The following is a 72,089-nucleotide window of genomic DNA, read 5'->3' on the forward strand; positions in this document are numbered from 1 at the left end:
TTCAGTTGTAAACCATTCACGTTTGCAGATTGGCAGATTCGTCACTTTCACAGCAACAAAACATGCCCATACCAAATAAATATTCTTATTACTTGGGGTCAGTGTCATTGTAAACATTATTGATTTTAATATTTGTGTGGCAGAACAGTATAAAACCAAACTTAATGTAAATAAATAATTATAATTGACATGTCTTCAACGGGATTCGAACCCAAGTCAAAAGGTTCAGCACGAGTATCAATTGACCTATCTAACTGAGCTATCCAGAACTACATGTTGAGGTTGGTTTTGATATCTTTATCAGTCAACATATGCCATGCTTTGATTGTTTCCATGTACTTGCGTTTACATGTTTCTACATACTCTCACGCCGATATTTTCTCAGAATAGCTCTAAATGGCAAAACGATGTTTTATTGCAGTTGGTCAAACCATGATTTTTATAGTTGTAGACTGATGTTAACCTGTGCCTTTGGACTTGTGTTAACCTGTGTCTACAGTCACACACGAGCTGATATTTTCCAGTGTATGGTACATTCTGGGTCACTTCCGGTGTGTGGTACATTCCCTTTCCATAAGGAATCTGTGATTGTAAATTTGTTGCGGGACTCAACAGGTAAAAGTGTTTTGCGTCTTAACTTTTTTCTAAAATGTAAATTTGTTTAGTCTTAGGTAAAATAGTTTTTCCCTATGTAATTGTGTCCTATGATAAGTAAAAATGTTTTTCAAAATGTAAATTTGTCTCGAGCTTTGAAAAATAGTTTTTCGCTTTGTAATGTTGTTTTGCACTTACTTATTGCCGTACTTATCCCCCTGGACAGGGCCAAACTGGTGGTGGTGGGGAGGATGGGGGGGTAAACGTTCGCATTAGTGGCTGTTTCTCAATATGCGCTCTTCAGCGTTCTCGTGTAACGTCATCATCAGTTGCCAAAGTTCAGTTCCAATACTCAAGACTGCAAGAAAAGAGGACACGTGAAACATCCCGGATGTGTTCTCTAGGACGCACTGATGCAGACTTAAGCCCCAATCTCACTCTAGAAGTCCCAGAAGTCATTGCGACTGGAGGTGGGAAGCACAGCATTTTATTTAGATTTATTATTAAAGTTCAGAGAAATCACTTATTTACCTCAGGAGTTTCCCTAAATGAAATGGTGAATAGAAACATTACCATGGACATCTTAATAAAGGAATAAACACATTAAGGGTGTTTGTTTGCTGAAATTCGGATCAAAATCTGTTTTATTTATATTGTGCAACGTATATTTATAATGCTTTTATGCAGTGTATATATTTTGAAATGGGGGAAAAACAATAAATCTCTGTATGAATGCTGTAATGTTTAAATAATTTTCCATTAAAAACACGAAGGTCACATAACCATCAGGAAGAACGCTTGATTTCATTCCTCACAGGATGCGTTCTCTGTTCTGGTGGTCTCCCGAGTTCGTTCTTCCGAGGACACCTGGCAAGACCGGTCTCCACAAGAACGCAAGTCCGTTCTCTGCGTTCTTGGAATTGAGAAACAGCCCTTATCTGCCATCAAATGAATGAAATGATGTACAGCTTATATTTTCCTTAAGTCTTGTGGCTATTGGTTAGAACTGATTGTGATAAGGAAGGTGACATCATGTATTTCTGATAGAACTAGCGCTAAAAGCTACATTTCTGTTGATCTTATGTACGCAGTAATGTTTAGATTAGTTACAAATGAAAAAAGTGCACTCACTGACAGAATTTTTCATGTTTTCTCTTATCATAAACAGCAAATTACTGAAACTTTGCAAGAGAGTAAGAGATTAATTTAGCAGCTTCGGTGGTTATGTAGTAGGTGGTTTGTATATGATTTGTATATTTGTAGCCATATAATGAACTGCTGTTTCTCCAAACACAAGAAATAAGTGTTACCTTATCAATACCAATATAAAATTGTTTTTTTTTTTTTTGCCTAATTTACCATTTCATGACATTTAAGGCCTTTAAATATGCAGATTACATACTTTTAAAATCAGTTTTTAGTATTCAGGCTGGGTAAAGCAGTTAAATTTAAGCATTTGGCAAAAAAGGCAACATGGATACATTTAATAAGGAAGTTCATTATTATAAAAATTAATTCTTTGCTCTGCTATTCACTTTCATTATATTTTAAAGGATGGCGAAAAAAAAACCACATTACAGCTATGCTTTGAGAACAACACAATGCTGCATAAATAATCAAAATCAATTAAATTCTCATTTTTAGGTGAACTGTACCTTTAAGCTAATATCATGAAGGCAGGTCAGCTGGTTTGGGAGCGGACCTGAAGCGGGTCAGTGAGAGAAAGAGCCATGTGGTTTGGGGACTTGACCTGTGAGTAATTAACATCAGCATTGATTTCCTTTTCCCAAGAGTGAAGCCTGTCACTGCACCCTTCACCCGCACACACAAATACACAGCACTATATTTCACCTACACGGCCAATGTCAAACCCCAGCTTTCCAAAACAACACCAAGCATGGTGTGGAGAGACTAATTAGATGTAGTGTTTGTCTGCCATGTTCAGCTGGTGCTTTTATACTGTCAGTCACGTTTCTTGGCAAATTAGCCACAGTTATAGTTCAGAAATATGAGTCTTAATAACTGCATTAAATATTTATCTCTATTATTTCACTCTCTTGACTGTTAGTTTTTTAGTTTTTTCCTTGAAATTATATATCTGTATTTTATGTATAGTTATGTGCTTGACTAAATTATATTTTTTGTTTTATTTTCTATACTAATAAATTTCTTTCAAATGTACATACAATTAAAATGTTAGAGCGTTTTTTTTTTTTTCATGGCAAAACAGACACAAGAATGTACAGTGTAAAAAAAACCCCGATTACCGTAGTTGACTTCACTTAAAATAATTCAATTCAATTTACCTTTATTTGTATAGCGCTTTTACAATGTAGATTGTGTCTAAGCAGCTTCACACAGAAGATTATAGTAAATTGAAACAGTGTCAGTTCAGTTTTCAGTGTTAAAGTTCAGTTTAAATGAGTAAACCTATTGCTTTTAAAATAATTAGTTGACTTTACTTAAAATAAGTGAGGAAATTTATTGCTTTCAAAATAATTAGTTGACTTTACTTAAAATAAGTGAGTAAACCTGTTGCTTTCAAAACGATTAGTTGACCTAACTTAAAAAAGTGAGTAAACCTGTTGCCTTAATCTTTAAATTAACTGTGCGTAATTGAGGCCCTGAGACAAAGAACCATATAAGTCCATATTTTAAAATTTTAGAGTAATAAGATTCATTTTTTTATTTGGATCGTGAACATTATATTATATATTTTTATTTTACTTGAAGATAGACAACAATAGCTTCTAAAATCTAAAGAGATAACAGTGTCAGTATTCAAAAAGTTTTTGTGATTTTTATTTTTCAAATGTGGAAGAACGGTATATGTCCAATTAGTGTGGAATAACAGTATAACTCCAATTCATCATCCATATTCATAGATTTAATACAGTAACAGAAACTTCGGATTAATATTAAACATTTCTTTTAAGGTTTATTATTATTATTATTATTATTATTATTATTATTTAAAAACATTAAATACAGTATGAACAATGTACAATACATAGAACTTCTTACAGTACAGACAATAACAATCAATTATTAACAATAAACAATAGATAAATAAATAAACACAACAATAAATACACACAATTAATGTCACATGGTTAATTCATTTTTCTATATTTATTTGGACTTATATGGTTGTTTGTCGCACAAACTCATGTCAATCAATCAATCAGTCAATCAATCATCTAAAGCAGTGGTTCTTAACCATATTGGAGGTGTTAACCAAACACACTTGATTCCGAACATCAGCTCATTAACAGAGACTGAAAGACCTGTAGTGGGTATGACAGGCAAAGGAGACATCTAAAACATGCAGTGCTGGTGGTACTCCAGGAACGTGGTCGAGAACCACTGATCTAAAGGACTATATATTGGACTCATATTAACTAAAGGACTCTTATATTATCATTTTCAATTATTATTCAGTATATTACAAGGTGTCTTGTTACTTTTCTGAGAAAAAATACTAAATTTTACACGTTTTTATTTTTACATAAATATTGAATATTACATATCAACAATTAACACATAGTTAACCATTTATATCAGATTTATTATTGCTTTTCTATGAATATATCTTTTTTTGTTCATACACCAAATTACAAATAAAAAGAGAACATACCAAATTACTCCAGGTTATAAATAAGCCATTAAAGCATAGGATTTTAGTCATTGCACCCAGCTTTATATTAGCAGAAAAATGACTGATTGAATTTGCTCTGAACTGACAGTATTTGTTCTTTGGCTTTTATTTTCTTCGTTTCTATTAAAGTGAACAGTATTCCTGGTACTTGTTGGGTGAGCGGCTTAAATCAAAGAGCTATTCTTCGGTAAACCACAAATCAAAGGCTGGTATAAACTCCAGATTTAGAGAAAGAGACACAGATTTGGACGTCTGCATCAAAAGGCATCATTCAGAGCTGCAGTTACGTCAATGTTTTGATCAAAATCCCATGGAAGAAAATGTTGTATGATCAAATATTATTATCCTAATTACATTTCATAAAATCTCTGTTTTTATCTTGCATTTTCGATCTGGACAACAGTAATTTAAGTCTGGTGATCGCCGTTTGTCTGTGGGGTTATGATTGTTTGATTCGCAATTGGATTAAGACTGTAATAATTATTATAGGAGCATGAAACTTTCTTTCGTCACAGGGTTCACTGTTCGGACGGCATTTCTCTTGACTATTTGCTACTGAACATTCATTATAACCACTGTAAGTAATATGTTTGTTTTGTGTGCCTGTTTATTTTTGTGGTATAGGGGGTTATAGGGTTTTTGTTGTTTTTGTAAGTTTGCACTTGATATGTGCTTTTTAGATCTTTTATTGGATATGCATATTCCTCATTATGCATGCAGGCGTGGCTGCCCATGCAAAATATGGTGAAGTGGTAGTATTGTGAGAGATTATAATTATTTGATAATTATTAAAATTCTTTGATGCAAAAAAGATTTTTTTTGCATCAGTACTCAGTATACAGATATATATTCAGGATTTTTAATGAAGAAAGTTAAAAAGAACAGCATTTCTGTAAAAAAAAATTTCACTGAATATTATTATTAATATTATTATTATTGATATTTTTGTAACAATACAAATATACTGTCCATGTTGCTCACTTTAAATAATTGAGTATTTTAATGAAATGAATATTAGTAGTATATATACAAAATATGCAAATAATTTGATATAATTATATAAATGGATGAATAAGTATATGATTATAATTATAAACATTCAATATACATTTAATGTATATATTCCAGTGATTTTAATGATGAATTTTCCGCTTCGTTACTCCAGTCTTCAGAGTCAAATGATCCTTCAGAAATCACACTAATATGTATTATTATTATTATTATTATTATTATTATTATTATTATTGATTATAGTACTAATAACAATATTGACTCGACTAATAATTTATTTTTCATTTTATAATTTAATTTAATTTAATAAATTCAGTTTCATTACATTACTGTCATCATGGCAAAGATAAAATAAATCAGTTATTAGAAATGAATTATTAAAACAATTATGTTTAGAAATGTGTTGAAAATTTCTGCTCTCTGTTTAACAGAAATTGGGGAAAAAAAATAAACAGGGGGGCTTATAATTCTGACTTCAACTGGAAATATGCTTTCAGATTTGGTCAGTTTTTTTTTTTTTAACTGAATAAGAGTATTAATAACCTTGCCTAAATCTTTCTCACCTCAGACTTTTGAATGTTTAAGAATATTTCAATGACTCTCTCTCTTCAATATTCAGCCTTTAAAATGGACCATGTGTTACCTTTTGTTGACACGATGATTTTTAAGAAAACTTTGCAGAACTTTTTTTTTTTTCTTTTTCTTTCAAGTAAAGCAGTTTCTCGGAAGGTGAAAAAGCTCATGGCTGAATAAGTGATTTCAGGCAGGGGGTGAACCGGCAGCTGCTTTCCACATTGTGTAGTTATTCACTCACAGCTGGCTCCAGGAAGAGAAATTAAAGTATAGAGAAAATATATCTGTAACTCTACAGTTGCGGTATTAGTTCATGAAGGCTGCGTCCTGCTACCAGCTTTAAACAGAACAGATAGAACTAATCCTCAAGGGTAGTATCACAGTGGGTGAAGCCTTTTTTGTTTGCTTTATATATATATATATATATATATATATATATATATATATATATATATATATATATATATATATACATTTATTTATATATTTAAGTGTCATGAGAATAACTGAAACTAGAAAAAAAGTGATTTATTAATGCGGACACTTCTGTCTCTTTCTCTCTGTCTCTTTTTCCAAGGCTTCTCATCAGTTTTACATTTTTCATAATCTCCAGCTGAGGTTATTCAGTTATGTAAACTAGCACTGGCTGAAATATCATGCAGAATAATAGTCTTTTAAATTAAGAGAGGATTTATGCAGCATTTGACTTTGTTCCCTAAAAAATGTGTAAGATTATTGCTGCATTAATACTTTTATTAAGTGAACATAGACCAAATCTGAAAGTTAAAATAATCAATGTAGTTTACATTTAAAAAATCCAGTGCATGTTGGACTCCGGCAGGGCTGCCTTTTGTCACCAATTCTGTTCATAATATTTATGGATCACCTCCAAGTAGTGCTCCTCCGGAAAAAGGTGGTTTGCCATCTCCAGGTTGGAGGAAAGTCCTTACCCCAGGCGGAGGAGTTCAGGTGTTTTGGGGTTTTTTTCACGAGTGAGGGAAGGATGGAACGTGAGATTGACAGGCGGATTGGTGCAGTGGCAGAAGCAATGCAGTCGATGTATCGGTCCGTTGTGGTAAAGGAGCTGAGCCGAAAGGCAAAGCTCTCGATCTACCGGTCAATCTACATTCATACTCTCACCTATGGTCATGAGCTTTGGATCTCAGCAACAAGCGGCCAAAATAAGTTTCCTTTGCAGGGCGGCAGCGTGCCCTCTTATAGATAGGGTGAGGAGCTCTGACACCCGGGAGAGGCTCGGAGTAGAGCCGCTGCTCCTTCACATCGAGAGAATTCAGATGAGGTGGCTCGGGTATCTGTTTTGGATGCCTCCTGGATGCCTACCTAGGGAGGTGTTCCAGGCATGTCCCACCGTGAGGAGGCCCCGAGGAAGACCCAGGACACGCTGGAGGGACTATGTCTCTTGGCTGGCCTGGGAATGTCTTGGCATCCCTCGGTGGAGCTGGAGGAAGTGTCTGGGGAGAGGGAAGTATGGGATCTCTCATAAACTTGCTGCCCCCGCAACCCTGCCCCAGAAAAGCGGACGAAAATAAATAAATAAATTAATGAATGATTTTACCTTTATAACTTTATAATATTTTTGTAATAATAATTATTATGAGAGCTTTTGAAGTTTTTCAGTTTCTCTAGATTAATGTTTTTAATATAATAAAATTAAAAATTATATAAAAATAAATATCAAATATTATAATTATAATTCTGATGAGATTTTTATGCTAATGACAGTTTTTCCACACAGTTTTATCTTTTCAGACATTTATATATTTAATTTTAGTAACACAACCTTTGAACATTTGAGCTTTTTCAAAATATTGAAGGAATAACACTGATTATATATTACAACAAATGAAACCAAATGACCAATTGTTGTAAAATACTGAAATTTGGAAGAAATGTTATAGAATAAAACAAATATTTTATTCAAACCCATATAAATCCAATTAATCAGGATAATGTTTATCAGATCACATTAAATCTTGCATATACCTTTTTATTGTCATTTTTGTCGTTTGTCCATTTTGCACAGCAAGCAGAAGTATCACTGGCTTTTGAAAGAGTGAAATTTCACTTTTCGGAGAGCTTGCTTTGGGGGCGGACACTATTTTTTTTCTTCTATTGACTTTTTTCAGGTTCTCGTCTTCTCCGCTTATTAGGGAAGCAAACAAATCAATATACTACACTGTGGCTGGAGTGTAGACATGAGGAGCTCCGGCCCACTGTCACCAACAATCCAGCCAATTGTCTGCCTGCTCACACGCATCTGCATTCCAGAAAACGTGTTCACTACAGCTGATTTCTGCTCATCACTTCTCTGGTCAAAGCTTTTTAAATATGTACTAAATCCATGGATTATACAATTTGAAACTAGATTTTGATTCTTATCTCCTAAAAAAATATGACAAAAAAATATGACAATGACTTGTATAAACAATGTATTTTATAAAAAAAAATCTTATTTGTCTATAGTCGTTATATTATTCAAAATATTGTATTATATAAAAAGTATATGTAATTACATAATACATTTTATGTTAAATATTAAATATATTTAACATATGTAAATTACTTTAAACTGATAAAACTACGTTTACAATATCATATTTCCAGTTACTGTTTAATTTTGCAATATTATTTTGTAATATGAAACGTAAAAATGATCACATACTCTCACTTTATTAGGTACACCTGTTCAACTGCTCGTTAATGCAAATTTATAATCAGCCAATCACATGGCAGCAACTCAATGCATTTATGCATGTAGACATGATCAAGATGATCTGGTGCAGTTCAAACCGAGCATCAGAATGGGAAAGAAAGGTGATTTAAGTGACTTTGAACGTGGCATGGTTGTTGGTGCCAAACAAGCTGGTCTGAGTATTTCATAAACTGCTGATCTACTGGGATTTTCATGCACAACTATCTCTAGGGTTTACAGAGAATGGTGCGAAAAAGAGAAAATATCCAGTGAGCGGCAGTTCTGTGGGCGCAAATGCCTTGTTGATGCCAGAGTTCAGAAGAGAATGGCCAAACTGGTTCCAGCTGATAGAAAGGCAACAGTAACTCAAATAATTAGTCGTTATAGCTCAGGTATGCAGAAGAGCATCTCTGAAAGCACAGCACGTCCAACCTTGAGGCAGATGGGCTACAGCAGCAGAAGACAACACTGGGTGCATCTTCTGTCAGCTAAGAACAGGAAACTGAGGCTACAATTCACACAGGCTCACCAAAAGTGGACAATAGAAGATTGGAAAATGTTGCCTGGTCTGATGATTCTCGATTTCTGCTGCTGGATCCTGCCTTGTATCAACGGTTCAGGCTGTTGTTGTTGGTGGTGGTGTAATGATGTGGAGGATATTTTCTTGGCACACTTTGGGCCTGTTAGTATCAATTGAGCATCGTGTCAGCGCCACAGCCTACCAGAGTATCATTGCTGACCATGTCCTTCTCTCTATGACCACAGTGTACTCATCTTCTGAAGGCTACTTCCAGCAGGATAACGTGCCATGTCATAAAACTCAAATCATTTCAGACTGGTTTCCTAAAAATGACAATGAGTTCACTGTACTCAAATGGCCTCCACAGTCACCAGAGCTCAATCCAATAGAGCACCTTTGAGATGTGGTGGAATGGGAGATTCGCATCATGGATGTGCAGCTGACAAATCTGCAGCAACTGTGTGATGCTATCATGTCAATATAAACCAAAATCTCTGAGGAATATTTCCAGTACCTTATTGAATCTGTGCCACGAAGGATTAAGGCAGTTCTGAAGGCGAAAAGGTGTCCAACCCATGTAATAGTAAGGTGTACCTAATAAAGTGGCTAGAGAGTGTACATACTAGTAGCTTTTACAAAAAAAAATGCTTAATATGATATTGCCTTTATTAAAATATTGTTTTATTATTTTTATTTACATTTTTTTCCTCCTTAGTTTCAGAGCAGACCCACAGTACCTCAGAAACAACAGTAAATCGAAATGAATATTAAATAAAAAATGCATGCAGAAAAAATCCTCCCCCTTTCAATCCATACCCATTTCCATTGTATTTTCATCGTCTGCTGTTCGTGTTTTGATCCTATGGCTGTAAAGTGCTATCAGTGTTTTGGGGAGTGTATCAGCCCCTCCTCCTCGTCCTCCCGAGCCCCCCGTCACACTCCCCAGCTGGAGGCTTTTGACATCTGCTGGTTTGGGATCCGACAGAGCAGCTGTCGGCAGCAGGGAAGCCTCTTTCAGCGTCAGTTGGCGGGATGGCCGGGTGCCAGCTTGTGCCATCTGTGCGTCTGACATTTCCTTCTAATTAACAGAAGGGTTAATTGTTCTGGCAGGCTCAAATGCAGTGTCTAACATCACCCAGGGGAAATGTGTACAAGTGACAGAGTGGGAAGGTGGTGGTGGTGGTGGTGGTGAAAAAGCTTGGTTAACGTCGCCCGCTGCCACCGTCATGCTCATTGGTTACCCGATCCTGGTGCTGGCAATTGGGGCAAGGTATTTTTTTAAGCCCCTTCCATGTTTCTGATGAATTATGCCATACTTCTGTAATGATGTAGAAAGAATTGAGTTTTGAGAAGCAAAGACCACTGCCTGGGGGCAATTGGGAGGGAACAATTTGCATGTTATTACTGCATATTCATAACTAATTGTGTTAGGCTTTGCTAATAGAGCAGAATGACGGATTGAAAAATTGAGAAGCAGTTTTTTTTTTTACTGCCAACATAACGGTACAACACCGGCTGCTGGATGATCATTAAGATACTGAGCTGCTAAATGTAGCAGGTTGTTTCATTTGTCAGCCTGACATGATGTAATCAGTTTAGCGCTGTAATTTTATTGAAGTGCGTGGAAGACATTTTTTTTATGCCACTTACAATGGTGCGATAATGTTGGGAAATTGTATTTCAGCACGAAACTATGGCATATGAAAATTTAAAATGCGTGGAAAGTCCTGAATGATAATCGTGAGACAGTTGTTTGATGCATTTTTATATATATATGAAAAACAAGTCAGAATAATAAAATGTCCCCATGTGCAGGCCACATTATATTTTGATAAATCTGAGTTTGCTTATGATTCCATTGATATGAATCCCTTTTTACCCCAAAAGACTCATTTTAGGGATGTGTTATTGCCAAAAAAAGAATATTTCTATTTATTTTTGGGTATTAAACAATTTAAATAAAACAAATTTTGCTGAGGGTGCTTTTGTGCTTGAACCTGAACTAAAACAATCAAAGATTATTAATTTAATCATTCATTTAAATGATTAATTTAAAACAGTCGATTCATTTCGAAATGATGCAAGTGACTTTATGACTGGACTCTTGTGATGATTTGTTAAAAAACAGATTCATTCTGCAATAGAATAGAATTAAAACTACTTTTGTCAGCAAACCAGAGGAAAAACAGACAATTATGTGTCTTAATATTATACATAATGTTTGCAGAACGGTTATAAAATCAGGTTATGCATATAAATGCAAAACGATAACGTTTTTGGCCAATCAACTAATATGTGACAATAATCTATTATTATAATTATTATAATTATTCTCTTAATGAGTTATGGGTGTGTTTTGAGCATAACGTGCATTAAACTAATAAGAGTTTCCTCTCCCATTCCCTTTAAAAGTCAGTTGCATCACGACATGGCACATTTGTTGTTTACATGGTGGACTTTGTAACTGGAAAAACTGAACACTTCACTAGCGAGAAAACAGTAAAAAAGACCATCTGCAGCGTGATGATAAAGAACAAGCCTCCTCCATTCGGCCTCTTTACTTCCTCTTTAGTTTAATTTTAATCCTTTATTTCATGGATAAGGAAACAGTGTTGTACTCACTCCACTAAAGACATTTATTAGCCTACATATTTAATTTCATTTGTTAAGCGCAAAGATTTGTTTCATATAATCAATAATACCACTAATAATGATAACATTATACAAATGCAAATTGTCATGAATAAACTGAAAAAAAGCACCCGGAGGTGAAGAAGGCTTGGAGGTAGTGGTTTTTATACTTTATTTTTTTTCATATGTAAAGATATTTGCATAATGCTCTATGTCTTGTGTGTATTAAACAATGTGTACACGTTATAGGCGCAAAACCAAATCGCTCTGCTCTGGACTTTATACCAGCTTTCAGTTGGTAAGTGGTGCAGTCTTTTTTAGTTCTGCAAAACAGCAATGCAATGTGCCTTAACACACCTTCTTTCCAGACTGGAACACCCATGAGTCCACAAAGTGGCGCGAATGGATTTGATATTCAAACAACGTTGCACAAAATGTAAAAATTAGGGTTGCGCTAGTCTGAAAATAGATAAAAAAATCGCGCCAAACACGTCTTGCTCTTTATTGCAGGTGTATGGTAGGGCCCTAAGTCTCAAGTCTTAAAACTCATTCATTCAACAAACTCATTAAAAACATCTGATTTATTTAGAAACAAATTGAATCAATTGCTTAATTCAAAAAAGTATTCATTTAGAAATGATGCACCACAATGTTACTGAAAAATGGACAAATACTGTTCGTCTTCATTTCGCAAAACAGCAACAAAAGAAACCAGAAATGTAACTCGCTTAATACTCCACATCAGGCTGTTGAAGTGTTCTATAAAACCAATTTATTTGTCACACAATGTAAATATAATGTCAAAATTGGTTCCATCTTAAAATGTTGCATTATATGCACAGTTTCAATTGCATGTAATAACCAATATTTGATATCCTAAATCACTGCCTAAATAATCCCTCAGTCCAAATAGGCCACCTTTTTTGTGGGCCACATATTTACCACCCCTGTACTGTAGGTGAGACCTCAGTGGAGCATCACAATCTTTTTTGTTCATCTAGAGCAATTTGCTGCATTCTGTTTGGCATGTGTTTTTGATGCGATAAGTGTGAGCATATGCATGTCATGATGAATGATTAATCGCATATCATTTTGACATCAGAGGCGGCATGAGCACTGATGTACTGACACGTTAAGGGGCCGCGCTACGCACACGACTGCTAGCATGCGCACACACACACACACACACACACACGCACACACACACACACACACACGGCTGTAGTGAAGGGCTAAATGGATGCCCTCTGGGTTTCGGAGTCTGAGAGTGGCAATTTGCACGCCTCCCTTGGCCCCTGTGCATTGACTGGCTGTCAGGGGTGCGCAAGGAAGGGAATCTGGGCCCCAAAGAAAAGAGACATGAGCCTTTTACCCAGCATGGGAGAGCCTGGAACAATCCGCCAGTGGAACAGGCTGCTTTTTGAAAATGTCTCAGAGAGGAAATGGGACTCAAATTGACTGCAGTTAGTTACCTTTCAAAAAGCTCTCGTCTATTCACCGCGCTTTCATTTTCATCTCGCACTTCACAAGTTTTTTCCGTGGTTGTCAGATGACTGATATTTGGCAACCGGCGTTGGATAAAACGCTCAGATGTGTGATGTAATTGCGAGTAATTGAAACAAATCAGGCCTGAGCTGCAAATTGGTAAAAAATTGGGACGTGCTCTCAGTCCATCAGTTTTGTCATTTTGTAGTGGAGATTTAAAGAATGGATTTTTTTTTTTGCATGTTTAATACTGTATGTAATGTGATTTTATAATTCACTGCAAATCACCATGACTTCTGTTGAAAGCGAAAGGAGATATTTTTAAAAGTGTTACAGCTGGTTTTGTGTATATACATGTATGTATGTATGTATGTATGTATATATGTATCTACAGTTGAAGCCTGAATTATTAGCCACCCTGTTTACTTTTCCCCCAATTTCTGTTTAACGGAGAGATTTTTTTCAATACATTTCTAAACATAATAGTTTTAATAACTTATTTCTAATAACCGATTTTATTTTATCTTTGCCATGATGACAGTGAATAAAATTTGACTAGATATTTTTCGAGACACTTCTATACAGCTTAAAGTGACATTTAAAGGCTTAATTAGAATAATTAGTTTAACCAGGCAGGTTAGGGTAATTAGGCAAGTTATTGTATAACGATGGTTTGTTCTGTTGACTATCGAAAAAAATATATAGCTTAAAGGGGCTAATAATTTTGACCTTAAAATGTTTTTTTAAAAATCAAAAACTGTATGCATATATATATATATATATATATATATATATATATATATATATATATATATATATATATATATATATAGTTGAATTCAGAATTTTTAGCCCCAATTTTAATTTTTTTCTTTTTAAATGATTCCCAAATTATGTTTAACAGAGCAAGGAAATGAGTTATTAAAACTATTATGATTAGAAATGTGTTGAAAAAAATCTTCTCTCTGTTAAACAGAAGCCGAAATAAAACAAATAAGACTTTCTCCAGAAGAAAAAATATAATCAGACAAACTGTGAACATAATTTGGGAAATATTTAAAACATCAAAATTTGTTTATTTATTTATTTATTTATTTATTTACTTTTTTTTGATGATTACGAAATTTATTTAACTTTTTTTTTTTAATTAATTTTCAAATATATCCATTCACAACCCCAATAAGCCTTACATAAAATAAAACAAAACATAGCTGTTGATCACTTCAGTCTAAAATTACAAGTATTTGGAGAAGCATAGCAATGTTAATAATAATGATAATAATAACAACCACAACAACAAAAATAAAATTTAAAATAAATTATTCAAAAAATAATAATAAATTATATATACATATATAGTTTTATATTTTTATTACTTAATAAGGTCAACATAATCAATAAAGGGGTGCCATATCTTGTAGAATTGTTTACTTGATACTCTTAAAGAGTATCAAATTTTTTCAAGGTAAAGATAAGACATCATCTCTCTGGTACATTGAATAAAGGTGGGTGGAAGGGGATCTTTCCATTTAAGCAGAATTGATCTGCGTGGAAGAGAAAAGAATCTTACATATCGATGCAGAGGATATATATATATATATAGATATATATAGATATATATATATATATATATATATATATATATATATATATATATATATATATATATATATATATATATATATATATATATATATATATATATATATATATATATATATATATATATATATATATATATTAATTAAAGAAATCTGTAAAATATGTCAGCATTTTTATCATGTCTTTTTTGCATACTTAATACTGTATAATATGATTTTATAATTCACAGCAAATCTGCACGACTTCTGTTGATATTTTAAAAAATGTGAAAGCTAGTTTTGTTTATATATTTTTGAAAGATATCTATAAAATATGTCTGCAAATTTTAATACCTTTAATATATTATGTGATTTTATAATTTACAAAAAATCTGTATGATTGAAGGTGAGGTGTGAGTGAGCGATCTCTTTATTTGTAACACTACAGCAGAGATGCCCAAACTAGAGCCCACGGGCCAAAGTTGGCCCGTTGTAACCTTTGATTGGTCGCCATCCCATCTGATAAGAAAGGGATAATTTTTGGTACAGTATGGGTTGGGGTTAGTGGTTTTAGGTGCATTTGGGTAATGATATGTACCTTTGAGGTACAATTAAGGACCCTTTAGATACAAATATGGACCTTTTGAAAAGGTGCTGCCTCAGTGACAGCTCTCATACCGTTATTTCTGAGAGTGTACATTGTCATTTGTAATTTAGTCTAACCTTTCATTTGTTAATATTATTTTTAAGCTACAAACAACAAACCTAAATGAAATGTTTCAATTAAACGTTGTAAATGAAGGCAGCTTTATTGACTAGTGTATTCGGCATTAAACTCCATAATGTTATAAATGGAATTCTGTGTTTTCATTATAATAGGTTCATTATAAAATGTACAAAAATAGATGTATAATGGATTAGTTAATATGATTAAATTAAGGTTTATTTATTTATTTTTTAAAAAATTAGGAAATTATTCATGGAAATTTAATACAGCTTGATATATTTGTAATACAGCTTGATATATTTACTTTCGGCCATGGCCCTCAATCAAGTTTGTTTTTTGGCTCTTCATAAGAAGAAGTTTGGGCCCCCCTGCACTACAGTAACATCACTGTATAGTGATTTAATTTTTATGCACGTTTAAAGCAGAATTTTGAAATAGTAATTATGAAATAGTTTTGATCATAGAATTGTTACAAAAATGATGCCCCCTTTTGTCCCACTTGTGCTTAATAATTCCTCTTATCCCCCTCTCAATAATGTAGAGCATGTCTCACATTCCCCACACCTGATCTGCACATCAGTTTATCTCCTCATGCATTTGAAGACACGGGACAACATTCATGGGAAAAGCTCTCTGTTCGTTCTTCTCCAAAGCCGCCATTTACATATCCAAATATAAGCACGCTTGCGTTTTTTTTTTTTTTTTCGCAGTGGAAAACATTAAGAAGCAATATTTATAGGATGTGGCTGGGATATCAGTTGATAGCATGGCGCTTGACAGCTGTCGCTAGCAGCCTGGCAGAGCTCATCAGGAAAGCGGCACTGTCTGCCCGCTCTGTCAGAGAAGTTTAGAGCGTCGTGCTGAGCCGCGGAGGTTCAGCTCAGTGTGAAAGAAGTGCTCGACTCCTCCAGCCTTCCAGCTCCTGCTCTGTCACATCAAGAGGCCTCTGTCTGCTGCCTGGCCCCTCTGGATCGCCTGTCCAAAATCTGCCAGAGCTCAGTCTGAGCCTGTGCTTTTGCTCATCGCTGCTGATGAGTGTCACTGCGGTCAGGGCCAAACTGCTGCCTGTTGAGCGCGCTCTGTGTGGATTTGTGCATGCGGAGGTTGCTCATGAACTGATTTATTGTTTTTGAGAGTCTTCTTGTTTGAGGTGTCAGAGCAGTTTATTCAGTCATTTTTTAGATCTGGAATTCATGTGTACGTTATTATTATTATGGTTATTGTTATCGTCGCTTATGGGGTAAATGATAACCTAAAACATGTTACATGTAAGGTAAAAGTAAAAAAAAAATGTTATACTGAGACAAAAATGCATTTAGTGTTTCTGTTTCTTTATGGTAGGTCTTTTTACATTTTACGTTAGCAATTTCAAGTAGAATTGAACTCAATGACATTAGTTAATCAATTAGTAAACTTGTTCAAATTATTTTCATAATCAAATAAATGAAAATAAAATAAAATATTGCAGTGTTATTTTAGCATTGTAATAATTTAGGTAATTTTCATTTCAATTTTAAAGGTTGAAGAAATTTAAAGTGTGCTTTTTGTCTGTTTTGTATTTGTTAATTTAAATTACTAAATGAAAGCTAAGAAGTACAATTTGGTATACAAGTAGAATAAGAATAATATTAATAAAAATGCCAAAACCAAACAACATAATTATTCAAACTTTAACTAAAATTAAAATGAAAACAATAAATAGTTTTTCGTATTTGTTAATTTAAACTACTAAATTAAAGCTAAAACGTACAATTTGATATACTAGTATAATATTAATAAAAATGCAAAAACCAAACAACATAATTACTTAAACCTAAAATTAAAATGACAAAAATGTTTGTAGTTTGTAGTATTTGTTAATTCATATTGCTAAATTAAAGCTAAGAAGTACAATATGTTATACAAGTAGAATAAGAATAATATTAATAAAAATGCCCAAACCAAACAGCATAATTAGTTGTTTTAACAAAAATAAAATGAAAACAAAAAAATTGTTTATAGTATTTGTTGACAATGTAAATTGCTAATTTAAAGCTAAAAAGTACAATTTGTTATACTAGTAGAGTAAGAATAATATTAATAAAAATGCCAAAACCAAACAGAATAATTACTTAAACTTGAACTAAAATTAAAATATAAACAAAAATTGTTTGTAGTATTTTTTAATAATTTAAATGACTAAATTAAAGCTAAAAAGTGTAATTTGTTATATGAGTAAAAAAAGAATAATATTAATAAATATGCCAAAACCAAACAACATACATATTCAAACTTTAAATTAAATTAAAATGAAAATAAAACATTGAAAATCATTTAAAATTTTTGACAAAAGCTGTCGTAGTAAAAATCAATGCAATTTTTAGGTTAATACATTTTTGTTAGACTTGACATCAATTTCTTTCTTTTTGTTCATATAATAAAATGTTTTAAAAAGTGTATATATACATTTCAATTAGTCCACTAGTTTAATGAACAAACGAATAAAATAAATAAATATTAAGTGTATTAGTGGAATACGTTTTATTGTACGGTGTCCTTGAGTTGTCAGAAAGGCGCCTTTAAATAAAATGTATTATTATTAATATTAAAACAAATACTATAAAACATGACCCTTCCCAAAAGATATATATTAAAAAAGAAATGAAGTAAATTAAGCATGCAAAATAAATAAATACAGGGTTCCCATGCTTTGATTAACAGCAGATTTAATGACTTTTAAAAAGCACCATTAATTTTAAATCAAGCACCTTTGTACTTCATACCTCAGCATATGTACCACCACGAAATCCTTACTGTTCTTAACATTTATGTTAAAAATATAATTCTCAAAAATTGACCATTTTTAAAAAGTCATGTTTAAAGAGCTTTGATACAATTTGTTGGATTTAATACTGGCAATATTCAAATGGAGAAAATTCAGAAATATTGATCAAATGCGGATTATTTGTCAGTGTTCATTCATTCATTTATTTTCTTTTCGGCTTAGTCCCTTTATTAATTCGGGGTTGCCACAGCGGAATGAACCGCCAACTTATCCAGCACGTTTTTACGCAGCGGATGCAGCCGCAACCCATCTCTGGGAAATATTTGTCAGTGTTATTGTAGAAGATTTAAACATTAGATTTTTAATTTAAGAATTTCTTTGTTTATTCGTTAAATTTCTGTTTATTCAGTACAATTGTAGAAATAACGTTTCTAAACTTTTAATTTTAAATTGAATTCAAGTACTTTCAAGGACCTGTGTTTGCTTTTAAGTACTTTCCAGGACTTGAATCCATATGTCTGAAATTAAAATACTCTTAAGTACATTCAAGAAGCGTGTGAATATTAAATATAATAAATAAAAATGTACTTTTTTTTTTAAATGCTATTGACAAAAATTCAACAACATGATTACTTTTGTAATTCCTTTATCTTTAAATTTGGTGCAAATAAAAACGCCTTACCATAAAGTTAATAAGTTAATGTAAGAGTTAATGAGTTAATGCTACTATTCATTTATTTATTTATTTTGTTTGTTGTAGTTAATGATATACAAAGTACATTGCTACTATAGCTAACTAAAACTAAATAAAATGAAATGTCACTTCTATTAACATCGGTAAAATGACTCTTAAACACACATTTATTTATGCATTGCATGTTTTTTATTGTAGCTAATGGTATACAGCAAGTACTGTAAAGCTGAAATGCAAATAGTGAATGCTTTTAACAACAAGACTTAACAGACAGAATAATAACCCTAATTTACACAGAAAGCAACCATTTACATGCTTAAACCTATAATTAATTCATTGAACACACCATATATCACTTATAGATTGCAGGTGCTTAGAGAATAAAATGCGAGATCCAGTAAACAGCTGTCCTACATACGTCTGCTTCATTGTGCACTGAAAAATAATGCTGCCGAAGACACAAGGCGTATATGTTGTTTTGGTGGGACATTTGTGCTCTGTGTGCGGTTCAAGCCCAATTCCGGCGCACTCCAGGTGTGTGTTTGAGCTCCCGCCACCCGGTGAGTGACAGTGTGACAATAATGATGCCAGAGGAGGGAGTGACACACACGGCCCACACCGAATTAACAGCAGAAAGAATGCCCTACACACTACATAGTAATTATGGAGCTCACCGGGGGGCTCTGAGGAGAAAAGAAAGAGAAAGAAAGGGGGAAAAACTATACAAACTATACAATGCAGATTGGGAGATTCATTAAGATTTTCTCATTAGAGCCCCATTACCTTTGAAACTCTAACAAAGCCACAGAGGTGCCATTAAGAGCAGAATAGTGTCTGGAACAATTTTAGTCAGCTTTTCACCAGAACAACTAATGGCTCCTTATAAATGTCTCACGCAAATTGCGGGCATCTTTTGAAAGCGTGCATGTTGTTTTTATAGCTTTGATGCAAGTGTATTTTTAAGGATAGTTGCTAATTTTGTCATCATTTTGAGGAGGGGGTGGTGTGTGAATGTTGGATGTATATGTGTACAGCACGTGTTTTCTTAAATGGGATGAGATATCATGAAAATTTGACTTTTTCTGCATGTGTGCTTTACAAATGCATGCGGTTCTAACAGTGCATGCTGTAAAAATGCTACAGTACATATTTTTAACCTGGTTAACAGTATGTTAGCATAAGTAAGAATTACCGTAAACTGATTATCCCAGAATTTCTTTAGTTCTTATCTTTTTAGGTTTTTTTCTCATCAGTTATGCACATTATAGTTACATGTTGCATCTAATTTTGATGAATAATGCTTATTTCATAACTTCTGGTACCATGATGCTATGTAGCAATTGTTTGAATGACACTGAGCACCTTCTATATATTCGTATATTCTTTGCTTGTATTGAAAAGCTGATAGTAATGAGCATTAATTCACCATCAACTTTCTCATCCCCACGTGCTTTTGGTTATGTCAAAGTACAATGTGTAGATGTTAATACTTCAAAACATTGGTGTATTAACACTGTAAATAGTTTACTGGAATAGTTTAGTATATGCAATAGTTTACTATAAAATTCAGAAATTTGTTTTACGAGTTCTTCTGTATTTTTAAATGTAAAATTCTGGCAACCACAGAATAAAAATATTACAGTGTATAATCAGGTCTCAGCATCTGCACCAACCCGGAAAATGTCAAAAGAAAAGAACATTTTGGTAATATCAAATAAGTCGTTCAGATACATATATTAAGGCCCAATCCCAAATCTACCTCGTAGCCCTCCTTCTTACCCCTACCCCACTATTTGTGCGTTCACGTGAAGGGGAAGGGGTGTCCCAATTCTCTTTAGCTTGTAAGGCTAAGGGGAAGGGCTAGATAGCCCTTGAAACAGAGATTTTTCATGACCACACTCGTAAAATTTCCCAGAATACACCATTTACAACATCTACAATGGCAGCATGGCTGCACACGGAGGTCAGTAGATGCACAAATTAGTATTTTTTGTCATTATTATACATTTTTACAACAAATAAGCACATGTTTTAATACATTTATAACAGTGTTTGTGTTTTACTATCATGCGTTAAAAAAAAAAAAAAGATTAAAAAACCTGCTAAATTTCGCTATCTATAATCCATAATAATAACTCCTGTATAGCAGTTCCACAACTTACTTTCACATCTGACACCCTGTCAGAAAAGTCTGATGACTGGGAATGACCTTTTTACTGTGTCTTGGTATAACGTTAATGTTGTTTTTTTGTTTACATTGATGAATATGGCCACGGTGTAAATGCACAGTACAGTTTCGAGCTTATTGCCACATTATATCATTATGATAACAGGATATCATTGCCTCCAGTGTTTTCCTGAAGATAAATACCAAAAAATATATAAAATGAAATAACACAACTGGAATAACTACAGCAGTCACCATCGTCAATGTCATATGAAGTAAGTAATTGCGATGACATATGTTGACGTGTGCAGGTGCTGTAGTGTTGTCCCATTTCTTAGGGGTAAATTTGAAGCCCTTCTTTTTCATACTCTATTTTAAGGGCCAAGGAGAAGGGATAGAGGTCAATAAAAACAGAATTGGGTAGTGGGCCTAAATCTTACAAATATTATATTATATTATATTATATTATATTATATTATTTTATATTATATTATATTATATTATATTATATTATATTATATTATATTATATTATATTATATTATATTATATTATATTATATTATATTATCCCTCAGTCTGCACAATTACACTCATAATGCCTTTTTTTTTCTTCTGTATGCTGCATGACAGTTTTCTGTAAAGATTACAGTTATACCAATAGTGTATTTTTTTCTTTAAACATCAGCATATCAGACCAGAGAAATAACATCAAAGTTAGTGAGTTGAATCAATTTTACTTCTCAACTACTTTATAAATGTATCCACAAACAGTTTAGAAAAATCTAGAAGTTGTAACCTCTTCCACTCTTTATTGTCTTCACATGTAAGGCTTTCCTTCAATATGGGGCATTTCTAATATTTTGCTATTATTAATTAGCAGTTTTGTTTCTAGAAATTGTTCCAACTACTTATTTAAAATGAGCTTAATCATCACAATTCTTAAGTTTTTATAGGGGGACAACTTAATTGTTTTGTTCAATCCACTTAAATTTGTAAAAAACAAACAAACAATTAAGTTAACTTAATCGGTTTGTGTTGGGACATCATGAAGGAATTGTGTGAAACCCAGAATATTCTACAGTGCATTTCTAAGGTAGAGCAGCATCTCATTTGCATTTAAAGGGACACACACAAACATGAATAAAATAAGGTCAAATTTGACAAGATATAATAATTGATCTATAAGGTATTTTATGCTGAAACTTCACAGACATATTCTGGGGACAGCAGACATTTATATTATATCTTATGAAAAGGGGCATAATATGTGCCCTTTATGTGAAATATGGGCCTCAAAACACATTTAGGAATTGAAAGGCTGCAAGTTGCTCTTAATATTCTCCGTGGCCTCTCGTTCACAGTCCAAAGCCAGAGGACCTCTGAAGGCTCAGGTGGAAGATCTGAGGAAACAGCTCAAGGCCAAGAGCGGGATTATTCAAAGTCTGAAAGAGGAAATTAAGACTCCTTTGTTCCAGCGTGCACAAAAGGAGAATGAGGTATGGAGAGGGCGAAATCCCTTTCCCCCATCCTCTTTGATTGAATTGAAACAACTTTTAGATGCGGTTGAATTTTAACAATATTGCGTGCTGATTGCGCTGCAAGCCTTACATGTGTTGTGTATTAGGCGGCGCTTTCGTTCTTCGACAAAAGGCAAATATTGTGAACCCTGAAGGCTCCAAATGCCATCTCGACTGAGACTTGCTTTTACTGCCTGCTAGCCCTCTATATGAGGTGTCACCAAATTAAAACCACTGCTGTTTTATTGTCTGTGGGTTATGTCTTTACAAATTGATGGTTGTGGTAAGCCTGCATATAAACAGTGTGTTTTTTCCCACATATGAGAAATGCCTACGAGCATGTGCACTTGAGAATATATTCTTACAGGAAAAATGTAAACATGAACATTCTTAAATGAAAACCATAATTAAAATGGAAATTTCAAAAGATTTTCTTAGTATTTAGATTTTTTTTTTGAAGCCTCACACAGAATTTTAAATAGATGTATCTCGACCAAATATTGTCTTGTCTGAACAAACTATAAATTAATGGAAGGCTTATTTATTCACCTTCATGTGTGATGCATAAAAATCTTAAATTAACTTTATAAAAACCTATTACTATTAAAATATAATCTATAAAACTCACTTTTGTTTAACAGCTCGAATTTTTTTTTTACAGCTATAAATATAAATATAATACACATTTATTTGTGCACTGTTGCCTCACAGTAAGAATGTTGCTGGTTTGAGTCCTGACTGGGCCAGTTGACATTTCTGTGTGGAGTTTGCATGTTCTCCCCATGTTCTCGTGTGTTTCCTCCAGGTGCTCTGTTTTCTCCCACAGTCCAAAGGCATGCCCATATTTAATTAACTAAATTGACCATAGTGTATGAATATGGGTGTTTTCCATTACTGGGTTGCGGCTGGAAGGGGATCCGGTGCATAAAACATATGCTGGAATACTTGACGTTCATTCTGCTGGGCGACCTTTGAATTAGAGACTGAGCTGAAGAAAATGAATGAATGAATAAATATTAGCAGTAACAATCTTTATACTGTATTGTACTATACATATTTTTTTAAATAATAATTAATAATAAATAATACATGTTTATATATATTAAATATTTTAATAGTAAATGACATTCCAAACATATATAATAAAATATATGTATTTTAAAAAGACAACTTTTTATTTAATACAATGATACTATTATCGTTTACTCATGCTGATTTGCTTATGTTAATGTAATATATGAATATGAAATAAGCTATTATTTTAGTTTTTCTTGGTAGCTTTTTATTAGTAGATTTTTATTACTTTTCATCCTTTGTCTTTGATTGTTTTTATCGACATCACATTATTTTAGCTTTCTTTCTAAAACGTTGCTGAAATGAATTAGGGCTCGCAAAATTAAAATTAACTTAGAACAATCTTCACTTGATATCATTTTTTTTTGGTTATTTAAATAAAAATTAAATAAAAACTTTAAAAAGTTAAATAATACAATTTTGGTTATTTAAAATGACCACATAGCCTATAACAAATGCCATTATATCTTTTTTATTTAGTAAATTAAAATTTAAAGTAAAGTAAATTTATTTAGTATGTTTTTATTTTTATTTAATAAATAATGTATTTTCTATTTTTCTACTTAAATTTATATTCAGACTACCAAAAACTGAAGAGTGCCTGCTTAAAGGTCTTCCAGGAATTTCGAAATTTGCGAACCCTGATGTACTGTATATAGATATTTAGCTGGTGTTATGCAGAAGGCGTGTAGAATATGATGCAGATCATCAGTATAGATGCCAGCATCACTGCACTGGATCAAAGTCCCTTTAAGGCAAGTCATTTCACAAACACCTCTTGGGCAGTATGCTCAGGCATTCTTTTTGAATGGGGAAACATCAAATTCTTCGAAACTGCTAGCCAAGCTTATGATTACATTACATATTTGGAATCAACAATAAAATTAAACAACATCTGTGTCATAAGTTTAGTTTCTAACGTCTGAATCAAAGAAAATCTGCATTTTTTTAGGTTGCCCGAGCTAATGCACATGTTCACTCGAAAGAAACAAGATCACGACACCAACCTCATTTATGGCTGTTTTACACACTATCATCCTCTGGATAATAATCGTCTGATTGCACTGGTCTTCTAAAGTAATCCACAACTTGGTCTTGATGGCAAATCTCATTAAGAAATGAAATTCTTTGTTTACAACTTTGTGGGTGTTTGAGTAGTTGCTGTCATGTGATGCTTGTTTGACAGGACAGACTGTACCTTGCGTTCATTTTATACAAATTACAAAACCAAAAAACCTTTGTTTTCGAGTGTACTTGGTTCATTTAAAAGCACTGATTTCAAGCTTTATATGGATATATTTCTTATGCATGTGAAGCAAGTATTCGCTGAGATTCCAATGTGTTTGTTGACCACCAAACTGTCTTAAAAGAACACATCGATCGATGATTGGGTCCTGTACTAGTAGGCAGGGCTTCATTCACAATATTGACCGTTACACTTTTCCCCATTCAAAACTATACAAGTGATACGTCTTGTGTATTCTACAGTCTTTAGCTGGATCTTCAGCGTGAGAAGGCTACATGCAGCCATGATGAGGAGAGGGTTAATTTATGTTCCTCTCAGAGCAACAAGGCTTAAACTCTGCCTGCCTTTTCTCCATTATTAAACAATCTACTCCAGTCCAGCAGAATAGTCTGAATAGTCCTCACTCAAGATCTTTAATAAACACACAAATGACAGACGCTGAGATCTTCCTCCTCTGATTTGAATATTTCTGTTTGATTTGACAGGTGTACGATTAAGAAAAAACCCATTAAAAAAATCAAACCTTTGACCATCGCAAGAAAAGGTCTGCAAGAGATGAAACACACTTTTGGGAAAGGTGGGTGTGTAAAAGCAAATACAGCCATCATCCTTATAACCTTTAGCTGTATTACAAAGAGTGACATTAATTTGCCGCACATCCAAAAAATGAGGTTTTTAATGAGAAACTCACAGCGGGGTCACTGATTGGCTATGATCATAAGCAGTGAATAGAGCTCCTTACAATGCGCTCGATTTTTATGCCCAGTACTTAAAAAAATCTCCTTTTTTCCCTGACACAGAGGCAGAAATTGAAATGGTGTTATACTCAATAAAGCAGTATGATGAGAAGTGAATTAGCCTATCAGGACAATGATATTGTCAGCTCGGCGTGTGAAGGTGTTGTAAGTACTGTAGCTCTTCCAGATGAATCTCGGTGCGGCTCAGCAGTTTGTCTGCTAAGCAAGAAGAAAAGGGTTTATGATTCAGCCGTCACCTGCAGGGATATATCAACTGGATATTAAGGAGCCTTTTCCACCTTAATTCAATTTCAGGCCAGCACCTCTGACATCTAATCTTTAATTGTGGATGGATTTATCGCTGTGTTTCCAAAAGCACAGAGATAAACATTCTGATATGGCCTCTGGACCGCAATGAGGGCATCAGGAGTTATGGTTATGCAACTTCCTGTGACCTCATCGTTCAGGACACATCTTTGAGTAACAGACGATGATGATGTGCTTTGAACAAACAGGTCTAAATGAGTCGCACGTCGTTCTCTTGTATATGGTGTGATTTTTGACTCGAGCAGCGTGGGGTAATGACTTTAATGTGGTTTTAGCAAAATGATTCACGGCGCTGTTGTGTTAGATAATGATTTGAAAATGTTTTGTAAGACATGATGCATTTCTCTCTTCTTTATATAACTCTAACTCTGCCTGTTTGTCTACCGTTTAATTTAATTTAATTTCATTAAATTTTTTGTTTTGTTATTTATTTTATTAGTTTTTGTTTTGTTTTCGTAATTTAATTTAATTTAATTTAATTTAATTTAATTTAATTTTATTTTATTTTATTTTATTTTATTTTATTTTATTTTATTTTATTTTATTTTATTTTATTTTATTTTATTTTATTTTATTTTATTTTATTTTATTTAAATGTCTATGTAAATGGTCCTTCCATCAATCTATAATGAGAAATTTGGTAATTATGCTTTTTTAAATGTAATTTTTTACATTTATATATTAATCGCCCTTTAACCCACCATAACATTGCAAAAGTGCTATGTAATTATATATTTTTTGCCACCCTCAGATTCTAGTCTAGTCCAGTCATTAATTTTCCTTCGGCTTAGTCTCTATTTCAGAGGTGACCACAGCAGAATGAACCACCTAATTTATTTATTTTATTTAATTTAATTTAATTTAATTTTATTTAATTTTATTTTATTTTATTTTATTTTATTTTATTTTATTTTATTTTATTTTATTTTATTTTATTCAAATGCTGGTCTATGTAAATGGTTCTTTCGTCCATCTATAATGAGAAATTTGGCAATTATGTTTTTTTAAATGTAATTTTTAACATTTATATATTAATTCCCCATTAACCCACTTTTATTTTATTTTATTTTATTTTATTTTATTTTATTTTATTTTATTTTATTTTATTTTATTTTATTTTATTTTATTTTATTTTATTTTATTTTATTTTATTTTATTTTATTTTATTTTATTTTATTTTATTTTATTTTATTCAAGTGCTGGTCTATGTAAATCGTAATGGGAATGAAGGTCTATGTAAATGGTCCTTCCATCAATCTATGATAAGAAATTGGGTAATTATGTTTTTTTTTATGTAATTTTAACATTTATATATTCTAGTCATTGTTTTTTCTATAATATTTTTTATTATTTATATTTATTAGATTTTTTTGTAAATTAATTTGGCTTAAAATGTGCCCCTCAGCTTAACTTGGCACAATGCTTGTGTGCATAGCTGACCATGAGCACATGTCTAAAACAGTGCTTTCATTCAAAGAAACAAAGAGTAATTTGCACACACAGACAGAATCATTAAATGCTTAAATCATTTTCAATCAGTAATCATACATGTGTGCAGTTATTTGGTCGCTACACTTAAATGGTTTGTTCAACAGAGTATGTAATTCTCCATTTCTTTCCTAGCAGACAGGCCTGTGTCTCTTAGCTCAGGGAGTGCTGATAGAGCCGAGCAGATTTGTTTCAGATGTTAATACCAATCAGGTCAACACTTTGAATGGATGAGTTTTATTCCCCGAGTGTCCTTGAATGCCAGTAAAACTTTAAAAATGCATTAAAAACAAATTTGTGCGGCACGGGGTTCAAACCAATTGCATGGCTCGCTCTGCTATGGTCCCTGGTGGTGCGTCTGCCAGAATTTCCACTTGCAGCGTTTTTTGCTTTTCTGCAAAGGTGATTTTATTTGTGTTTCTTATTTACTAACGGGGTTAATTTTTTTGCAGATGCTCTATACAGAGAATGATAAAACAATAAGCCCCTTTTCTGCATTCAGACCTGAGGTCACATGATGCAAATCTATCTATCTATCTATCTGTCTGTCCGTCTGTCTGTCTCTTTATCTATCTATCTATCTATCTGTCTGTCCGTCCGTCCGACCGTCCGTCCGTCCGTCCGTCCGTCCGTCCGTCCGTCCGTTTTTCACAACACAATTTACATTTGCACAACAGTTAATGCATTTCTCAAAACAATTCGTACAAACTGCAAGACATAGTTGATAAGCTGCAAAAGGTTAACCTGCTCAAAATGGATAGCTCATTCCCCAAAAGCAAGTATTCATGTCAAAGAAAGTGTCAGTGTCATCACGATGAAAATTTCTGACACCATTGTTTATGAACAAGATAGTCAAATGGCTTTGTCATGTTGTCATTGACAGTTTACTCTGTACATTTTTTCCAATGCAAAAAAAGTCAGATTTTGGTGACACGTCCTGAAAATGACAGCACTATATATTTTTGCACAGCCATTTGAAAACTACAGTAAAGTTAGACATCACTGCATTTAGTGAGGTATCTGAGTACAAGACACTGAATATGTATGTTTCACATTTTTACTGCAGATGCTCTTTGCAATTCTAATTTATTTACAGCATTGTGCAAAAGTATAAATACACTCTTATTTACAACAAACATAAACTTTAGAGCTGTGCACAACCGTAAACAATATTGCAGTACATATTGGAACTGAACCTACAACATACATACTATAGGTCTGTAAATCATTCACGAAATTGTTTAATTTAGAAGACATTTTGCAGGAAAAAAAAAGATTTTAATTTTTTTAAATAAAATTAGCTTGACAGATTTTGACAACTAGTTCAATATTTTTGTATGTAATGACTCAAGTAATGAAATGAGGACTATTATGGCTCATTTCCACTGACTGGTACGGTTCGGGTCGGTATGGGTCACCTTTATCAGGTTTGCGTTTCCACTACCAAGGGTACCCTTTTGGTGGGCGTGGTGTATGACAGAAAGTTTCAGTCGACTTCATTCTCGCGTGAGTAAATGTCTACAGAAAAGCTGTACAGGTCGCTCGCATATCATATGAGAAGCACTTCTCACAAAACAGATGCTTTACACACATAAATATAGAAATGTTTATTACTAACTTTTCTATGAACATGATTTGATTATAACTGCAGATCAATGACAGTGCGAAATAGCCTTCTGTTACGTCTGTAACAATATTAAATAAATAAATAAATAAATGAACATATATAAACACATACAGACCCTTACTGTCTCTGATATGTTACCAACTACAGAAGAACTACACACAACAGACATTTCATCCTTATTTAGGACGACAACACAAAATATAGACCACAGTCAGTGAAATGAGTGCTTGGTTGTGTTCTATATCAATAAAGTGTTTAGATTTTTAAAAACACTGTTGTAATACATTGAGACACAAAGCATTGTTCTTATGATGTTTTTCTACAGGAGACAAATGCAAATTACTTCCAAACACTTCAAATATAGTCTGTGTTAGTAAATGCAAGGCTATTTATGAAATCTAGACACAACACTGTATGACATCGTTTCAGATGACTGTTCTATAGCCTACAGCTAATCAATCTGTCAGATTCTGGACTGCATTACAGGTCTGAAGAAAATTATAAAGGATAAATGATCTTAAAACAAATAGATTTACAGAGATGGTATAAGTATATAATTTCACTCACCTGGGAAATGGAGGCCACATGAATGGTTTGTGAGCACAATTAAGTGCACAGCATGCTATATTAAAACAAAAATATGATATAAATGCTGAGTTCAGCTGCTAATCAGCCGGAATCAGCTGAGGTGATGTGACGACAACCAGTGAGACTTATCTGTCACTCAAATGGCCATGCCTTTAATTATGCAGACTTAATATAACTTATTATATAACTTATAAGTCTTAACTATAAAAAAATTCACCCCCTAACAGTTGTCATGAAAAGTAATATTAGCTATATGAACCAAAACCGTTCTTTGTACCAGGCTGTAAACACTTTTCTTCTGCTGTAAAGCTGGCCATTTTTACAGTGGGCTCAATAGAAGTTTGTCCTATTATGGAGCCAGAACTAGCTGAATTTCGATGAATTGCAGTCTCAGTTAATTCTGTATTTGCTTCACAAAGGAGAGCGGGAGGTTGCCGCTTGGTTACAACTTGCCCCGCAGGTGGGGCAAATAGTAACATTTTTACTCCTGGCACTTTTGGCAATACTGCACAGAAACCATAGGTCTGGCCATCATACTTTCAGTGCTCATTTGTAGATGAGAGACTTGTGTGTTGTTGGTAAAAAGAAATATGGTTTGTCTAACCCCATTACTTTGTTCATTATTTGTACCCCGTTTTCCCCTACAGTATATTTATGTGTGTGTAATTTACTGGCAGTGCTTTACTGGCAGGAATGAAAGGAGTTTTTAATTTAAAATAACAAAACAAATTTAAAGTCAATATTATTAGCCCCCTTAAGAAATGATCAGAACCACAGAACCACTGTTATCCAATAACTTGCCTTAATATCCTAACTTGCCTTGTAAACCAAAAATCTTAAATCTTTAAATTTCACTTTACACTGAATACTAATATTATGCAAAATGAGAAGAAAAATGACATTTACTGTCACCATGGCAAAGATAAATGAAATTAGTTATTAAAAATGTGTTTGAAAAAAAATCTTCTCTATGTTAAGCAAAATTTGGGAAATATTAAAAAAAAATATTTAAATTTCACAGGAAGGCTAATTATTTTGATTCAACTATATAACATCACACAGAGATGGTTGGATGGACAGACAGTAACCTAGGTCGTCTGCTTGTTAATAGAATAAATATGGCCATGTAGCAACTGTAACCTGAAGGCAGAGGGTCTTTTGTCCCAGATTTCTGCCCTTATAAAGACACGTGGCGCTTCGGCCTCCATCTGCGCTTGATGAGAATTACATCTCCCATTTAGATGCAAATACAATTAGCTCTCCCTGCCGCGCACATTAGAGCCCTTAGCAAACACAAGTGAGCTTTTCCTCTGCCTCTTAAGAGGGCATCTGTGTCGCCTGTGTAGTGCAGGTGGAGGAGGGTAGCGATGCCAGGCAGCGCCAGTTGGCACAGTGTCAAGTTTCGGTGGATAAACACCTCCGCTTCGACGCCTGCTAGCTTATCACAATATGCCACATCATGAGGTAATTAGCCCAAGCGGCCCCTCTCTCCACTTCAGGCAAACACATGCCGAATCGTGGCATTTGGGCAGATAAATATTTGTTCTGACAGCTTGACACTTTTCTGTATCAGGAATTTGACGCCGCACTTCTGCTTTGATAATTCGCAGCGGTGAAGTGTGGATATCAGGCTTAGCACATAATACAGTCATTAGCCAAATCCCCAGTTCATTAACATGCAGACGTTAATGCGGCGACAAATACGAAACATCTTGTTGGCGTATTTCCAGCAGGCACTTTGATCAGAATATGAACGTCCGCAAGGAGGTTAATGATATTATTGCACCTATCTGCATATTTAATTACGCTCCTTGTTAACGATAAGTGCTGTTCATTCAATTTGCTTCATTTTGTAGCTGGCACGTTTTCAATGGGACTCCGCCAGCCGGCCTGTCGGGGAGTGGAGACAATTAAAAATGCATTCATCGAATCTGTAAAACAGATGCTAACAATCAGGTGCTTTCTCTCAACAAGATCTCTTCAATCTTCCATTACCATTATGCCAGTTAGCCGTAATTATCCCCGTTGCCAGTTTACATGCCAGCTCTGCTTTTTCTTCCTCCAGAAGTGTTCGTCTGAAGTATCAACACAGCAGTGGGGCTCTTAAAACACGGACACATTCATCGAAATTAAGCATTTTCTCATTAGCCCCAGGCTATTGGGCTTATAAATTATTCATTCCTTCCTCACAAAAGAACATTAATCAATTATGAAGATATAAAGAAATTAAACATGGGGAGAAAGACAGGACTTTCATATTAAAATGCAGACAGATAGTAGTGCTTCTGCTTGAAAATCAATACTTCTGTGAGTAATCTGCACGCTTCGGTGGCAATGTGAATGTGTAATCAGATGTGATCTCGGTTCTGGATCTACAGGAAGAAAAAAAAAGGAGCGTACTTCTTTATTGTTCGCTATGAAGAGTGGCTGCAACAAAATTAACCATGGAAGTACATAAACAAACAAACAAACAGGAGAAACAAATAAAGTCACCCTGATTTTTTTTTGTGTACATAGCCCCCACACTCCTCTAACTTATACTCCTCACAATCACTGCACTCATCATCATTTAACATTGGCACATTTAAAATTTGCACATATTCATTGCACTGATTCATTTATTTGAACTGTACATACCCACTGCACATGGACCTTTGTAATTATGTTTATCTATCTGCACACTTCTGATTATTAATAGCATCCTGTACATATATTCATTTATTGTAAATCTCTGTTCATAGCTAATACAACCTGTATATAATGTTCATAGTACATCCATCTGTAAATATTACCATAGTTTTTCTATAACTGCACTTCATAACGTATACCTATATCCTGCACTTGCTGCTATTGCACTGCTGGTTAGACCGAAACTATATTTCGTTGCCTTGTACTTGTACATGTGTAATGACAATAAAGTTGAGAACACAAGTGTCAATAAAACAGCATTTTGTACTAACGAATATCAAAAGCAAGTCTAAATAAATACACTGTAAAAAGTAAATCTGTAAAATTTATGGTAAAAAACAGCAACTGTGGTTGCTAGTATTTTACCGTTAAAAACACGGTACAAACCGTAAGAGTAATTTCTCATTTTTACAGTAAACTACCGTATTTCATTAATTTATAGATGTAATATGTCTGTATTTTGAATTACCAACATCTACACATCTTTTGTTACACAGTTAGACACGTTAACACAGCCATATGCAGGTGGTGATGAGAGAGTTGCATAATGAACCAATGCTCATCACAAACAACTTTTCCCACAAGCAGAAAAGAATATCAGTGAATAGAAGGTGCTCAGTGTCATTCCCACAGCTACTAAACACCAGTATGGTAACACGCATGACATTAAAGTCATGAAATGAACATTTTTTATCAACATTAGATGTAACATAAATCTCTAATGTACATCACTGATGGGGAAACAACTAAAAAGATCCATAGTAATGTCAACAAACAGCATAAAAAGTGATGTGCCATGCAGGGAATTCTGGAAAAGTCAATTTACGGTTATTCGCCGTATATATTAAGGAAACATACTGTTAAGCAGGTCACAGATTTTTACTGTAGCATTTTACCGTTGAAATCACGGTCATAGTTTAGCTTTAAACAGTGCCACATTTGTGTTGATGCGAAGTTCTACAGGGAGGATATTCCACAGTTTTGGACCTGCCACTGAATATGAACGATCACCCCATTGTTTATACCCGGATCTGGGGACCTCCAGCAAGAACTGGCCTGTTGATCGTAGGACCCTGTTCGGTTTGTAAACCTTTAAAATCTCACATAAATATGAAGGTGCAAGACCATTAACTGAATTAAAAACAAACAACAGTAGTTTAAAATCAATTCTGAATTTAACAGGGAGCCAGTAAAGAGAGTAAAGGACAGGTGTGGTGTACTCACGTTTGCAACTATTTGTCAGCATGCGAGCAGCAGCATTTTAAACTTAAACTACTAATTTTACTAAACTAAACTAAACTAATTTTAAATTTAAACTACTGTCCAAATTCACTCCCAAATTTTTAACTAAATGGCTAAAATGTGGGGAAAAGCTAAGATAATTTGAGGGTAACTCATTAGGCAGGCTTAAGTTGCCAAACGCAATACATTGTGTTTTGTCTTCATTCAGAAAAAGAAAGTTCTGTGATATCAGATATAAAATAAATAGAAATTAGTGCTGTCAAACATTTAACTGTGATTAATCACATCCATAATATTAAAGACGTTTGTTTTTCCATAATATGTGTGTACTCATATTTTTTTATTTACATAATGTATAAATAAACATAATGTGTGAATGTACTGCATATATATTATTTGCATATCCATACACACAAGCATATATATTATTGAGAAAATGTTTATTTATATTTATATATTTTTTATATCTACTACAAGTTATATATTAATATAAATAAATATATGTAATTGTTTTGATATTGCAAATGTTTGTATTTAATGCATGTTTGTATATAATATGCATAGTACACACGTTTTGTAAATTTAACTTTTTTAAAATTTGGCTTTGGAATTGCGGATTATCATTTGACAGCACTTACTAATTCTGACTTCAACTGTATAGTTTTACCTTATACAAGTGGTATATTAATATAAATAAATACAGTTCAAGTCAGAATTATTAGCCCCCCTTTGATTTTTTTTCTTCTTCTTTTTTAAAAAATAAATATTTCCCAAATGCTGTTTAACAGAGCAAAGACATTTTCACAGTATGTCTGATAATATTTTTTTCTTCCGGAGAAAGTCTTATTTGTTTTATTTAAGTTAGAATAAAAGCAGTTTTTAATTTTTTAACACCATTTTAAGGTCCATATTATTAGCCCCTTTAAGCTATAAGCTATATATTTTTTTTGATTGTCTGCAGAACAAACCATCGTTATACAATAACTTGCCTAATTACGCTGACCTGCCTAGTTAACCTAATTAACCTAGTTAAGCCTTTAAATGTCACTTTCAGCTGTATAGAAGTGTTTTAATAAATATCTAGTCAAATATTATTTACTGTCATCATGGCAAAGATAAAATAAATTATTAGTTATTAGAAATAATTTATTAAAACTATTATGATTAGAAATGATTATAAAAAATCTTCACTTCGTTAAAAAATAAACAGGGGGGCTAATAATTCAGGGATCTTAATAATTCTGACTTCAACTGTATGTAATTGTTTTAGTATTGCAAATATTTGTATTCAATGCTTGTTTGTACACACATGTTATGTAATTTTTTGAAATTTGATTTTACAATTGCAGTTTATCATTTAACAGCACTTGTATATTATTTATATTATATTACACTAACTGTAAAATGTATTCATTAATTAACAGCTTTCATATTTTGTCATTAACAGGTGTTTTTGTTTTGTTTTAACAGTTATGAATTGTTTTATTGGACCTTTATCTTTGATCTTTTGACTTTTGATGTTGCAAATTCAGCTCTGCAATTTAACAATGTGACAAATACGTCAGCAACATTACAGAAATAAGTACTAGTAGTTTAGTGCAGGGTATTATTCCGTAGCAACACCAACCCAACATCAGTTCAAACTAAAAATGTCAATAAAAGTTACCTATTCAAACTTTTCAACATCAGAATTTATTAGACCAAAGATAAAGATCCTATAATGCAATTCAAAGGAAGAAAAGAAAATGTAAATAAAGGAATCACAGAATGATTTACACATTTTTTTACACTGTAACTAGCTGCTTTCTCAAATTTACTGTATTTATTCTTTCACGTAATCAACACCAGCTTCTTCTTCCGAGTAATGCAGCTTTAATGCGTGTGTTGTTTCGCTGTCTCTGGATTTTTGTTGCAGCACACGTTTAGCCACAAGCGTTTACATTTTTCTGTGTTTTTCTTTCAGCCGTTTCTGTTTTGACAGAGTGGCAGAACTGTTGAGTAAGGTGTACATGGTGAGGATGAACGGCCTGTGGTTATTTAATATGGCTGAAGTGGCCTGTGTTTATGTACACATTAAGGCTAAATGGCCTCTAATTGTGCGATTTATTTCCTTTCGTTTTGCACAGTGATTGTTATTGCATCTGAGTGTATGAAAGAGTCAGTGTTTTGCTAAAAAAAGCAGCCAGAAAGCAAAATGTAGAGCCGTTTTTTAACAAAACCACAGTTTTTTTTGACATTTTTTATGAATGTGGGACTGAGACAAGATGCTTTTGTTGCTTATTGAGGTGGAGAAAGCACAGTCCTCTGTATGTTCCTCTATACGACACATGAAATGTGGTGTAAGAACCACAGGCATCTGCTTAAAGAGACAGTGGGATTGAGGGCGATGAAGACTGAGATTTATGTCTTACAGGAACTCGTCTTCGTGGTTCGTGCCAAATGTGTAATTTGTTGTGACACACTGTGAATACTGTAGACAAAACATATGACATGTTTTACTGCGTTTACAGCTTTGAGGTTTCCCAATTAAACACATTTGGAAATTGGTTTGGTTTTTTTGTTATACACTGTTTTTTTTTGCCTTTTTATTTATTTATTTATTTATTTTATTTATTTGACTTTTTTTACATTTTATTTTGTTTTATTTTATTTTTTATTTATTTATTTATTTTTTATTTTATTTTATTTTATTTTATTTTATTTTATTTTATTTTATTTTATTTTATTTTATTTTATTTTATTTTATTTTATTTTATCACATTGAAGGTGAAAACCCTACTAAAATCAGTAACCACAATTTATTCTATACATATTCTTCCTTTTTTTTAGATATTGGAATTTACTTATTTTTTTATTATTAAATCACACCAGATCAATAAAATAATATATGTTTTTACAGAATATTGCTCTTAAAAATGCTAAGCTAAAGTTAAGTTTTGGACTGGCACATTTTCAATTTACTAGAACTTCTATATTAAGCTGCTTTGACACAATCTACATTGTAAAAGCGCAATAGAAATAAACATGAATTGAATTGAACTGAAGTAAGCTGTTTCAGCTCAAAATCAGGAAACACATGAACACATTTTATTACATTGGTAATTGTGGGATTGGATTTGTCCATTTGTGTCTCAGATTTGGCTAGGAATAACTGAGCATTTTTTAAGAGTACATATTTGCAATTATTTTTTTTTTTGTCTTCAATATTTATCTTGCATGTTTTTCCCCACTAAAATGTTCTGGGTTGTTTCAACCTAATTTTGGGTTAGATGTGGGCAAACCCAGCTGTTAGGTTACATTTTCACCCTAAAAATAACCCAACAATTAGGTTTGTTTAATTTGACCCAAATATGGGTTAAAATCTGTATTTTATTATAGTGTATGTTTGTAGTATGAAGTTTTTATGTTTTTTGTTGTTGTAATGTTAGAGTAATGTTTTTGACTTCAGTATTTATTTAGTATGTTTTTATTGAAAAAATGTTGGACAAACCCAAATATTGGCCTTAAAAATTTTGGTAACACTTTAGTTTAGGTATTAAAAGTGCAGTAGGTGATCTGCCTAAATGCTAACCATCCCTTGTCGTCCAAAGCCACGCCTCCTGAAATCTCAAGCGCGCACATTAAAGAAGACAGAGATCTTTATAGTACTTTATAATGCTACACTTCTGAATGAAAAACTGTATTATATCTAGCACGTTTTCAGTTGTGTAGTTAGCAAGCAAAACTTGTCATCACTTTCTCATCAGTCTCACTCTCTCACACACTTTATCCTAAAGCGGGCTGCAGGAATTACACTTATTACTAAGCCATACTTTCATGCTATTTCAGACTGAATATTAAGATTAAAACTGTAAACAAAACAGGCACCACATCACAGGTTGTCAATGTTCAAAAATAAACCAATGTCAATATAAAACCAACTTCACCTCAGTAAAGCAGGCTAGGCTGAATAGCGCTATTTATATATGTTTTTTTGTAAAACTAAATAAAAATCTACATTATTGTTCCTGTAAAATGTCCCTTATGAAACTGAAAAGTCACATCAATCGTTCGCCAGAAGATTTAGTTATTCAATTATTATTAGCAATAATTATACCTTAAAATAAAGTCACCAATTTTTTATAAAAAAATTTAACCCAACAGTTGGGTTTGTCTATATTTGGCCTACATTGGGTTGAAACAGCCCATCATTTTATCTCGCGTTTTCTCTGAAATATCTGAACTGATCTGACAACTCTCGATTAAACCGAATAATCCTTCCTCATCTCCAGACCTGTGGCTGCTAAACTGTCTTTCTCTCCATCATGATAGAATCCTCTCCTCTGAAATTCCTCAGGACAGTAAAATGCAAAGCAGCAGAAATGAAAGTTAGTTGAAAGTCATTAGAGCATATTAGTGGAGGTAAGCATGTTCCCTGAGGCCCTTTAAGAAGACACAGAGTGATTAGGTGACGCCTTTCAAAAACACTGTTGTTCTCTTGGATGGAAAATAAGAGAGTTACGCTTCTGTCCCGCTGCGCTTCCTCCGTTAAATCTTGAAGAGTTAGCAAGATTTAATCCCATTTCTGCCGTCGCGTCCTCACTCACGACCACTTTGCATAAGAAGTGTCCATTACGCTCACTAATGGGAAAGTGTGCTTTGAATTGAGCTCGGGGTCTTTGCATCAGACTCTAAAAAAGCACACCAACACACTGCGCCTAATGGGAGTACATTGCCATGAAAAGATAATTTATCAGATTCGCTGATTCACCAGTCCTGTGCCCTTGTCTGATTGTGTAAAATGATCCGCTCTCTAATTACAGTCCATCCTATCAGAATTGCAAAATAGTTGCCGTCCGGATAGAAGTGGGTGGTAGTTTTTTTTTTTTTTTTGGGGTGGTTGGGAATGGAAGGTAAAGGGGAGATAATAGATTGACTTTAAATGTCGTCATATCTCGGCGGAAGATAAAGTAGTGTTCTGGAGATGTACATTAGTCTGAATGATTTACTCTCCTAACGAGTCTAATGTCTTCCTTTGATCGGATTATACGGGTCGCTCAGTGATTTATTTCAAGCTGACTCTGAAAACATGCGGGCTACATTTGAATGCTTGCAGAACAGTGCTATTTTAGTGACATTGGGACGATCTTAATTTAATTAATGGTTTGAGAATGGTTTTTATTTGTATATATTTTTATTTTCACTATACTAAGTTATTTTAGTTGCGCTTTACCTGTTAGGAATTTAGTGTCCAAAAAGAGTTTTCATTTTTAATTATTTATTTATTAATAATAATTATTTTCAACATAAATGTCAATATTGGGTGGCAATGTGGCTAAGTGGTTAGCGCTGTTGCCTCACAGCAAAAAGGTCGCTGGTTTGAGTCCCGGCAGGGCCAGTTGGCATTTCTGTGTGGAGTTTGCATGTTCTCTCCATCAGAGATGGGCAGTATTTCTGATACATGCATTTCAAATACGTATTTCAAATACAAAATAGTATTTTGTAATTTGTATTTTATGGGGTTTGTGAAAATTAGTTAATGTTTTGTATCAAAATACTTAGGTGTCTTGTATTTTAGTATTTTAAAATACTGTAAAATACTTTGTAAGAAGTCTACGTGATGACATCCTAAAAATCTGGCCTCTGATTAATGCTTTCTCAGTTATTTGCCTAGGCTTGAGATCAGAACAGAAAATTTATGAAGAAGGTGGTCAATGCTTGGAGTATGCATGGAAATTATGCAACACATAAAGAAAATAACAGACAAATGGCAAGAAAAGTCAACAATCATGGAAAAAAGTATACTGCACAATGCTAAGACGAGTAATGCCAGTATAGTGTACGATTTGGCATCAGCATCTTTGCTTAAGAAATTAGATGGAATGAAATATTAGTCCTTAAGAACAGGATGTGGAGCCATCAGCACAAAATCATTCTCAGTCTCGGTGCTGCAGGTGGAAATGTACAGGATGTTAAGAATAATAAAATACCTAAAAACTGGACTGTTTTTTTCTAATGGAGCCATCTGGGACTCTTCCAGTTAAAGAAGAACAGAAAACATCTTGTACAAATAATAGTAGTTTTGGATGGATTGCTGATGTAGATACCAAATAAGACAAACAACAGATTAATAAGTTAAACCGTGGCGATTCCGACAATACTTCATTGGCCGTTTCAAATGCCAGTAGATGATCTGCTGATGCGGTGTACAGTTGATGGAGAGATGTCAAAATGGCACAATACAGTATATGAGAAACTCCAGTCAATACAGACTGGCCAAAAACTCCAGACTCCTGTTACACAGCAGCAGGATGTGTATAAAGAGTTTATTTGCAAAAACAGACAACTCCATTTTTAGACATATCATGTTTTGTTCAATATGCAAAGATTTTATGGAAATAACTAAAACGAGATTTTAGTAGTTTTCAGAAATCATTTTTTACATTGAGTACTGAATATAGGTAAATAAATAAAATAACCTCTTCATATATCACCTCTTTAAAACATAAGAGATTTCTGTTAAGAGATTTCACTGGCCAAGCAATGGATGGAAACACAATGAAGCGATATAGTACTATATTTCAACTCATTATCTGCATTACATTGTTTTTACATAAAGAGATCATCTTGAAGATAGGACTTTCTGTATGAAATTTGTACAAAATATATGATAAAATGAAAGAGAAAGTCAGTTTAATGATGAAGGGATTGATCAAATATGCCTATTGATTGAAAGTTTGCGAGGAAATGTTATGCACCCTTGCATAAGTATTTTGTAGTATTTTTAAAATACAGTATTTTATTTTGATACTTTTGTGGCTGCTGTAATTTGTAGTTTATTTTGTCTTAAAATTTTCCCCGGATGTTGGTAACAACCAAAGAACCCATATATAAAAAGAAAACAAATCTAACTAATTAGTTTACAAATTAAGTTATGTGTAATAAAATGAAATGATGCAGAGAAAAAGTATTGAACACATGAAGAAAGGGAGGTGTAGAAAGGTAGTGAAAGCCCAGACAGCAGCTGAAATCTCTCAGTAGTTCTTCAGCAACCCTCTGCCCTCCGTCATTGGAATATAGTATTAGCTGCTTCAGTCCAACGTCTACATTTATAGGATGATGAAGATGAAACCAGGGTGGACATTTCAACAAGACAATGACACAAAAACAGCTAAGGAAACTCTAATGCTTTCAGTGAAAGAAAATCAAGCTGTATAATGGCCCAGCCAATCACCTGATGTGAGTCCAATAGAAAATACAAAATAAAGATCCGATTTGATAGACGAGAACCTTCAAGATTTGTACACTCTGTTGAAGTCTGTGAAAAACCCACACCTGAGCAATTCATGTGACTTCATTCCCCATATGAGAGGTGTCTTTAAACTGCAATCACCAAAAAAGCCTTTTATATAAAGCATTAAATATGTTTCAGTAGTTCAGGACTTTATCCCTGTGTCATTTCATTGTTATTAGAACTAATTTCTCAGATTTGTTTAGTTTAGATTTATTTTTTTTGTTTGTTTTTACCAAAATCTGGTTCTGTTCAGCTCCTTTAGAAATATTATTTCCAGGAAAAAACATGACACATTCAAGACTTATTTTCCCCGCTGTATATAATAGAGATATAGGAACAGCAAATTTAAGTTTTATGTTATTAGAATTAACGATGCCATATAATGCTACACCTTTCATTTTGAACAAGCAGAGGTGAATGTTTCAGTCAGAGATGAACATGTCTCTTCTTTGTTGTTTTTCTTTTGGCTTGTGTTCTTGATGCATCTTGATTTTCTCTGTTAGTTTGGTAACTGTACTTAGCAGACAGAGATGGCCTGTTCCCTTGGACCTAATGAGTCTTTTATACACTGTACTGTGCACATAAATGTTTTAAAACTCTTGTCATAACATTCGCTGGCGTACACATGACAGCTGGTATCTGTTGCTGCGTATCTGTCCTGAATATTTTATAACCACATCTCCAAACCCCCAAAAAATCAAAACCCAGAAAGCTTTTCTTTTTTCCTCCTCTATGGCATATCAAACACTTTTAAAGTGAAATTGAATACGTACCTAAGTAGTTTAGGATTTTGAAGAAGTGGGTTTTCAGTTCTCAGGATGAATGATATTTTGATGGTGAGAGATGCTTTTTATACATGTATAAGAGGAAATAGTATCTGGCAAAGTGAATAAGAAATACTTTTAAATATTTTCTAGGCCAAGTGAGTTTGTGACATTGAGCATATGAACTCCTGTTAGTCTTAAAAACAAAAATATTTGAGTACATTGTCAAATAGTTTAATTTGTAATTGAGGACTGTTGTGGAATGTATACATTTTTTTTTTTCAATTTCACATTTTTATGTATACATTTTTTATACGTCTATTAACACTGACCGGCCACTTTATTAGGTACACCCTACTAGTACTGGGTTGTACCCACATTTGCCTTCAGAACTGCCTTAATCCTTTGTGGCATAGATTCAACAAAGTACTGGAAATATTCCTCCGAGATTTTGGTCCATATTGACGTGATAGCATCACGCAGTTGCTGCAGATTTGTCAGCTGCACATCCATGATGCGAATCTCCCGTTTCACCACATCTCAAAGGTGCTCTACTGGATTGAGTTCTGGTGGAGACCATTTGAGTACAGTGAACTCATTGTCATTTTCAAGAAATCAGTCTGAGATGATTCGCGCTTTATGACATGGTGCGTTATCCTCCATGATGTAGCAATCAGAAGATGGATACACTGAGGTCATAAAGGGAAGGACATGGCGTCAAGTAGGTTGTCGTGTTGACACAATGCTCAATTGGTACTAATGGGCCCAAAGTGTGCCAAGAAAATATCCACCCACACCATTACACCACCACCAGCCTGAACCATGAATAGAAAGCAGGATGGATCCATGCTTTCATGTTGTGGATGCCAAATTCTGACCCTACTATCCGAATGTCGCAGCAGAAATCGAGAATCATCAGACCAGACAAAGTTTTTCCAATCTTTTATTGTCCAATTTTGGTGAGGCTGTTTGAATTGTAGCCTCAGTTTCCTGTTCTTAGCTGACTGGAGTGGCACCCAGTGTGTTCTTCTGCTGCTGTAGCCCATCCAGCTTAAGGTTGGACCTGCTCAGAGATGCTCTTTTGCATACCTCGGTTGTAACCAGTGGTTATTTGAGTTACTGTTGCCTTTCTATCAGCTTGAACCAGTCTGGCCATTCTCCTCTGACCTCTGGCATCAAAAAGGCATTTGCACCCACAGAACTGCCGCTCACTGGATATTTTCTCTTTTTCGCACCATTCTCTGTAAACCCTAGAGATGGTTGTGCATAAAAATGCCAGTAGATCAGCAGTTTCTGAAACTCTCAGACCAGCCCATCTGTCACCAACAACCATGCCACGTTCAAAGTCACTTAAATCACATTTCTTCCCCATTCAGATGCTCGGTTTGAACTGCAGCAGATCATCTTGACCATGTCTATATTCCTTAAATGCATTGAGTTGCTGCCATGTGATTGGCTGATTAGAAATTTGCATTAACGTGCAGTTGGACAGGTGTACCTAATAAAGTGGCCAGTGAGTGTATATATATATATATATATATATATACAGTTGAAGTCAAAATTATTAGCTCTTCACCACAGTATTTCTTCTAATATGTTTTCTTATTTAAATAAGTCTTTTTTTTTAGCTCAGGTAGAATAAAAGCAGCTTCTTATTTTTCTTAAAACCATTTTAAACTCAATATTAAAATAAGTTATTTTTGATAGTCTACAGAACAAACCATCGTTATACAATAACTTGCCTATTTACCCTAAGCCTAACTAACCTAATTAATCCAGTTAAGCCTTTGAATTGCACTTTAAGCTGAATACTAGTATCTTGAAAAATATCTAGTAAAATATTATGTACCGTCATTGTGGCAAAAACAAATCAGTTATTTAGTTATTAAAGCAATTACTTTCAGAAATGTGCTGAAAAAATGTCTCCTTTAAACAGAAATTGTGATAAAAATATAAAAGAGATGAGCTCAATTATTGGATGCATGTCAATTATTTAATACATAATTGCTAAATAATATAGATAATTACTATTTTAAAATATAACAATGTAGAAAAATCACATATTAAATTACTCTTTCTATATTTAACATTTGTTATCAATAATGTAATTTAATTGTTATATTATTTTAAATGATTTACATTCCACTTCTTATATTATTGATATTCAGTTTATTAATTATAAAAATATTTTAGTCTTGATTCATTATGCTGGTATTATGCCATCTCCCAGAACAGTAATCAAAATTAGAATTCTCCAATATTGCCAGTAAAAGGAGCCTCAGCGTCTTGACCTTGCACACATGGAAAAGGTGCTTCACCATGGTAACCTGGATCCTCCAGGCTTTGCGGCGAGTCCATCATCTCAGCCTCTTCATGTAGGACTTTTATTGGCTGCACAATTGAAATGTCATGCTTGGCCAACAGAGGAGCCTGTCATTTTTAACGCGTGATTAAACCATCCCTGCTAAATGGAAAACACTGCCTGACCAGACAACAAAATGGGGAGAAGAGAAACACAGACAAACTGAGCAAATCCGGTGCTCACTCTATAGGCAAAAACACTGTTTGTTCATGCACATGACGATTTTGGGCTTTTCATAAAGTGCTTATTTATTCTATTGTAAGCAAATACACCTTTTAAGTACCCTTTTGTTCATCTTATCAGTATGTCTGTATATTAGATTCAACTTTATTGGCATCACACATGTACAGGCAGCGAAATGCAGTTTATCTCTAACCAGGAGTGCAATAGCAGCAAGTGCAGGATATAGGCATAAGTTATAAAGTGCAACTATAGAAAAACTATAGTGATATTTACAGATGGATGAACTATGAACATTATATACAGGTTGTGTTAACTATGAACAGATTTACAATAGATGAATATATGTACAGGTTGCTATTAATAATGAGAAGTGTGCAGATAGATATGAAGTGCCATCTGTAATTTGTTTCTACAATGAGCATTTGTACAAGCCTCTTATGTTTATGTTCAGTTATTTCATGGTGAAAGAGATTAAAGTTACTCATTATTTACCATAAAAGGGAAATTACTAAACAAAGACATAGAAGCCTTAGAAAAATGGTAATATTAGAAGAAAATCTCAGATGGCACTTAGGGTTTTGCATCTGAACTCTTCATATGAACATAATTACAAATGTACAGTATATGTACAGTGGGAATGTACAATTCAAGATGAATTGAATGAATCAGTGCAATGAAGTGCCATAAACGTGTAATTTTTAAATGTGCAAATATTAAATAGTGCAGTGATTATGGGGAGTATACAGTAAGTTATGAGGAGAGTGTGGTGGTGTATGAGGGGGGAAAGAGTAATTGTAAAGAGTAATACTGTTATTGTATATTTAAATTACAGTAAATATTTGATAACACAGCACTACTTACATAAACATTTTTCGATCATATCTACATTCTGAAGGTTTTTTACAGAGAAATGTTCATATGTAATTTGCCTGATTATAGTCAACATTTTATTTGACTAAAATTGGAATATATATATATATATATATATATATATATATATATATATATATATATATATATATATATATATATATATATATATATATATATATATATATATATATATATATATATATTTATTTATTTATTTTTTACAGTAATTACAATGTGTTTGTCATCATTTTTAAATTCTAAATTGATAAAAAGAGATGCCCAAAATCCGCTCTGTAAAACATAATGGGATGATAATATAAGTGGGATATACAGTGCTCAGCATAATTAAGTGCACCATTTTGAAAATGAATATTTTTATGTATTTCTCTGTGAATATAGGCAAAAACAGATTTATTAAACAGATATATTTATTAAAATAATATTTTAGTCACCAAACATTATTGTATATTTAGAAATTAAAAGATAATACAATTCAATTCAAGCAAAATATTGCAAAAAAAAATTATTACAACTACATTTTTCAAAAGTGTTTTTGCATCTCTTGATTTTTCCTGCTTTTTAAATTTAAATGTAATACTTTTCTATAACATATAAATTTGGCTTTACTAATTTTTGGACGATTATCGTAAGTTATTTTGTTAGATAAGCTCCAGGTTTGTCTTCAGTACTGACTAATGTAATGTATATGCACAGATAAAATATTGTATAGCTTCCTATTAAAATATGAATTAAAAGAGAGATTCAAGTCAACTCAAGTTGGCTTTATTGTCCTTTTAACAATATACAGTGCAGTGCACAGTCAACTGAAACAATGTTCCTCCTGGACCAAGGTGCTACATCAAACATCATAAATTGACAGGACTGTGCTCTACTATAAAAATGTAGAGAATGAAATAAAATTAAATAAGATAAACTAAAATAACAATAAATAAAATAAGAATAAGAGCGCAAAGTTCGGTTTGTGCAACATTTAGTGCAAATAAGACAGGACAGACAAGACAGGACAAGAAACTGTAATGCAGACCAGTACACTATGGATGTTGTGCAAATATTGGAGCAGATATAAATATTGTACATGTAAATTTGTGAAGGGTGTACATATAATATAAAACCCTGAATCACTAAAAACAGTCTTAATTTGCACAAATATTTTTGCAGGAATAGCCCTTTTGAAATATTCCTGTAATGCCAAAATTATTAGAATATTAAGGAAAATCATCTTCCGTGAAGTTCCATTTGGTGATGTTCTGTATATGCAATGTATGATGCACTGTTAATATTTAGAATCTTAATTTTCGATTAATAATCATTGCATTGCATTGCTTAGTTCATTTAGACAATTTTAAAGGCAATCAGCTCAGCATTTAGATTTTTTAAGCCTTGAGATTTTTAAATACGTTTATCTTGGACAAATATTGTCAGATATTGTTATTCAGGTGATGTCAGTAAAGTCGCTTTGGACAGAAGCATCTGCTAAATGTATTTATTCATTCATTTTTCTTCGGCTTAGTCCCTTTATTCATCGGTGACCCACCAGCTTATTGAGCATATATTTTACACAGCGGATGCGCTTCCAGCTGCAACCCAGTACTGGGAAACACCCACACACACTCACATGCGCACACACACATACTACGGCCAATTTAGTTTATTCAATTCATTCTATATATATTTATTCTATACCCGGAGGAAACCCACCCCAACATGGGGAGAACATGCAAACTCCACACAGAAATGCCAAATGGCCCATCTAGGACTTGAACTAGTGACCTTCTTTCTGTGAGGTGACAGTGCTAACCACTGAGCCACCGTGTCCCCCTAATGTAAATGTTTAAATCTTATTTTCCAAACATTAATGCTTGCGCTTAGTTTTGTTGTCGAGGGTCACATTGAATTATTGCCTCGTTATGATATTTAAACATATAATTTCATAAAACATGCTATTCAGAAAATGTTTGCTTAATGTATTCACCCATCTGGGGCAGTATAGCGATAGCTACTACAGGAGTTAATTCTTTTTTTACCCAAATCACCTCCAGCGTCTTGCCTTAAAGATGCGACAACGGCTTATGAATATTTGGGCATGTAGGGAGTTGAAAAAAATGAAGCACGCGATATGGCACATCAAAGCCAGAACATGTCACTGATGTAAAGGAAATCAGCTTCAAATGAATATTAATGAGCGGAACAATTACCTCTGGGAGATGTTGTCTGCAGCTTAGCTTTACTAACATACACCTCACCTTTGGCTCGGTGGCATCAGAGAAGGAATCCCCAGCAGGCATCTCTTCTCCAGCTGCTGCTATATTTGGTTGTCATTTCTGCCCTCGCTCTCCATCAGTCTGTTTCTGCCTTCCTTTTCTTTCTCTCACTCTGTTTCTCCTCCCGCACTGCTGTTGTTTTTTTTTTATATAGATATATGAAACAAGTGAAAGCAAATCTCCTGCCTGCAATATCTGTGGAATTGAGAGCTGTGTTATATGTCAGGTGGGATATTTTGTAATACATACGGCAATATTAACACAGCAAATAGTGGTTTCATTATTATTTACCTATAGGAAATGTCTATGGATGGTACAATAGATTGTTTGTGTTATACGGCTCCCCCATGCTGATGTTTTGTAACACGGTGGACTTTTTTTAATGAGTTCTTCCTATCTGAAAGTTATCAAATTTCTGCTCCGCCGCCTGCTGGACCTTTGCTTAAAACTGTACGCTAGTCAGCCGTGGAGATTAGCTTAGATCCATTGATTGAACTTTGAAAGAACTCTCCGAGCAGAGAAGAACTCCAAAGGTGACTGGAGTTTAATACGCAGCTCCTCACACTTTGAGCTTATACCTACACGTTCCTACACATTTCTCCTCCTCCAGCTTTAGCAAGATTCACACTTTAATGCTAATGCCAGTATGAGCTTTATAGAAGGATTAGATTTCCCCGAGTCTGCTTTCACCTTGAACGTCTGACTTGTTTTAAGAACTTTCGACTTGTATGAAAAGTAGGACAAATTGGAGTTGTTTGTCTTTTTTAATTTGACCCCTTTAAGTTGAAAGTTTGAGCGTTAAGAACTTGATTTAATAATACTTTTTTGGGTCAATTTGGCCCATGCGTAAATTCAGATATTAGAAACACGTGTGAACATTATTATTAAAATCATTTAATATAAATCTTTAAAGATTATATAAATATTTCTAGCAGGCAACCTGATGTCAAAACGACATCAAAAACATGTCAAAAGTGCAAACTGATTTGATGTCAAAATTTGGACACCCATTTGAAATCCGCACATCAATGCTCTTTTGACCGCCAAAATAACGACACCAAGTATATTAAAATAAGAAAATTGATATTAGGGCGACCTGGTGGCTCAGTGGTTAGCACTGTCGTCTCACAGCAAGAAAGCCGCTGGTTCGAGTCCCGGCTGGGCCAGTTGGCATTTCTGTGTGGAGTTTGCATGTTCTCCCCATGTTGGCGTGGGTTTCCTCCTGGTGCTCCGGTTACCACAGTCCAAAGATATGCGCTATAGGTGAATTGAATTAAGCTAAATTGGCCGTAGTGTATGTGTGTGAATGAGTGTTTCCCAGTACTGGGTTGCAGCTGGAAGGGCCGTTGCGGTGTAAAACATATGCTGGATAAGTTGGTGGTTCATTCCACTGTGGTGACCCCTGATTAATAAAGGGACTAAGCTGAAGGAAAATGAATGAATGAATGAATGAAGTTGCAATAATCTAAAAAAGCTTCAATTCCAAATTTTGCTTCCCTGCAATGTTTATACTGTTTTGCCGTCAATACGATATCAAATAGACATCTAACATTGCCATAAAAACAGACAAACATGTAAACGTCTTTTGACGCCAATGTTAGATGTCTATTTGGTGCCCATTTGGTTACTAAGGTCATCCAAGATGCAGGTGGCTTTTTATCAGTCATTAATTATTGCAATCTGGCAACCATTCACACACACTCTATCCACACTGTGGAAAAAAACATGGATGATATGAACACACAGATTGTTTATGGTTGTTATACATTGTTATAAATAAAACCTCTAAACTTTTGTAGCCATATGTATTACATTTGTTTTGCCTGTATTCGTTTTTTTATTGTTTGTTTGTTTGTTTTCTCAAAAGTGTCGGTAACTGCTGACTTGCGTTCTATGAAGCATCACAGTTTCAGCTAAAAATCTTCTTTAAGCAAATAATTTCAGAGCTGAGATGATATTTTTAACAGAAAATCTCTGATTGGAAGATTTGCACAGTCATCTGGCAGCTCCTTGCTTCTTCGTAATTTTTTTCAATATCAGTTTTTTTTGCCATTGTTTTCATTTTTATCACATATTAGTTTCTTCACCAACGTAATTGCTAAAGTCTCAGTCATCATTAATGATGTCATCTTTTCATCAGGGCTGTCGACAACATATAATTTAGTCATAGAATTTGGTTACAGAATTAAGACTATTTAGACTAGATTTGCCTGGAAAACTGACACTCTGGGCTGATGTGGAATGCGTGCAATTTTGTTTTTAATTTTATTTGCAATTTCAAGTTAATGGAAGGTGCATAAACGGGAAAAATAGATTATATCTGAAGAAATGCATACTGTGTTGAAGAGGTGCATTTGTATCAGATTTATGAGCGTGATATTTTACCTGTTAAAGTGGTATTTTAAAGCTCACTTTCCACTCATGATTTTACGGTATATTTAGGGGCACCCTTCATACTTTTTTTTTTTTGTAGGAATTTATTCAAATTAGCCACTAAATAAAAAGCTAATAATATAATACAATATTATTAATAATGAATAAACATAAAAAACATATATATTCTGTCACACTTTATTTTGATGGTACGTTTGTTGAGTTTAAGTTACATTGCATCTACATGCCATCTAATTCTTCTAGTTGACATGTACTTGCAAAGTTTCTTCTAGTCAGTTAAATGTCTGTTGAAGGAGCAGTATCAACAGATATTAAGCAAACAGTTAATACTCAAGTAGACCATCAAAAGAAAGTGTTATCATATATTAATATTAATAAACCCCCCCAATAATAATAGCATTGCTAGTGCACATTATAAACCATTTTATTTAGGGAATCTACTAAATTATTATGCCATGTGTATACACTGTAAAAAGCAATTAATTGACTTTTCTTGAAAACATAAGTAAACCTTTTGCCTTAAAATTATTATGTAAATGAACTGCATGCTTAATTATAGATATTGCTCATTTTTTTAAGTAACTAATCCCTTTTTGTATAGTTTACATAGCATGTCTTGCCCTCTTGCACATTAGGTATCTTGTTTTCGGCTAAAATTATATAGTTGAAGTCCAAATTATTCACCCCCATTTTATTTATTTTTTCTTTTTAAAATATTCCAAATGTTGTTTAACAGAGCAAGGAAATTTTCACAGTATGTCTGATAATATGTTTTCTTCTGGAGAAAGTCTTATTTGTTTTATTTCGGCTAGAATTTTTTAGTTAAAAAACAAAAACAAAAAAAACAATTTAAAACAAAATTATTAGCCCCTTTAAGATATATATTTTTTCAATAGTCAACAGAAGAAACCATCATTATACAATAACTTGCCTAATTACCCTAACCGGCCTAGTTAACCTAATTAACCTAGTTAAACCTTTAAATGTCACTTTAAGCTGTATAGAAGTGTCTTGAAGAATATCTAGTCAAATATTATTTACTGTCATCATGGCAAAGATAAAATAAATCAGTTATTAGATATGAGTTATTAAAACTATTATGTTTAGAAATGTGTAAAAAAAAACTTCTCTTCGGTAAACAGAAATTGGAGTAAAAAATAAACGGGGGCTAATAACTCAAGGGGGCTAATAATTCTGACTTCAACTGTATGTCTGCATACAAAGACTTGTTATGGTTAGTAATTTTAACTAAACCACATCAACATAAATGTGTTTTATTTAGCAGCTTTACAGACAGCAGTCTTTGAGTGCTGCCATTCCCATTTAGTACGATTATATTCTATCTAAAGTGATCCAGTTTATGCAGTTAATAAAGTATCACAGGCAATATTTTGATACGTGGCTTATCAATTTATGATAAAGCATTTGGGTTAAAGTTTATTATTGCCTTGTTTTCTAGCAAGATCTGGCAATGTTAATGAGTAAAGGTGTAACTCATGTGTTGATTTCTTGCACTGTGAATACAGAAGAGACACAGTTATGCATTTAAATACAGTCGGTCAGAATTATTAGCCCCCTTTGAATCTTTGTTAAATATTTCCCAAATTATGTTTAACAGAGCAAGGAAATTTTCACAGTATGTCTGATAATATTTTTTCTTCAGGAGAAAGTCTTACTTGTTTTATTCTGACTAGAATAAAAACCGTTTTTAAATTTTTTTAAAAAACATTTTAAGGTCAAATTTATTAGCCCCTTTAAGCTATATTTTTTTTCTAATGTCTATAGAACAAAACCATCATTATACAATAACTTGCCTATTTATCCTAACCTGCATAGTTAACCAAAGTAACCTAGTTAAGCTATTAAATGTCACTTTAAGCTCTATAGAAGTTACTTGAAAAATATATAGTCAAATATTATTTACTGTCATCATGGCAAAGATAAAATAAATCTGTTATTAGAAATGAGTTATTAAAACTATTATGTTTAGAAATGTGTTGACAAGATTTTTTTTTCCGTTAAACAGAAATTGGGGAAAAAAATAAACAGGGGGGCTAATAATTCTGACTTCAACTGTACATTATGAACAACTAGTTGTTTCGTTTGTTTCTGTACACACTGCGCAAAAGTGCAAATGTGCTTATCACTTACATACATTCCCGAGCAGTGTACAGAACAGGATTAAGCACTACAAGGAAAGCTGTCAAACAAATTTCGATGCAGCGTGTTTGTGGCCAGTGTGAGGGTTAATAATTAAAGCCCCGATGGTAGAAATACATCATCAGTGATTAGTCTTCATGTATGTACAGCTCACTTTAAGTGCTAAAAAGCCGTAGGTCAGCTTTACATTAAATCGACAAGGCCTATTGATTTATCCAATTTGGATTTGCCTTGTCTTTTGCACATAAACTTCAAATATGCTGTTCATATGGGAATGGCGCCATTGATTTCCTTAACTTAAGACCAAATGCTAAAGATTTTTGGATAAGCTTCCTCATTACTTAAGCTAAAATCAATAAGGAAGAGCATCTTTTAATGAACGAGCGGTTTGTACAGCAAACTGCTGAAATGGGCCCCCGTTCATCTGCCGCCCGGTCGATCGATCGTGAAGGTCTTTAAGCAAAACCCAATTGGTTGACATTGTGGTTTATCCTTCACGTCAAAGCGTACAGCCTTCGGAAAGCGAAGCGCAGTCAAAGACGCAACAGGAGTTTTTTTTTTTCATTCCTGCCGGTTTCTCCGTCGTGCTCGGTGAAGTATGAAAAGCCAGTCGGAGATTTAAGAGTGCTGTTTGTGCACAGACTGTGAAATATATGAGGGATTGTTTTGATTAAATGTATCTCTGTGAATATTTGGGTCTTGAATTTTAATGGCTTATTTTGTTTCAGCTTTTGTATTGGTTGTCTGACTGTGGCAGCAGAAGTAGGTTTAGATCAATGAGGAAAGCGAGAAAAGGAGATGGGAGTCTGACCTGCCATATAGAACACCTACTGCATCTGCTGGAACAGAACAAACCCCTGCTGTGCGCTTAAAAACCTGACACGCTCAACTCACACACAGTTTTAATTGTTGTTAAAAAGTGAAAACTTCAATCCTACTCCAACTTCCCAACTTTACTTAAGTTGACTGAAATTCTTAGTTAAATTGTGTTGAAGAAAGTGACTCAAATTTCCTTGTGACTGAATAATTAAACTCTCTATATAAAACTAATTAAAAGTGGCTTTGGGTAAATAAATGGGAATTTATTTCAAATGGTAATACATGAATGGTTTGTCAATTATTATTACATATTCGGGTCTTTAGTGACCCAGAACTATATACACTCACTGGCCACTCAATTAGGTACACCTGTCCAACTGCTCATTAACGCAAATTTCCAATCAGCCAATTACATGACAGCAGCTCAAAGCATTTAGGCATGTAGACATGGGCTGCGTCTGAAACCACCTACTACTCAGTAGGTACTGCATTTGAATTTAAATGTACTACTCGGCCGTTAGAAAAGTACGTTCTATACAGTATGAATGTAAGAAGTATGAATGGAATTCGGACGTACTACATCTGCCATTTTGTCATGGTCACGTGACCTACCTGCGTCAGTTGCATTGTTTCACTCCCATTCATAAATTATCTCGTGGGGCATCATGGGATAGCGCAGCATGCATGGGATGGGCACTTCAGAATCTCGCCGGACTTAGTAAGTCATCCTGATTGTTCTCGCATACTGATTTTCGAGTTCTGTGAATTCGGGCATACTACCCAGCTCGCATACTGATTTTAGCGTACTGTATAGTATGGAGGTAAGCAGTTTCGGACGCAGCCTCGGTCAAGATGATCTGCTGCAGTTCAAACCGACCATCAGAATAGGGAAGAAAGGTGATTTAAGTGACTTTGAACTTGGCATGGTTGATGGTGCCAGACTGGCTGGTCTGAGTATTTCAGAAACTGCTGATCTTCATGCACAACCATCTCTAGGGTTTATAGAGAATGGTGTGAAAAAGAGAAAACATCTAGTGAGCGGCAGTTCTATGGGTGCAAATGCTTTGTTGATGCCAGAGGTCAGAGGAGAATGGCCAGACTGGTTTGAACTGATAGAAAGGCAACAGTAACTCAAATAACCACTGGTTACAACTGAAGGATTGTAGAAGAGCATCTGTGAACGCACAACATGACAAACCTTGAAGCGGATCAGCTCGCATACTGATTTTAGCGTACTGTATAGTATGGAGGTAAGCAGTTTTTTTGTTGATGCCAGAGGTCAGAGGAGAATGGCCAGACTGGTTTGAACTGATAGAAAGGCAACAGTAACTCAAATAACCACTGGTTACAACTGAAGGATTGTAGAAGAGCATCTGTGAACGCACAACATGACAAACCTTGAAGCAGATGGGTTACAGCGGCAGAAGTCCGCACCGGGTGCCACTCCTAAGAACAGGAAACTGAGGCTACAACTCACACAGGCTTACCAAAATTGGACAATAGAAGACTTTGATAGAAAACGTTGCCTGGTCTGATGAGTCTCCATTTCTGCTGCGACATTCGGATAGTAGGGTCAGAATTTGGCATCAACAACATGAAAGATTGGATCCATCCTGCCTTGTTTCAACGGTTCAGGCTGGTGGTGGTGTAATGGGGTGGAGGGATATTTTCTTGTCACACTTTGGGCCCATCAGTACCAACTGAGCATTGTGTCAACGCCACAGCCTACCTCAGTATTGTTGCTGACCACGTCCATCCCTTTATGACCACAGTGTACCCACTGATGGTTACTTTTTTTTCAAATTAATTAATATTTATTCATATTCCAGCAGGATAACGCGCCGTGTCATAAAGCGCAAATCATCTCACACTGGTTTCTTGAACATGACAATGAGTTCACTGTTCTCAAATGGCCTCCACAGTCACCAGAGCTCAATCTAATAAAGCAAGTTTTTGTGATGTGGTGGAATGGGAGATTCGCATGCAGCTGATAACTCTGCAGCAACTGTGTGATGCTATCATGTCAATATTGACCAAAAAGTAGGAATATTTCCAGTACCTTGTTGAATCTATGCCACAATTTGGTTAAAGGGTGGGCGACCTGCGTGAAAGGAGTAATAGGAGTGCACTGACAAGAAAGTCTCAAAAATACACACATTCACACCCAAATCCAGAATTATTCACACTAAAAAAATGATTTACACACTCAAAGTCATGATTAACTCTTTTTGCACACTGTTGTACATTTGTAAATCTTGTTTTGCATTTGTGAAATTCATGTGTATGAACAATATTTTGTAAATAATCATGTGAATTTGTGTATATTTATGCATGCAGCTGGACATAGCATAAAAACACATGCCAGAGTAATTGGCAGATCATTCCGCTGTGGTGATGAATCTGATAAATCAAGGAGATTTATTTATTTATTTATTTGTTTATTTATTTATTTATTTGTTTGTTTATTTATTTATTTATTTATTTATTTATTTTATGTTAAAGCTAGTTTAAATTGTTCTGTGCAACGTTAGGGACAGTATTGTTTGCTTTCTCCCGGCTTTGTACATTTTTCCTATGTTTTAATAAAACATTTTAAAATGCCTTTTTTTAAATAAGAAAAAGCTATTTCAGTCTTTTTACCTCAAACTTTTGGTGTATTAATTCCATTTATTGATGTTTTATTATTTATTGATGACAAATGTATATGTTTTATCACCCCTGAGCCCGCTTAAGTTGGAGAATTAACTTAATGTAAAAAGACAGTGAAACTATACCTATTAAAATACAGTATAATTACAATTTTAAAAACCTTACAATATGATGTGAAAACTAATGAAGCATTTCTATTTTTCATTGTCTTGTACTGATTTAGCTTTTTTTACAGCTGTATTGTATCCCCTATTACAATCGCTATGTTAAAAAAAAAAACTGAATGTCTTTTGCTAATGCCAAAAAATGAACGAAAAACACCTCTTGCAAACGTTTTTCCAAAGGTGTCACACTATTTAAAGTCATAAATATGGAAACGGCATAAGTTCACATCACGGAAAAAGAATCAAAGCCTATTGTTGTATGTCCTTTGGTCGTGTAAAGTTTGCTTTAAATGTCACACATTAGCATATGAACTTTTAAATGAGCTTGTTTGCTCAGTAATGCTGGCATGTAAATACAGATATTGAATGCATAGGTTGAATAAGCGAGGTCTGGGTGAGACTTTGGTCTTCCCAATGTTAATTAAGGCACGGCGAGGGATCTCATGCTTAGATTGACTTGCTTATGTGTGGCTTCAGGAAAAAAAAGCACTTTCAACTCCAATATCCAATAGCAGCAATGGAAATGATCTGTGCTGTCTTGATTTAAGCAGACGTGATTGACAAGCATCAATCCCAATATAAAATGCTTCATGCATTATTCAGAGTCGGTGCAATCCCTTGTTGTTGGAGTGTTTTGTGTGTGTGTGTTTGAGGTAGATGGATCATCTGGGGAACAGTAGTGGTATCAGGAAGACAGACAGACAGACAGACAGACAGAAAGAAAGAGAGAGAGAAAGAGAGAGAGAGAGAGAGAGAGACAGATGTGTATTTGTAGGATATGAAAGAGATATCCTCATGACTTGATGAGAGGTATATCAGCATGCTGGCAGATTGATAGACTGTATTAACATGTAAAGTTCGACTTCATTGTTGTTTACTAGTATTATTAGTTTAAGTGATACTAGGATGAATAAAAATAATATATTATATTTTTTTATTAAATCCATGTAACAAGTTTTAAAAATGATTATTTTGCAGGTAATATTATTGAATATCTATGTACATTATATATTTAAGTGCTGTATAATATACATAAATAACATAACAATTAATTATTTAATCATTTATGTACTTGTCCAAAATGCACAATTTTTTTTAAATTTAAGATGATTTAACTATGTGTTTGAGGCTAACATGTTGTTTATTATTATTATCATCATCATTCTTCTTCTTCTTTTTCTTCTTCTTCTTCTTCTTCTTCTTATTATTATTAGTAGTGGTATTATTGTTGTTCATTTTCCTTCGGTTTAGTCCCTTATTTATCAGGGATCGCCACAGCGGAATAAACCACCAACTATTCCAGCAAATGTTTCACGTAGCGGATGCCCTTCCAGCCACAACCCAGTTCTGGGAAACACTTATTCACACACACACTCGTACACTACGAACAATTTAGTTTATTCTGTGGGGGAAACCGGAGCACCTGGAGGAAACCCATGCCAACACGGGGAGAACATGCAAACTCCACACAGAAATGCCAACTGACTCAGCCAGGACTCGAACGAGCGACTTCTTGCTGTGAGGTGGTGTTATTATTATTGTTGTTGTTGTTGTTGTTATTATTAGTGGTATTATTATTAGTATTATTACTAATATTATTATTATAATTTTTTTTATTTATTCATTTATTTTCAAAATTATTATTATTATTATTATTATTATTATTATTATTATTATTATTATTATTATTTAATAATATATTTTATTATTATAAGGGGTATTATTATTAATATTATTATTATTATTATTATTATTATTATTATTATTATTATTATTATTATTACATATCTAGTATTACCAAATAAGTTTTACTTGTAAAGAATTAAATGGAAATATATTTTTGTACATTTTGTTTAAAAAAGAAAATATTTATTGTGAATTTTTTTTATAGAACAATAACTATATAATATAAAACATTTTAATTATTTACACACAAACACACATTGTGAATGTATATAAAACAATAACTGTATAATATAAAAATATTACAACACGCACACAAATCATTTAAAATGTTTTTTTTTTTATGTATTGAAAAGCAACACCAAATTAATTCAATATATATTTTTTAAAATACACAAAATTCCCTAGAAATGGTTAGGCGACGCAGTTGCGCAGTAGGTAGTGCTGTCGCCTCACAGCAAGAAGGTCGCTGGATTGAGCCTCCGCTGGGTCAGTTGCCGTTTCTGTGTGGAGTTTGCATGTTCTCCCTATGTTCGCGTGGGTTTCCTCCGGGTGCTCCGGTTTCCCCCACAGTCCAAAGACATACGGTACAGGTGAATTGGGTAGCCTAAATTGTCCATAGTGTATGTGTGTGTGAATAAGTGTGTATGTGTTTCCCAGTGATGGGTTGCAGCTGGAAGGGCATCCGCTGCATAAAACAAATGCTGTATAAATTGGTGGTTTATTCCGCTGTGGCGACCCCAGATTAATAAAGGGACTAAGCCGAAAAGAAAATGAATGAATGAAATGAATGCTTTAAGTTAAAATAATATTTAACTATGTGTTTGAACCAAGCACACTGCCCTGTGTGTTTTAGAGAAAACACACATTTGTGTAATTGCACTTGACTGTAATTCGCATCTGCTGCACTTCATCTTGCTCCTCTGGAAAAAAAAATCTACGCATCCCTGATTATTATGTACAATTTATTCCCAATAAAAACAGAATTTATAACATGACATATAAAAGGAGGCAACCATGGACATGGAGCAGATGGACACAGAAGTCCAGACAGATCGAATTATGTGTGTAATTATTTCTTTTCTGCTTTCATTCTCTCTCTGTAGTCCTGTATTGAAGGGAAATGACATTATGTTGCCCATACCTTCAGTACATAAAAATGATTTAATACATACTCCGCTTTCAGCGTGGTGTAGCAGTGATGTCAGTCCTGCGGTGACTCCCTTTCTCTTTTTCTCCCCCTTAAAGTGTTTAAAACGCAAAAGTGTGGTAATAAAGCAATTTAGGATGTAAAACAGCCTGGCCGTTACCTGCAGCAAGGCTTTCCGCCGTCATTACTGTCAGTTGTGAAAAACCCAGCGGGCCCGAATGATAAACACAAGGCCTGATCAGATGCCGCCGTGGCCTAATCATGTTTGTAGCGCCGAATTCCTTACCCTTTGAATGACCCGACAGAATGGCAGTGACCCAATCAGAAAAAAACCTAATTGAATCTACCTTGTGGCTGTGCGATTTATGAAAAAATGAAATTGAAGCTGAAATATGTATGCGCCCAAGCCAAATACCTCATGAATTGCTCTGTGCTGCCTACCTATTACAAATACTTATGAAAAACGAAGAAGAAAAAAAAGCACGGCTGGCTTTCTCATTACCCTTTGTAAGGATATTCCTATAGGATAATCTGATTTATTTGCAATTTTCTTTAAGCCGCTTAGTGTTTACTTCTAAGATTAATATTTGCGATGTTATTAATACCCAGTTGTAATTATGACAGATAGAAATATAGATATATATTTTGTTGAATCTACAATTCCCCCTGTACAAATGGCTGACGCCTTCAGAGGGTTGAGATTGAAGTGTGTAGAAGAGAACAGATGAAATGAATGAAAAAATTAATTGTGGACTGTCACACTTAAAGGAATGGATGAATGAATGAATGAAGTGATGAGGCAGACTGCCACTCTTAAAGGGATGGAATGAATTAATGAGTGAATGAATTAAGCAATGACCAAACTGATGAAATGTTGAGGTGTACCGTTACCATTAAGGGATGGGATGAATTAATCATAAAGGGACTAAGCCAAAAAGAAAATGAATGAATGAATGAATGAATTAATTATTTAATTATTGAAATGAATGCATGGATGGATGAATGAATGAATGGATGAATGAATGAATGAGGTAGACTGTCACACTTAGAGGGAGAGATGAATAAATAAATGGATGGATGAAATGTTGAGGTGTATTGATACTGTTAAGGGATGGGATGAATACATTTTTAAATAACTGAATGAATGAATGGATGGATGGATGGATGTATGGATGGATGGATGAATGAATTAATGAATATAGTGATTAGATGGACTGTCACAACGTGATGGGTTGAATAAGTGTATGAATGAATAAAGTGATGAGGCAGACTGTCACACTTAAAGGGATGGAATAAGTGAATGAAGTGATGAGGTGGATAGTCATAATTGTGAAGGGATGAATGAATGAATGAATGAAGTGATGAATGAATGAATGAAAGAAAGGGACATAACTACATATAAATGAAAATTCTGGCATTGTTTATTGACCCTTGTGTAATGTTATAACCTGCATGATAACTTTTTTGAGAAAGAAATGGAAATTTGACTTAAAATTCTGTCTAGGTAGGCTGTTCTTTTTTGCACATATGGGTAAATGAATGAATAAATGGATGACATGTTGACGTGCACTGTTACAGTTAAGGGATGGGATGAATTTTTTTTTATTTATTGAAATAAATGAATGAATGGATGGATGGATTAATGAATGAATGAGGCAGATTGTCACATTTAAAGAGATGATTAAATGAATGAATGAATGAATGAATGAATGAAATGTTGAGGTGCACTGTTACAGATAAGGGATGGGATGAAATAATTATTTAATTTTTGAAATGAGTGAATGGATGGATGGATAGATAGATTAATGAATGAATGAATGAGGCTGTCACACTTAAATGGGTGAATAAATGAATGAATGAATGAATGAATGTAGTGATGAGATGGATTGTCACAAAGTGATGGGATGAATAACTGCAGACTGTCACACTTAAAGGCATGGAATGATTGAATGAATGAATGAATGACGTGATGAGGTGGACTCTCTCTTAAAGGGATGAATGAATGAATCAATGAATGAATGAATAAGTGTGTGAGTGAATGACGTGATGAGATGGATTGTCACAATTGTGATGGGATAAACAAATAAATTAATGAAGGGATGAGGTTGACTGTCACATTAAAGGGATGAAATGAATGAATAAATGAATGACGTGATGAGGTGGACTCTCACTCTTAAAGGGATGGATGAATGAGTGAGTGAGTGAGTAAGTGAATGAAGAGATGAGATGGATTGTCACAATTGTGAATGAATGAATGAATGAATGAATGGTACAGAACTACACCCATAAATGAAAATACTGGCATTATTTATTGACCCTTGTGTATTTTTATAACCTGCACGATGACTTCTGTGAGAAAGAAATGGAGATTTGACTTAACATTCTGTCTAATGGGCTGTTCATGACTGTACATAGATTTTAAAACAGAGCTCCAGATTTTGAGAGACATTACGAAATAGAGGACAAGGACTGAATAAGCAATTCCCTAAAAGGGAAGCCAACAGAAACCGCTCGGACACACCAAACCATATGGAGAAAAACAAAGATTAAGTGAACATACATCAAATAAAATTGATGACGGACGAAATAAAGCATCTAGAGAGAGGACACAGTAGAAAAATGTGAAACGTGACCCTCACCCAGGCCTCCTGCCCGTCCCTGACCCATCACAGCTCCTCCAGCACTCAGAAGAGAGCAAAAAACACTGATATTTAGATGGATGAGTCCGGCAGCGGGAGCAGAAAACTACCAAACAGCGACCTAAAGCGATCCCCTGTCTTCACATGCTTGATTTCATCCCTTAATTAGAGCCATTCATCAACGGTCTTGAGATACGAGGTTTCACCCCGGCTCTCGCCTCACCACACCTTGCCAGCTGTCAAAATTACAGCGTTCAGTTCATGCGCCATCCCTCAAATAGTTATTTTCTACAAGCTTGGCTGCGTCTCACAATTCACTATTTACTGTATTGTCTTGGCCACACACACACACACACACACACACACACACGTGCGCGCTCGCACATGCACGCTCACCCGGGGGAGTAGGCGTAATGTCAGCCGGTGCTAATAGTCATTAAGCCTCAGCTCAATTCCAATTAAAGGTCATTAGCCATGTTATTACAGAGATGATTATTGTTTTTAGACTTCAGCCAAACAACGGGCTGCTTGTCCTTGGTTGGCGTGTGGGAAAACAGAGCGGAGCCTAATGAGCTAACGGCTTATAGATTTGTTATGCATTATGAAAGGATGCCAGAGACTAAGGTGGATGTAAGAAAAGGAAAACATCATATTTCAAGGCTGACAGAGCAAGCTTCGTTTGCGAAAATGCTTTAATTCATATGAGCTACATCAATTATTTAATTCATGAAACACTACTTTTATTCCTTGTACATTATGTCTCGTTTGCCAACACGAAATGTGGCAAGGCATCAATAATTTTGCTAGGATGAGTCTGTTAGCGTCGTTAGCTTTACCTTGGCTTCAGCGGCTCGCTCATTACAGCGCTGCAGGTTGTGAAGAGAGCTCTGTTCCAGAAGAGCAGAAGCAGATTTGAGGAGGAAGAAGAAGAAAGTGGCGGGTTGGGTCTCCTCAGCAAGAGCTAAAATTACCTGACCCAGAGCACTCCTGCAGGGCCTCCGCTAAAACAACAAAACCTTCAGATACACAGGCGCCGCTCTCAACCAGTGTTCCACCTGCAGAGCAGTCCATTGTGTTTGAAAGAACGCGCTTGATGTTAAGGAATAGGTAACACTTTACAATAAGGTTGTATTAGTTAATGTTAGATAATGCATTTACTAACATGATCAAATAATGAGCAATGTGTTTATTACAGCATTTGTTTATGTTAGCTAACATTAGTAATACAGTCATTTGTTGGTAGGTCGTTAAATCATGGCACATTACCTAATGTTAACAGGCATTAATTTGGATGTTAATAATGTATTAGTAAATGTTAATAAATGCTGTACAACCATTGTTCACAATTAGTTCATGTTAGTAAATACATTAACTGATAAAACCTTATTGTAAAGTGTGACAATCTTTCAATTTTAAATCAGTGTACTTCAATTTATTTGACTAAAGCTGATGAATGAATTCATTGAAAACAAACACAAAATAATTATTAATAATAATAAATATTACACTATTTAATTTTTGAGAATTAAAAAAAAATGGAACTACTCACATCACGTTTTTTCATTCATTCATTCATTCATTTTCCTACGACTTGGTCCCTTTGATTATCAGGGATCGCCACAGCGATGAACCGCCAACTTATCCAGCATATGTTATACACACATCTGCAACCCAGTAGGGGGAAACATCCATTCACACTCATACATTACGACCAATTTAGTTTATTCTATTCAATGCGCATGTCTTTGGTCTGTGGGGGAAACCGGAGCACCCAGAGGAAACTCACGCTTACACGAGAAGAACATGCAAACTCCACACAGAAATGCCAACTGACCCAGCCGGGACTCAAACCAGCGACCTTCTTGCTGTGAGGCAACAGTACTAACCACTGAGCCACTGTGTCGCCCCTTCTCACACCACAATTTTTGCTATTATTGTAAAATTTTGAGATATCTAAATAAATGAATTAGTTTAGTTTAATTTAGATTTAAATATATCATTTTATTTATTTGTATTGAAGAATTAAGTTATTTATTTATTAATGCTACAAGTGTGAACTTGCTATCAGCCTATTAAATGTTTTCAGTGGGATGATTACCACTTAAATTATAATAATTATTGTAAAATGCTGAAGAACAGTAATAGCATTTGACAACAAAAAATATTTCATCACTATTACAGTTCTTTTTGTATTTATGTAACCAATATATACTATACTATATACTATACTACTATATATATATATATACTATATATACTATACTACACTAAACTATGCTATACTATTATTATACTACACTATACTATTACACTATTACAGTTCATTTGTATTTATGTAACCAATATATACTATATACACTAAACTAGACTATACTATTATTATACTAAACTATACTATTATAGTTCGTTTTGTATTTGTGTAACCAATATGTACTACTATACTACACTAAACTACACTATACTATTATTATACTACACTATACTATTACACTATTACAGATTGTTTTTTATTTGTGTAACCAATATATACTATACTACACTAAACTACACTATACTATTATTATACTACACTATACTATTACACTATTACAGCTTGTTTTTTATTTGTGCAACCAATATATACTATACTACACTAAACTACACTATACTATTATTATACTACACTATACTATTACACTATTACAGTTTGTTTTGTATTTGTGTAACCAATATATACTACTATACTACACTATACTATTATTATACTACACTATACTATTACACTATTACTGTTCGTTTTGTATTTATGTAACCAATATATACTACTATACTACACTAAACTACACTATACTATTATTATTATACTACACTATATTATTCCATTATTACAGTTCGTTTTGTATTTATGTAATCAATATATACTATACTACACTATACTTTACTATACTACACTATACTGCACTATACTATACTATACAATACTATACTGTACTGTACTGTACTATACTATACTATACTATACTATACTATACTATACTATACTATACTATACTATACTATACTATACTATACTATACTATATGTTTTACGCAGCGACTTTCTCGCTGTGAGGCCATTGTGCTACCCACTGCGCCACTGTGCTGCCACTATACTATACTATACTATACTATACTATACTATACTATACTATACTATACTGAAGAAATTACTCTTTGCAAATTGTTGCAGACAATTCATTTAAGCTGTATTTCAACAAACACTTTAAGTTGTACATTACAAATTTTATTTGTTTGTTTAAATTCAGCCCATATAAATTGTTTACAACCTCTTACCTTAAAAATGTTGTAAATCCAACTTTTTCAGTGTATACAATATACCAATATTCTCATGTTTCAAGCCTTAACTTCGTATTCCTCGATTTGTGTAAATTTATATACATTTTAATTTATATACTGGATGTAGATGGGGTGTCATGGTAGCTCAGCAGTTAGCACTGTCGCCTGACAGCAAGAAGGTCGCTGGTTCGAATTCCTGGATCAGTTGGCTTTTCTGTGTGGAGTTTGAATGTTCTCCCCGTGTTGGTGTGGGTATTCTCCGGGTCCTTCGGTTTGCATCACAGTCTAAAGACATGTGCTATTGGTGAATTGGATGAACTAAATTGGCCGTAGTGTCTGAGCGTGTGTGTGTGAATGTGAGAGTGTATGGATGTGAGTGCATCCTCTGCGTAAAACATATGCTGGATAAGTTGGCGGTTCATTCTGCTGTGGCAACTCCTGATACATAAGGGACTAAGCTGAAGGAAAATGAATGAATATATGTAGATTGCATAAAATGAAAAAAGCAAATATGAAATATTATATATGTTTTCAGACTTTAAATACTAGAAAAGTATTTTATATTTAAAAAGAAAACATTTATGGACAGTATTTTACACACAGAAACTTATGGACAATTTTTATGGCATATCAGTACGTAAACAATGTCGAGTAATAAAAAATAATTAAAAGTGCAATAAATAAAAAAATGGTTTGTTGGAGAACAAAAATAAAATACTGGACAACAAAATAGCCCACAATTCATGCCCTATACCATATAGAGTGCATAGTGTATAATGCACATTTAGGACCACATACACGAGTCCGGTCTTTCATGAGCCATAACTGCAGGTTTTGTCAAGACTGTGTTGTCCATTTCAAAGGATTCTCTCATGAGCTTCACTTTCCATTAAAGTACTTCCCTCAGAAGGGTTTTGGACCAGAGCGGTTGTCTTCAACCCAGTAGACAATTAGACGTGTGCTCCGACTAAGACCTGCAAAACCTTCATCAACAGAAGCCAAATGAAGCAACCAGCTCTCTGGCATCCAGCAAACAAAGCTGCGTACACAAACAAAAGACTGATGAATAAAACAGGTGACACGTAGAGGGTTTAGAGGGGGGTTGAGTTGGGTATTGGGACCTTTCATCCAGCAGCAAATGGTGGCCTTTGTTAATGAATTCAATTTAATGTTTACTGTTCTTGAAGCTCTCCTGCCTCATATCCTGGCAGACTGCTTACTAACAAGACTGAAAGTCTGGCATTACGGCGTGTGGCTAAACAGGTCCCCCAGGGAGAGCAGCTTTTCTCTCTCTCTCCCAATCCCTCTTTCTCCCTCCTCTGGCCTTGTATTAAAATACCTGCTCAGCGAATCGCTCCTCTTTTCTCCATCTCACACACACACACACACACATACAATGGGCAGAGAGAGCCACCAGCAGGACTTTTCTTCCTTCGGTGGCACACACTGACAGTTTTATCTACTTTACTAACTGCCTTTGCATGTCTAGAATGAATAATTGACCGATTTCAATGTGCACAGGACGCTCGCTCATTTAAAAGCACAGAGATATGAAATAATAATGACTTGCAAACTCACCGGCGTCATCTAATTTCTGTAATTGTGTGCCAGCTGAATGGAGCTTGATTTTTATTTTTTTTTTGCACTTGTTTTCATAGTAAAAGTGTTCATATAACCATGCACGGCCCTGATTTATTTCTCTCTGCCTGTCTGCGGTGCTGTACTAATATTTATAGCTGTATATGCGTGTATCATTATAGATACAGGGGCTGATAAATTAGTTTGCTGATGACTGTTTTATATCACAAATCATCAGAACATTACAGCCTGCTAATGCAAATCCTCTCTCTCACTTTCTCTCTCTCTCTCTCTCTCCCCCTCTCTCACCGGCAGTGTGGCGGAGCAGGACCACAGCATTTTAATAATGGTCATTTGTGCGATTATTCCGAAGCATCGGCGGCGCGGAGGAAAGAGGATTTCTCATCGCCTCCTGCCCGCGCATCTGCGGCATTACTCAGTGTGAGCTATTGCAGGAGAGCTCATTGCTCTCAAAAATCAAAGTTAAATGGGTCATCTATCATCTGAATTTGTGTCTGGCTGACTTGTCTGAACATCACAATGATTTATGGCTTGAATTGGAGAAGTCAACCATGCATGTTTCTTAGTTTATCGTTTTATGCTGCCTTCAATTAAACCTCTATAAACAGGATGATGGCTTTACAACGTTGTCCGGCAATAAGGGCGATGAAGGTTTTGCATAAACGTGTAGCTTTCAGCCTTCTAATAATCCGATGACTTTTGTGTTTGGATTTGGGGACATCTATTTTAGTAGTTTTATTTATATATATATATATATATATATATATATATATATATATATATATATATCAAGCAGTTCATGAAATATATGAGAAGCTAATAGGTTTTAGATGCTGTATACTGAAAAATGCAGTAGATTAAATGAGATTATTATTAAAAATCATAAATAATCTGGTTTTCCCTCTGATTTGTTTATTTTTCTGACTCCATTAGCACATGTTTATTGTAAATTTGTTGTAAATTGATGCATATTGCATTTTAAATCATTCATTCATCAATTTTCCTTTGGCTTAGTCCCTTTATTAATCAGGGGTTGCCACAGTGGAATGAACCGCCAACTTATCCTGCATAAGTTTTACAAAGTGGATGCCCTTCCCACTGCAACCTAGTACACCCATGCACTATGGCCAATTTAGTTTATTCAATTCACCTACAGCGCATGTCTTCGAAGGAAACCCACGCAAACATGTGACAGTGCTAACACTGAGCCACCGTGTCACCACCTTTTAAATCAGACTTAATGTATTAGATTTTGTCATCATTTATTCACCATTTACGTTGTTCTAAACATATACCATTTTTTTAAAAATTACTTTCTATAGAATCCAAGCTATTTCTGCCCCACTAAAAGTCTGCTCACACAAAACTCTCACGGTTCTGAATGTTCATTAAGTTATCCCCAAAACAAAATAAACTCGCAATTTACTCCAAGTCTTCTAAAATAGACCCACGATCTTTATATGATGAACAGATTTTTTTTTTCTTTTATTCACAGATACTGATTAGTTGACTGGTCAATAAACACATCTGTCTTGTGCATGATCTACTGAACTATATATATATATATATATATATATATATTTTTTTTTTATTTATGTTTTAACTGACCTCTTTTCTTGATTTTCTGCACAAATCGTATTGAATTCAATTGTGCAGAAACATTACTTATCATGTAAGCGTGATGCTGAAGATGGAGCACAAATGCCTCAGTAGACCAAAAACATATTCACTATTTGTGATTTGCAAAAAAAAAAAAAAAAAAAAAACACCTAGAAGACTTAGAGAATAATTACATAAATACATTTATTATTCAGGTAAATATTAGACTAATAAATTTGATTGTGTTTCTTTCATAAAATGCCATTATTGTTAATAAGCGTATTCTGCTGTAATAAAGTAAATGCTGCATTCTTGCATGCCATACATTCTATCTAACCTAATTCCAGACTATTTTGTTTTCACTTTAAATTTTACAGTTATACAATCTGACAAAATCTAAAACTGCTCATTCAATTCTGTTTCATCTTTGTTTGGATAATAATTCAAATCACATGCTTGTCATTTTGACTTTTAAATAAAATTTTACTCATATTTTTAACACTCTGTGGTAGGGCTGCACATTATATATCGTTTAGTATCGATATCGCAACATGTGCATCCCTAATAGTCACATCGCAAGATATGCAATGCTGAGTTGACTTTGCAGTGTACAGTATTTTTTATATTTAAATATTCAAAACCATAAAGCAGGCACTGTTTATCTCACTTTTAACTTTACTTCGTTTCATTCATCTATGCTCGTAGTTTGTCTATTACATTGTAGACATGATTCTCTCCCCTACAGAATCATCCCAATCAATCAAAATGAATAATTTGATAACACTTTAAGGTTTATTCTCACTATTAACTAATTGCTTATTAGCATGCATGTTGTTGAGATATTGGCTGCTTATTAGTACTTATAATTAGCGCCAGACAGAATCTGCGGACATTTTGTGCTATTTCTGCTGAGAATTTTGTAGAAATTCTGTAGAAGTATGCGGAATGATTTTTAGATTATCATAACTAAAAACTGAAATGAAAAATATGAAATAAAAAATATTCCCTGTTTTACATTTATTGAATGTTTACAATGCAAATCCAATTGAATCCACTTATTTGGTAAAGAAAACAAGTCTCTCATATAATATATCTACTACAAGACAGAAAATCTTACTTTACAAACTGTACTGTAAATAAATCAAATGAACATTGTCATATTAATCAATAATATTACTAAAATTATTTTAAAACTAAATAAATATACATTTACACACGTTTATACAAGTAAATAAACTCAATCATGGACTAAAAATCTGCGGATTTCTGCACACGCAGATTCCATGTGGGCCTAGTTATACTCTACATATTCTGCATGATCTTAATCTACATCCCTAACCCAATACCTAAACTACCCTAATATCAAATTTTAAAAATATTAATAAGGAGCAAATTAGGAGTTTATTGAAGCAAAAGTCATACTAAATGGTTTGCTAATAGTGAGAATTGAACTTTAAATTAAAGTGTGACTATAAATTCTTTCCAAATAGTGCTATTCAATCATTTGGAGAAATTCATCGCCGAAAAATAAAATATTTCAACGTCCGATTTTTCCAATATCGTGCAGCCCTACTATATGATATCAACCATACTTACAAAACAATCCTCAAACATGCCATGTGACATTAAGAATAAACCTCATTGGCTCTCACACATCAAGCAAGCATGATTAATTTTCTGAGCTTTAATGCCATTGTTATTGTTTGTTTTTGTGTGAATAAAAGCCTAAAATAAATAAAGCAATCATGTATTTTAAGAAGACTTGAATGAAGCTTGAAACTTTTATTTAGAAATGTTTCTCATTTTTTAACTTACATGTGTTTTGGATAAACAGACTTTCAGTAGACGGACAGAATGGATTTGATTCAAAATATCTTTGTTGGCATTCCAGAGATAAACAAAAATATTATGTGTTTGGAATAATATAATGGTAAGGCATGATACTTTTTTATTTTGTGGGAAAATAACTCTTTAAAATCATTTTGTTTTAAAGTCATTGTTTCGTAATTATGCAAATTAAGAAATGTGTCTTTATTTAAGAATGTTTAGATATCCAGCGAGCCAAAAACACTGAAGAAGAGCATAATTTTGTGCACCGTGTGTTGCTGCAATGAAAGAAGACTCATGTCGCTTTGGCCATTTTTCATTAACTAAATCCTGTAATTTGATCATTTTGTGATTCTCATGACACTGTAATGTCATTAAGGCACGATCTTGATTATTCCCCGCTTGCATCAACAACCAAATGCCACCTTAATGATCTGCCGTTTGCTTATTGTATTCTGCTTATTATTTCCCATTTCTCATTATTGCCATCATTTTTCTAGATAAAAGTGCATGCAAAAATTCAATTTTCCAAGCCTGGAATCCAGGGGCGATAACATGTTTGCTGATTAGAACCTGAATATATGGAATCTAACATGGCAGTTGAAGAGTAAATGGTTTTTGCGCGAGCATATGTGTGTGTGTGCTTATGTTTCGCCAGGGAATCATCCTGTTTCTTGTGTTCATTGTGTTTCCTGTGCGTATCTAGACTCATCCTTGAGATATTGATATGTGTTGTGTGTTCCTGTTTAATGCAGGCGGTTTTGTTTGAGCTTTATTTATATCTTTATTATACGCAGCAATAGTGTAACTGGCGTGTTTATTGACAAAGGTATACCTAGGGATAAACCAGACTGAAAGGCCCAATTACCTGTGTTCATCATTACAGGTTTGAGGCTGTAGAAAACAAGCTTTGATTCTTTGTTAAGAAGGTTTTATTTCTGTCAAGAAACATGTTTAAATAAACCCCCCTGTTCTGTATTCAACCTTTAAAACAAGCGTGCTAACCATAATGGGCCACGAAATGCAGCTTTTGTTTCTTTTTGAGAAGCTTAAGAAGGCTTCTTGCTCTTTGGGAACACATGGATGGAAAGAAATGGCACAAGGTTATTAGAAAAATTTAGAAGAGGAACTGATTTAATTTTCACAACCAGGGAAAGTGTAAGGACCTTGGCATTGGCTGAAGAGGGTGAAATTAATCAGTGCTATCTGTAGTGAGCGCTAGTTAATCACAGGCCTCAGCATTTTATTAACAAAATGATATATCTGCTGCAAATTACCATATCAGGGAAACTTGCTCCCCCACCCCATGCTTCTCACATTTTGTCATTTGAAACGGAACCTTGATTAACAACATTTTAGTCGAGGCTTTGCTGTGTTGAGAGAGAGAGAATGTGTGATGCAAATGACCCCCCCCCCCAAAAAAAAAAAAAAAAAAGAAGTGCATGTATTGTATCAGGGTCTTGTCCTATGGCTCCAAGCAGCCAGTTTTTATGAAACTGTGTTATGTTTAGTCAGTCTTTGCACTTGGTGCTTGTTTGAGGAACAGCTGAAAATCAGTATCCAGCCTTCTAACATGTATTGGTGCTGCTAGCGAAATTAAAATATTAAATTCTCCAAAATAGCCCCTCTTTGAATAATTTTTTTCATTTTTAAATGTTTCCCAAACAATGTTTAACAGAGCAAGGACATTTTCACAGTATGTCTGATAATATTTTTTCTTCTGGAGAAAATCTTATTTGTTTTATTTTGGCTAGAATGAAAGCAGTTTTTAATTTTTTAAGAAACATTTTAAGGTCAAAATTATTAGCCCTTTTAAGCAATGTTTTTTTGATAGTGTACAGAACAAACCATCGTTATACAATACATGCCTAATTACCCTAACCTGACTAGTTACCCTAATTAACCTAGTTAAGCCTTTAAATGTCACTTTAAGCTGTATAGAAGTGTCTCGAAAAATATCTAGTCAAATATCATTTACTCTCATCATGGCAAAGATAAAATAAATCAGTAATTAGAAATGAGTTATTAAAACTATTATGTTTAGAAATGTGTTGAAAAAAAATCTTCTCTCAGTTAAGCAGAAATTGGGGGAAATTGGGGCTAATAATTTAGGGGGGCTAATAATTCTGACTTCAACTGTATACACATCAGACTACAGGGTAGGAACTTCCAGTTCACTTTACTAAAAGGACTTTTCATTCGCACTTGAAAACTTCACCTTCTTATCTGCTATGTGTACAGTTAATGTGGTTTGCCACAGGGTTCTGTTTTAGGCCCTGTGTTTGTTCTCCCCGTATGTGCTTCAGTTATTCCATATATTTTCATAAGCATTACATTTTACATCATTGTAATGCTGTCGATAAAATCCAATTGGAAAATGTCTCCATACGGTGCATCTAAATGCACCAATATCCTTTCTAAAATGTTGTGCTCTATTACTAAATAAATAGACAACCCTGACAAGCGGTTCCCTTTTTCTAATATCTAGCCCTGAATATCACCTGTAACCATAGTGACAGTGACTAAAGTAAATATCAATTGTGGCAGGCCAGACGACATCCTACTCTGTTGCAAATTCTTAATGGACAGTGGCTTTGAAAATGTTTTATTGATTTTGTACAAGCCACATATGTATGGAAGTTAATTGAAATCTGAATCTAATCAACTCAAGACCTTGCCAATGTGAAACTAATATGTAAAATA

Source organism: Danio aesculapii, chromosome 24, assembly GCF_903798145.1.
Source record: "Danio aesculapii chromosome 24, fDanAes4.1, whole genome shotgun sequence".
In the NCBI taxonomy this organism is placed as follows: Eukaryota; Metazoa; Chordata; class Actinopteri; order Cypriniformes; family Danionidae; genus Danio; species Danio aesculapii.